We start from the raw sequence: 72089 nt of genomic DNA, 5'->3' as shown, positions 1-72089 counted from the left end.
TAATTGTGAGAGATAAGTGTTATTATGAGCATGGTTAGTTCATAATATTTGCTGAAACCTGAATGCTGGCTTTTCATGTTACAACAACAAGAGCAAACAGAGTTTGTAAAAGTTTTTCTTTATCACTTTCAGTTTATCAACTGAATTGTTTGAGGACAAGCAAAGGTTTAAACTTGGGGGAGTTGATACGTCTCCAACGTATCTACTTTTCCAAACACTTTTGCCCTTGTTTTGGACTCTAACTTGCATGATTTGAATGAAACTAACCCGGACTAACGTTGTTTTCAGCAGAACTACCATGATGTTGTTTTATGTGTAGAAAAGAAAAGTTCTCGGAATGTCCTGGAAATCCACGGAGGCACTTTTTGGAATTAATAAGAATTTTTGGTGAAAGAATTAATGCCAGGGGGGCCACAGCCTGTCCACGAGACAGGGGGTGCCCCCCCTAGGGCACGGCCTCCTATCTCGTGGGCCCCCTGGACCTCCACCGACGTCAACTCCAACTCCATATATTCACGTTCGGGGAGAAAAAAATCAAGGAGAAAGTTTCATTGCGTTTTACGACATGGAGCCGCCGCCAAGCCCTAATCTCTCTCAGGAGGGCTGATCTGGAGTCCGTTCGGGGCTCCGGAGAGGGGGATTCGTCGCCGTCGTCATCATCAACCATCCTCCATCACCAATTTCATGATGCTCACCACCGTGCGTGAGTAATTCCATCGTAGGCTTGCTGGACGGTGATGGGTTGGATGAGATTTACCATGTAATCAAGTTAGTTTTGTTAGGGTTTGATCCCTAGTATCCACTATGTTCTGAAATTGATGTTGCTATGACTTTGCTATGCTTAATGCTTGTCACTAGGGCCCGAGTGCCATGATTTCATATATGAACCTATTATGTTTTCATGAATATATGTGTGTTCTTGATCCTATCTTGCAAGTCTATACTCACCTATTATGTGTTATGATCCGACAACCTCGAAGTGAGAATAATCAGGATACTTCTCGGTGATGACCGTAGTTTGAGGAGTTCATGTATTCACTATGTGTTAATGCTCTGGTCCGGTTCTCTATTAAAAGGAGGCCTTAATATCCCTTAGTTTCCACTAGGACCCCGCTGCAAAGGGAGGGTAGGACAAAAGATGTCATGCAAGTTCTTTTCCGTAAGCACGTATGACTATTTACGGAATACATGCCTACATTACATTGATGAATTAGAGCTAGTTCTATATCACCCTATGTTATAACTATTACATGAGGAATCACATCCGTCATAATTATCCATCACTGATCCATTGCCTACGAGATTTTCACATATTGCTCTGCGCTTATTTACTTTTTCGTTGCTACTGTTACAACTACTACAAAACCCCAAAAACATTTATCTTTACTTTTTCTACCGTTACCTTTATTATCATACCACTTTTGCTACTAAATACTTTGCTGCAGATACTAAGTTATTCAGGTGTGGTTGAATTGACAACTCAACTGCTAATACTCAAGAATATTCTTTGGCTCCCCTTGTGTCGAATCAATAAATTTGGGTTGAATACTTTACCCTCGAAAGCTGTTGCGATCCCCTACACTTGTGGTTTATCACCCACTGATCTCCATACCTAGGCTACCCTGAGTTTCTTAGATGACGCCTGCCAAACGCCCCCTTTCCCACATATCCCCATCCCCATCCACATCCCCCACTCCAGAGCGGAGTAGCCTAAGCCCGGCTACGCTTCTCGTGGAGCTCGAGGAGCGACTGGCCCAAAAGAGGTGTATCGTGGTGTCTTCGCCTGGTGTCGCCGAGGAAGCTGACGACCATTACTGGCTGCAGACACTCAATCAGCGGGCTAGAGTATGCGGGTATGTCGCAGACGCTGGCTACGACATCGAGGTTGTCGACAACGATGGCTTGAGGTGGGCTATGTCATAGGTTAAGTGGCCACCCCCAACCTCTCGGGTTCAACCACCATCGATCTCATCCATGGCCCCGCCACTGATCTCCTTTGGCTCGCTGTCAAGAATTTGCTATCCTACATCGCCATCGAGCCCCTTTTGTCATTTCTGAAGGACACGTTCTGCGGTGCTGGCTTGGGATCCACAGCTTCCAAGTCAGACCTCATCGACAGCGACCACGAGGAGGGCACCCTCTCCGGCTCTTCTAAGGGGAAAGAGCTCATCTGATCTTCCAAGGGGAAAGAGCTCGTCTGCGACATTAGGGAGGGCACCCTATAGCCGTGCTCTTCCAAGGGGAAGGAGCCCATCTACAACAACATGGAGCGCATCCAGGGTCCATGCTCTTCCCACGGGAACGAGCCCATCTGTGACAAGTGAGGAAACCCATGATTTGTTTTGTCGTGCCTCTTCATAGGGGGAAACCCATGATTTGTTTTGTCGAGTCACTTTTGTAGTGTAGTGGGAATATGACCAGTTTTAATTGCTATATCTGGTTGTTTGCAGTATGCCTTGTTTATTTCAGTTGTTCACAATCACTGGTACATATCGGTGCTATACAAACGGTTTTAAACCCCTTTCCGCGACGGCATTTGGAACCATTGCCTAGTGAGTGTGGGAGATTAGGAGGTCCTTCCCACATGACCCAGAAACCGTCGGGGATATGCCCTCCTGGCACACACGCTCGACAAGATGAGGTCATGTGCGACCGTCGAGCAACCAAATACGATTATACGTACATCAGTGCTAAAAAAATACAATTATACAGGCGAAATCATTTTCGGTCGTAAGTACATCCCACACAGTCAGTCCTTGCAAAACTTTTCCATTTGTATATACATCCCACACAGTTGCTGCAAGGAAAATGTTTCCATTTGTAGGTACATCACACACAATTTCCCCCGTTAAATCGTTTGTGATGGCGTTCCCATCACACACAATATTAAAAAAATTATCGTTTGCGTTAGTGAATGCATCACACACGGTGCGTAGAAGAAACTGTGTGGCAAAGGCTATCAATCACACACAGTTTTTATGCGGTAAACGTTTACGCAAGGTGGCCTAATGCAAATAGTTTTGAAGAGAATGTCGTGTGTGATTTTTCATCGATCCAATACGGTTTATTCCTAGAAACTGTGTGCATTGCCTTAGGTCATCGCCCACTGTATTTTCTCAATAACCGTTTGCAATAGCAAAAACGATTAGGAGGCTAATTTGCCATTAGCAGGCTAATTGCCCTATTATTAATAATCCATTTATTAATCTAGTTGACATTCGTATTAAACACATAATATATTTCATTCCCATATTAAGGAAGCAGGATTTCATAACTGAAATACAAGAGTACAACATGATATAGCTTCAGCACTCAGCTACCCCATTACACAACTGCACCAGCACCAAGTTTCACATGCAACATCTAGAACCTTTCGAAATTAGCATCATAGACGGTATATATATAGATGCATCTCATCGGGAAAACTGCTGAAGCGGAAGGCGAATATTGAGCCTTCATTGATGTTGAAGGTCTTTGCAACTTTAGGCCAGTGCCTGTGGATGATTGATCGTCCATCCTTCGTCCTCTTCAGGAACACTTCAATATTGAACCATGGGTGTTGTATGGATACCTTCCTTGCCTCCTGTCCATACAGGTGGTTTGAGAGGTCATCATCAGTGAACTGCTTTGGAAAGGCCTGAAAACAAGGATGTGCATAAATATCTTCTCTATATTGGAAATGGGGCAAAGGAATAAAAAAAGACAAGGTATGATAGTTAGTACCATCCTGTAGTGAACTGGTGTCTTCTTCATTGTGCACACAAAGATCTTGTTGTTTTTTGTCTCCAATTTCTTTATCCTAACAATCTTTCTGAGTTTCTTGACTTTATTCATATTCATGGACAACTCATTTCCCCATAAGGAAAAAGGGTCGAACAGTGGGTCAAAACCTCTGACAGCAGGACCTACATGTGTAGGACCAAATTGTTAAAAACCTAAATATTAGAATGGTTCCGGCAATTGCACAATAATGTGCTATTAGACAGCGGACCATGCACGTGCTAACCTCGATTGTAAACCTCAGTGCTTCCCATTATATTGTTTCCCTGCAACACATATAAGGTAGTTAGTCATCAGGTTAAGTAAGGGTTCGCATGCTATCAGTAAAATATGTTGATGAAAAATAAGCACATTGCAGATTCATCAGATTAATTCAAGCCACATGGAAAACCCATTTATCCAAACCAAGCATCATTAAGAACTAGGAAATATAGCAATTGTATATGTTTCCCATGTATTAAGTGCAGCCAAATTCGATTATTCCTCACATGCACAACAATACAAAATTATACCCACGACAATTGGACATTGCATTGCAGATTTGAACCAAGCACAGTTAACTAAACACCACAACAAATGAACCAAACATTAACTGAGCACCACATTGCACAATATAACATATTCCTAATAGAAGATCAGACAGTTAACCAAACCAAGCATGCTTAACAACTTGGAAATATAGCAATTGTATTTATTTCTCATGTATTTAGTATAGCCAAATTCAATTTATTTCTCACATGGTATACAATAACAGAATGCACCCACAACAATTGAACATCGCATTGCAGAATGGAACCAAACAGTTAACTAAACACCACAACAAATGAACCACACATTAACTGAGCACCACATTGCACAATGTATAACATACTAGAAGATCAAACAGTTAACCAAACCACGCATGCTTGACAACTTGGAAATATAGCAATTGGATTTGTTTCTCATGTATTTTGTAAAGAAAAAATCAATTTATTCCTCACATGGAAGACAATACAAAATTGCACCCTGAAGAATTGAACATCACATTTAAAGAACTAAACCAAACAGTTAACTGAAACGACAACTAATTAACCAAATAGTTAATAAGTGAGCACCACATTGCATGACATATAGAACATATACACTAGAGCAACAGATTGCATGGTAAAAGTAGATAGCACAATTCACTAGAATTTGTTAAGGAAAGGCAGGAGCAGCACACGCAACGGGTAAACAGAGCATGCTTAACCGGCGTAGCTAGCAAATGGCAAAGTGCTCCTCCAAGATCTGGGGGTCGGCACGAATGGCAGCCATCGCCACCTCATCCGTTCGTGCGGCCGCGATTTGCTTCTCCGCTGCCAAATGCTCCTTGAGATCCTGGCTATACTGCATGCACCATGGCTTAGGGCGGCACTTATTTGGTGGAGAGATCGGTGATTTGTGTGGAAGGTGTCGCACTCGCGTCGGTGGTCTGGTCATGTGGGATGTGGGAGGAGGAGGAGGATGGGGGTCAAGTGTGGATTACCTGCCTGGACAGGCGAGGCCGAGTAGCATGAAGGAGGGTCGCCGGTGAGGGGGGCAGCGCTGCAAGCAAGGAGTGAAGGTTTCTACTTGGAAAGGAAGGCGGAAACAAGGGAAATGTGGCTTTTGGTAAGGGGGAGAGGGCGGGGTAGATATTTCTGCAGAAGCCATAAATTTGGAATCGCTTCAGCGAAAAAACTAGAGCGCAAAGTGTCATCAGACACGGTCCCTTATTCAGAACTATGTACCATATGTAAACATCACAAACGATTCAGATAGCTTAACCCATGTGCGATGAGTTTGAACATCAGAGATTTTGGTTCCAATTTCCCTGGTTACAGTGTTCATCCACGTCATCGCATAATTTTGGTACACAAAGGAGACTACAGCACACCCACACTTCTTAATGGAGCAAGTTCAGCAATTAAATAGAGCTAGCTGGCCTAAACATTACTCTAACAAATTAAAGACTGGCACTCTTAATTAAACAAAACAAAGAGTACTACTACAGATGGTGCTCGTCGATCTCTGTCGCCTCCTCCATGTCTAGCTCGCGCCCGACGGTTGACTAGGGAAGGGGCCCCATGGCATCCATCGCACCATACTCGGCAAGCATCTCGCCATCCGCGTCTGCCATCTCTTTGGAAAAGGCCGCCACGAGTTGGGCGTGGGTGGATGCCATCTGGGCTTTGATGGGCTCCGTCATGGCAAGGTATGCCGCGCAGGAACGGACGGTTACTCGAACGCTCTCGGCGATTGCCAACTCTTCGGTTGTGGGTTGCCGATCGTTGTTGGAGAAGCTTCTTTCGATTTGTGCGGTGACCGCCATGAGCTGGATGTGTGCGGCCTCAACATGGTCCTGGGCGGCCTCCATTAGGGCTAAGGCCACCACTGCAGAATGGATAGTTGTTGTGCCGCTCTCGCCAGTTGCTATCCCCGAGGCAGATGTTGATGCCGCCGCCTGAGAAGCAACAGCGGCCGTTTGGGTTGCCTTGGCTGCCCGGTCTCATATTCCGGTCGCACTCATGAAGCTTGTTAGCACGCGCCTGGCGGCTGCGGCCGTGCTCTCGTCGGAGTGGGCCGCCAAAGTTTCCCTCGGGACGCGGGTCCACGTCCCCATCTTTCACCGGCGACGATTGACCAGTGAAATGATATTTGGGGAGCAAGCTAGTGTGCTTCACATGCCAGCTGTGGACTGTAGCCGACGAACCTTCTCGCGTAAGCCATAGGCATACTATACACCAATGGTGCTCCAGGATATTTTGTATTGCATCTCACACGGTTGGTGATAATAAACTATGTGGGATCTACTTGATTTTTCATCTTGATTTGAATTACATAATGGGGTCACAGCTGCAAAGGATGGTGTTTGAATTGCTAGAACTTCTATCTGTAGTGAACATGCAACTATAGGTGTGTTGTCAAAAAAATTGGAATCATTCAAGGTTCGTTTGGATATTTTTATATGGTAACTTGGTTTTCTAGGCATTTCAGGTGCACAATTCAAAATTAAACCACATGCACATGCTCCGGTGCACCAAAATGGGTTGTAAAATGATATATGTGTCCATGTGTTGATGCTTACGTCCCATTCAAGAAATGGGGATGAATTTCAAACACCACGGCACCGTGGCTCTCCGGCAAACGTTGAGGTGCTTGCTTTTGTAATTTTAGTAAATACAAAACTCGTCTGAAATTCATGAACCTTGGCATGCTATCATGGAACAGCATCAAGATGCTGGGGTAAAAAAATATTGTCCCATTTGGGCCAGGTTAGTATAAGCTTCTCGCAAACCAGAGCTTCTCTCACAACAAGCATGATGGTTTCGGTAGGGAACGTGCCACCTTGGGGGACGAAACAATATTTGTTGCATCTTCTTACTTTCAAACATTTTCTCGCGTCAACATAGAACAACATGAGTGTTTGTAATTTTTTGGGATATTTCGGGGTTAGCGTGGATATTTTATACATTAACTGAGTTTTCTATGCATTCATGTGCATAATTCAAATTTGAACTACATGCACATGCTCCGGGGCATATAAATGGGTTGAAAAATCAAATGGGTGTCCTTGGTTGCAACCTTAGGTCCCATGTAAGAAATGGGAATGAATGTCAAACACCTTTGCCACCGTCGCTCGACCGCTAACATTGAGATACATGGTTTTAAAATTCTAGTAAATCGAAAACTCGTCTAAAATGAATGAAACTTGACATGCTATCATGGAACGACAGCAACATGCAGTGGTAAAAATATTGTCCCATTTGGGGTAGGTTGGGGTATAAGCTTCTCACAAACCATAGCTTGTCGTAACAAGCCTCATGGTTACGGTAGGGAACGTTTCACCTTTCTAGACGAAACGATATCTGTTGCCTCTTCTTGATTTCAATTTTTGCTCTAGTGTCAACATATAGAACAACAGGAGTGTTGTGTTAAATTTTGAAATTTTTCGGGGTTCGTTAGGAAATTTTTATGCATTAGTTGACCTTTCAATGCATTTATGTGCATAATTCAAATTTTAACTACATGCACATGCTCTAATGCATATAAATTGGTTGAAAATTCAAAGGTGTCTCCTTGGTTGCATGCTTAGGTCCCATGCAAGAAATAGGAATGAATGTCAAACACCTTGCCACCGTCACTCGGTCACAAACATTGAGATACCTGATTTTTAAATTCTAGTAAATCCAAAACTCGTTTGTAATTCATGAAACATGGCATGCTATCATGGAGCAGCATCAACATGTCGTCGTAAAAATTTTGTCCCATTTGGGGCAGGTTTGGGTATAAGCTTCTCACAAACCAGAGCTTCTCACAACAAGCCTGATGGTTTCGGTAGGGAACGTTTCACCTTTTTGGACAAAACGATAGCCATTGCCTCTTCCTGATTTAATTTTTTTCTCTACTGTCAACATAGAACAACATGAGTGTTGTGTTAAATTTTGGAATTTTTGGGGTTCGTTAGCACATTTGTTATGCACTAATTGAGTTTTCAATGCATTTATGTGCATAATTCTAATTTGAACTACATGCATATGCTCTAATGCATATAAATTTGTTAAAAATTCAAATATGTGTCCTTGGTTGCATGCTTAGGTCCCACGCAAGAAATGGGAATGAATGTCAAACACCCTGCCACCATCACTCGGCCGCAAACATTGAGATACCTGCTTTTTAAATTCTAGTAAATCCAAAACTCGATTGAAAATTCATGAAACCTGGCATGCTATCATGGAATGGCACTCGACATGCCGTGGTAAATTTTTTGTCCCATTTGGGGTAGGTTTGGGTATAAACTTCTCACAAACCAGAGCTTCTCACAACAAGCTTCGGTAGGGAACGTGCCACCTTTGGGGACGAAACGATACCCATTGCTTGTTATTGCTTTCAAAAAAATTCTAGTGTCAACATAGAACAATAGGAGTGTTGTGTTCAATTTTGGAATTTTTCAGGGTTCGTTTGGACATTTTTATTTATTAACTGGGTTTTCTAGGCATTTTATGTGCATATATCAAATTTGAACTACATCCACAAGCTTCAGTGCATATAAATTGGTTGAAAAATCAAATCTGTGCCCTTGGGTGCATGCTTAGCTCCCATGCAAGAAATGGGAATGAATTTCAAACACCATCCCTATTGACTACCAGCAAAACGTTGAGATACTTTGTTTTTAAATTCTAGTAAATCCAAAACTCGTCTGAAATTCATGAAACTTGGCATGCTATCATGGAATGGCACCCGACATGCCATGGTAATTTTCATGTCCATTTTAGAGAAGGCGCACTCGAATAACAGTCAACAAAGGCATTTTGAAACAACTAGCTGCCACTCGAGTAACATTGCCATTTGTCAATCCTTGTAACACTGCGATTTGTCAAAATATGCAGCTAAAAATCACTAGCACTATCTAGTTTTTGCAACTAAAATTCAGTAATTAAGCATAGATTTCATTCATAGATTAAGCAATCTTGCTTAATTTATACAAACAATTGAACTTTACAGCTGAAACAACCAAACTTTTCCCCAATTGTTGCCAACCACATACTGAAATAGCTAGTTCAACTATATATACTAGCTAATTTTATGTACGTTATACAGTTCCACCACATCTATAGTCAGATGAACTGAACAAAATAGCCCCTAAATACTACTACGGAGGGGCTTTGTACTACTTACGGCAGACTCTCCTTTGTCGAGCACGCTTAGTAAGAGGAAGAGGGGGAGGAGGCTACTGACGAACTGGACGCCCTCTGCACCTTCAGCGACACTCACCTTGAACGCCCTCTGCCGCTCCAGACGACCCCTCTTGAAGTGGTGGTTATCCTTGTAGATCTCCTGATTCCCCGCCTCTGTGTCGGCGTGTGCCGCGGCCACGGCGGCGGTAAGGCTCTTTGCATTGTCGACTAGGCGCTCCTCCTCCTCCTGCAGGAACTCGATGTAGTGTGCAAGGTCGCTGCAGCACGTGCGGGCCTCCACCTTTGCCTCCCTCCTGTGGGCGGTGGTGGTGGAGTGGGTGATGATCCCGGTGATCGATGGTGGGCTAGCGGCCATGGTGGACAACGATGGGGTGGCGGCCACGACAACCACCTCCCGCCTTCGGGCCGTAGTGGCAGAGCGTGTGATGGCCATGGTGGCCAGCAGTGGGGTAATGGCCACGGCGGTGGAGCGGGTGATGGTCCTGGCTTTCGACGGAGCTGTGGCGGCAACGACAACCGGCAATAGCTGCCGATGGGCACCGGCGGCCGAGCATGTGGTGCGTGTTCCACGCACACCCAACTGGGATGCCGCACGCACTATACTACACCGAGGACTGCGCCACCGCCGCGGTGTAGCCTCCCAGCTGGAGCTGTGCTCTGATGATGGCAGAGTGGCTGAGAGATGACGACGGTCCGGTGCCATTGCCGATTTTGGGAGAAGCAGACAAGATAAGCTACAGGGAGGGAGGGGAAAATGCGATGCGGGACTTGCCGACCGTGAGGGTTTATATAGTAGGCTGATAAGCATTGGGATTTTGGGGGTTTTCACCAAGTCAGGCGGGAAGCTTGCACGAGAACTTGCGCGGTTTCACGAGAATGGGCTCAGCACCGTTCGGACAAAAGAACGCCCCCGCGTGCTACTCAAGCTTGCGCATGAACATTTGCGGCAGCGGGGTGACAAGACGTGCGGGAGAAGGACGAAAGGACACGTAGACATGATGAGATGAACAAGGACCACACAAGGGAACCCGTCGGTGATGAATTCATCAATCGCAAACGGTTGTACACTAGCAAGCGTTTGCCCACAACACACACGGCTTATTCCATCACAAACAGGTCGGGTGGATCAACTGTATACCATGTATACACATTGTCAAAAAGTAATGCGGTAGACCTTCTTTAACACATGTTAAAAAATAAAATAAAAATAAAAAACAAGGACCTCGAGGTTAAGTTAGCTGAGGGAATGGGGCATTTCGCTCATTTGATGACCGAAATGACCCATCCTATCACCTAATTTAACATCAACACAACTTCCCATCCAGTCACCCATCCCATGGTTGCTCCAGAGCACACTTAACTGGAGAGTTCTCTTTGATGAGCTACTAGTGGAATAGCTAGTCCTTGCTGATATAGGATGCCTCTTCGCATCCTTATGGCATATCCGGATGACCGCCCGTCCCCCGGTGGCCAATACATGTTGTGTAGACAAAGCATATGATAATCCACAAGTATAGGGGATCAATTGTAGCCTCTTTCGATAAGTAAGAGTCTCGAACCCAACAAGGAGCTAAAGGTAGAACAAATATTCCCTCAAGTTCTATCGACCACCGATACGACTCTACGCACGCTTAACGTTCGCTTTACCTAAAACAAGTATGAAACTAGAAGGACTTTGTAGGTGTTGTTGGATAGGTTTGCAAGAATATAAAGAGCACGTAAATATAAACTAGGGGCTGTTTACATAAAGAAGCAATAAAGTAAATATAGCGAGTGTGGAAAAGTGGTGGTAGGAGTTGTGAAAGTGTCCCTAAGCAATTGACTACTTTACTAGACCGATAGCAAGTTTTATGTTGGAGAGGCATAAGCTAACATACTTTCTCTTCTTGGATCATATGCACTTATGATTGGAACTCTAGCAAGCATCCGCAACTACTAAAGATCATTAAGGTAAACCCAACCATAGCATTAAAGCATCAAGTTCCCTTTATCCCATACGCCACAAACCCCTTACTCGGGTTTATGCTTCTGTCACTCAAGCAACCCACTATAAGTGAATCATGAACCTATTGCAACACCCTACAGTGGGAATCCCTCACGCTTGCGCGACACGGAGAGCACCATAGGACAGTAACATAACCACAACCAAATTAAACCAATCATAGCAATTCACCAATTACCGATAGGACAACGAAAATCTACTCAGACATCATAGGATGGCAACACATCATTGGGTCATAATATGAAGCATAAAGCACCATTTTCAAGTAGAGGGTACAATGGGTTGCGGGAGAGTGGACCGCTGAATATAGATGGGGGAAGGTGATGGATATGTTGGTGAAGATGATGGAGGTGTTGGTGTAGATTGCGGTGATGATGATGGCCCCGGCGGTGTTCCGGCGCTACCGGAAGCGAGGGGGAGAGAGTCCCCCTCCTTCTTATTCTTCCTTGACCTTCTCCCTAGATGGGAGAAGGGTTTCCCCTCTGGTCCATGGTCTCCATGGCGTGGGAGGGGTGAGAGCCCCTCCGAGATTGGATTTGCCTCTCTGTCTCTCTCTGTTTCTCCGCTCTCTGATTCCGCCCTTTCACCGTTTCTTATATATCTGGAGATCCGTAACTCCGATTGGATTGAAACCTTTGCCAAGATTTTTCTCTAAAAAATAGCTTTCTTGCGTCAAAAGAAGAGCAGCAGCCGCCTTACGGGGTGCCCACGAGGATCACGGGCGCGCCCCCTGCCTCGTGGCCCCCTCGGGCACCGTTCGCGTTGATTCTTCTTCCGAAAAATCATAAATATTCCAAAAAAATCTCTGTCCGTTTTTATCCCGTTTGGACTCCGTTTGATATGGGGTTTCTGCGAAACATAAAACATGCAACAAATAGGAACTGAGACTGGGCACTGGATCAATATGTTAGTCCCAAAAATAGTATAAAAAGTTGCCAAAAGTATATGAAAGTTGAATAATATTGGCATGGAATAATCAAAAATTGTAGATACGACGGAGACGTATCAGCATCCCCAAGCTTAATTCCTGCTCGTCCTCGAGTAGGTAAATGATAAAAAATAATTTCTGATGTGGAATGCTACCTAGCATAATCTTGATCATGTAATCTAATCATGGCATGAATATTAAGACACGAGTGATTCAAAGCAATAGTTTATCATTTGACATAAAAACAATAATAGTCAGGCATCCCAACAAATAATCATGCCTTTAAAAATATCAATGCTTACAAAACGTTATCCATACAAAATCATATAGTCTTTTATGCTCCCTTTTCTTAACACAAGGTACCCCTCATACTCATCCCGGTGTCAGCCAAGCAATTGGTTCATACTTTTTAACGAGCTTTAGCTTTTTCAACCCTCACGCAATACATGAGCGCAAGCCATGGATATAGCACTATAGGTGGAATAGAGTATGATGGTGGAGGTTGTGTGGAGAAGACAAAAAGGGAGAAAGTCTCACATCGACGCTATTAATCAATGGGCTATGGAGATGCCCATCAATTGATGTCAATGCGAGGAGTAGGGATTGCCATGAAACGGATGCACTAAGAGCTATAAGTGTATGAAAGCTCAATACTGAAAACTAAGTGGGTGTGCATCCAACTTGCTTGCTCATGAAGACCTCGGGCATTTGAGGAAGCCCATCATCGGAATATACAAGCCAAGTTCTATAATGAAAATTCCCACCAGTATATGAAAGTGATAACTCAAGAGACTCTCTATATGAAGAACATGGTGCTACTTTGAAGCACAAGTGTGGTAAAAGGATAGTAACATTGCCCGTTCTCTCTTTTTCTCTCATTTTTTTGCTTTCTTTTTTATACATTTTTTTGTGGGCTTCTTTGGCCTCTTTTTTTAATTGGGCTTCTTTGGCCTCTTTTATTTTTCATAAAGTCCGGAGACTCATCCCAACTTGTGGGGGAATCATAGTCTCCATCATCCTTTCCTCACTGGGCTCTAATAATGATGATCATTACACTTTTATTTACTTACAACTCAATATTACAACTCGATACTAGAACAAAAATATGACTCTATATGAATGCCTCCGGTGGTGTACCGGGATGTGCAATGATCTAGCATAGCAATGACATCAAAAAACGGACAAGCCATGAAAACACCATGCTAGCTATCTTACGATCATGCAAAGCAATATGATAATGAATGATCAAGTCATGTATATGATGATGATGGAAGTTGCATGGCAATATATCTCGGAATGGCTATGGAAATGCCATGATAGGTAGGTATGGTGGCTGTTTTGAGGAAGATATAAGGAGGCTTATGTGTGATAGAGTGTATCGTATCACGGGGTTTGGATGCATCGGCAAAGTTTGCACCAACTCTCGAGGTGAGAAAGGGCAATGCACGGTACCGAAGATGCTAGCAATGGTGGAAGGGTGAGAGTGCGTATAATCCATTGACTCACATTAGTCATAAAGAACTCATATACTTATTGCAAAAGTTTATTAGCCCTCGAAGCAAAGTACTACTACGCATGCTCCTAGGGGGGAGGTTGGTAGGATTTAACCATCGCGCGCCCCCGACCTTCATGCAAAGATAAACAATCAAAATACAATGCGCGCCGATTTGGGTACATAGTTAGGAGACCATACGTGCATGCTTCGGGAATCACAAACCTTAACACCAATATCCTTACTAAACACAACCATTTACTAGAACCTCCCACATATGATCATATCTACACCACAAAACTATTGCAAGGAATCAAACATATCATATTCAGTGATCTACAAGTTTTATGTAGGATTTTATGACTAACCATGTGAATGACCAATTCCTGTCATCTCTCTAAATGGATATAAGTGAAGCAAGAGAGTTTAATTCTTTCTACAAAATATATGCCCATGCTCTAACAAATATAAGTGAAGCAAAAGAGCATTCTACAAATGGCGGTTTTCTATGTGAAGAGAAACAGGCAATCCAAACTTCAAATGATATAAGTGAAGCACATGAAGCATTCTATAAAGCCGTACTCAAAAGATTTAAGTGAAGTGCAACGAGCATTCTATAAATCAACCATGGACTATCTCATACCAGCATGCTGCATAAAAGAAAAGTGAAAACCAAATGCAAAAGACGCTCCAAGATTTGCACATATCGCATGAACAAAACGAATCCGAAAACATACCGATACTTGTTGAAGAATGAGGGGATGCCTTCTGGGGCATTCCCAAGCTTAGATGCTTGAGTCTCCTTGAATATTTACTTGGGGTGCCTTGGGCATCCCCAAGCTTGAGCTCTTCCCTCTCCTCCTTTTCCTCATATCGGGACCTCCTCGATCTTCGAACACTTCATCCACACAAAACTTCAACAACAAACTCGGTAAGATCCGTTAGTATAATAAAGCAAATCACTATTCTAAGTAATATTGCAAACCAATTCATATTTTGTTTTTGCATTGTAGATATTGTAATATAACTTTTTCATGGCTTAATCTACTGATAGAAATTGATAGTTTCATCAAAACAAGCAAACTATGCATCAAAAACAGAATCTGTCAAAAACAGAACAGTCTGTAGCAATTTGAACATTCACCATACTTCTGGTACCCCAAAAATTCTACCAAAATCAGGAAAATAAAAAATTTGTATAGAAAGACAGTGCAAAAAGAATCAGAACCGTTTGACGTTCTAGTAAAAAATGTAAAATCATGCACTACAGCCAAAGTTTCTGTCCTGCACCGCACAAACCAACAAGCATTGTAAACATCCTAAAGGAAAACCTTGGCATATTATTTTTATAATACAATGGAATTGTACAAGGGGATAATTATTTTTGTTGAAAAGTTTCTGTAATAAAGATTCACAAAGTTTCCATGAGCATGAACAAAGTTCAAGGCTAGCTCCCACTTTAACAATGCTCGCCTTTCTCACTTTCGCTTTTCTTTTTGAAAAAGTTTTAGGTTACCCTCTTTATTTTTTGTTTTTAAACTTTATAAAAGCACTCAACAGAAATAAATGACTCTCTAAAACTTCCGGGTTGTCTCCCTGGCAGCGCTTTCATTAAAGCCATTAAGCTAGGCATATAGTGCTCAAGTAATGGATCCACCCGGATCCCAAGGTATATCAAAGCCAATTTTAATTAACAATGATTTGTAATTTAGTAGTGAGCACAAAGTAACATATATCATGCAACAGCGAAGTCTAACTCTCTTCCTATGCATCGGCATTTCATAAAAGAACAATTCATGCACACATAGTAAAGGCCAATGCATAGTATAAACAGTTTCTTGCAATTTTATCATATTGGAAACATAGAGAGGTGGAGATATAGTTCCTCTCTCATAATAATTGCAAGTAGGAGAAGCAAGAACATGCATATCACATTCATCATAATTATCATGTGCAACAGTAAAAGGCAACCCATTAATATAATCCTTAATAAGCACAAACTTCTCTGATATAGTGTAGTTAGGAGAATTTAAAAAGATAATAGGACTATCATACGTGGGTGCAATAGCAACAATTTCATGTTTAACATAAGGAACTATGGAAAGTTCATATCCATAAGCATAATTCATATTGGCATCTTGGCCACAAGCATAGCAAGCATCATCAAAAAGGGATATTTCAAAAGAATCAACGGGGTCATAACAATCATCATAGCAATCATCCTTCGGTAAGCACGAAGGGAAATTAAACAATGTATGAGTTGAAGAGTTACTCTCATTAGAAGCTGGGCACGGGTAGCTAATCCGCTCTTCCTCCTTTTGTTCTTCGCTCTCCTCATCATCTTTTTTCATCCAATGAGCTCATAGTTTCATCAATTTCTTCTTCCATAGACTCCTGCAAAATATTAGTCTCTTCTTGGACAGCGGAGACTTTCTCAATAAATGCATCAATATCGGAACTGTATTCATAATTCTCATAACAATATTTAAGTATAGAAAAATTTTCAGGTCTGTAAACAGCATCATCAAGATTTTCACACTCTTTAAACAAAGATTCAATCTCATAAGCACCCATAAAAGCAACGAATTCTTCTATTTGTTCCACATCATAGTAATCATATATACCATTAGCATAAGAAGCTAAGGTTTCATTATCATTAAATTTGCATGAAAAGGGAAGGTGTGGAGCCTTCATCCTAGAGCAACAAGTATAATCATATCTCAAGCATAGTTGCCTAGCATACCAATACAGCATATAAATTTGATCCCATAATAGTTTCCCTTTTTGTGTCAAGCGATAATCCCTAAAGTATTCATGTTGATCCAACGTGTCTCCCATAACATAATTGAATGGGGTTTTCTCAGGATTATCAAAGTAGTACATAATATCTTTCACATAATGAGCATCGAGGGTTTTAGGAGGTTCCCCATCTCCATGAGTAGCAAGTACACTTTTTGGTATTTCGTGTTCCATATCCATAACTAAAGATAGAGAACAACTAAGAACAGCAAATAAAAATTACTTAGTGATAAAGCAAACAAGCACACACAAGAATATTCACCCCACGCTATGACTCCCTGGCAACGGCGCCAGAAAAAGGTCTTGATAACCCACAAGTATAGGGATCAATTGTAGCCTCTGCCGATAAGTAAGAGTGTCGAACCCAACGAGGAGCTAAAGGTAGAACAAATATTCCCTCAAGTTCTATCGACCACCGATCAACTCTACGCACGCTTAACGTTCGCTTTACCTAAAACAAGTATGAAACTAGAATGACTTTGTAGGTGTTGTTGGATAGGTTTGCAAGAATATAAAGAGCATGTAAATATAAACTAGGGGTTGTTTAGATAAAGAAGCAATAAAGTAAATATAGCGAGTGTGGAAAAGTGGTGGTAGGAGTTGTGAAATTGTCCCTAAGCAATTGACTACTTTACTAGACCGATAGCAAGTTTTATGTGGGAGAGGCATAACCTAACATACTTTCTCTTCTTGGATCATATGCACTTATGATTGGGACTCTAGCAAGCATCTGCAACTACTAAAGACCATTAAGGTAAAACCCAACCATAACATTAAAGCATCAAGTCCCATTTATCCCATACGCCACAACCCCCTTACTCGGGTTTATGCTTCTGTCACTCAAACAACCCACTATAAGCGAATCATGAACGTATTGTAACACCCTACAGCGGGAATCCCTCACGCTTGCGTGAAACCATAGGACAGCAACATAACCACAAGCAAATTAAACCAATCATAGCAATTCACCAATTACCGATAGGACAACGAAAATCTACTCAGACATCATAGGATGGCAACACATCATTGGATAATAATATGAAGCATAAAGCACCATGTTCAAGTAGAGGGTACAGCGGGTTGCGGGAGAGTGGACCGCTGAATATAGATGGGGGAAGGTGATGGAGATGTTGGTGAAGATGATGGAGGTGTTGGTGTAGATCGCGGTGATGATGATGGCCCCCGGCGGCGTTCCGGCGCCACCAGAAGCGAGGGGGAGAGAGCCCCCCTTCTTCTTCTTCTTCCTTGACCTTCTCCCTAGATGGGAGAAGGGTTTCCCCTCTGGTCCATGGTCTCCATGGCGTGGGAGGGGCGAGATCCCCTCAGAGATTGGATCTGTCTCTCTATCTCTCTCTGTTTTTGCGCTCTCTGATTCTGCCCTTTCACTGTTTCTTATATATCTAGAGATCCATAACTCTGATTGGATTGAAACCTTCACCAAGATTTTGCTCCGAAAATTAGCTTTCTTGCGGCAAAAGAAGAGCAGCAACCGCCTTACGGGGTGCCCACAAGGGTCTGGGGCATGCCCCCTGCCTCGTGGCCCCCTCGGGCACCATCTTGCGTTGATCCTTCTTCCCAAAAATCTTAAATATTCCAAAAATATTCTCCGTTTGTTTTTATCCCGTTTGGACTCCGTTTGATATGGGGTTTCTGCGAAATATAAAACATGCAACAAACAAGAACTGGCACTGGGCACTGGATCAATATGTTAGTCCCAAAAATAATATAAAAAGTTGCCAAAAGTATATGAAAGTTGAATAATATTGGCATGGAACAATCAAAAATTATAGATACGATGGAGACGTATCAGCATATCACATACGTCTTATTAGAAGCAATCGGTCGTGTTATTATCGGTCTTCGCACACATTTCTGATTACAGACATGTTTGCCGCGTATCACACACATCTTGTTATATTGAACCATTTACGTTCGCTTGTCTCAACACAAACAGTTCATCCGAGTGAACTGCATGTTGTATATCGCACACACCTTGATCTGGCTAACCATTTCTTTTGTGTTTCCTAATCACAAATAGTTCAACCTAGTGAACCATATGCTGTGTATCGCACATGCCTTCATCTGGCTGCATGTTTCTTTTGTTACTCCTCATCGCAAATAGTTAATTGAACTGAACTATATGCCCTGCATCGCACACACAACTAAAATCTGAACCGTGTTTGATCCATCTGTCATCGCAAACATTTTGGACATTTTTGACGGTTCTCTGACACCACCGTTTGCGATTATTGCATTGCACACAGTTTCTCAAAGGGTCTCTGATCGTAGTGTCACATTAGCAGCATCCTGCACTAGTGAATGTGATGCTCTATATGTGCAATTATTTACTGTGCAGTACATTTCATCAATCCAGTTTTAAACATACCGATAAGAATACATATATTTGCTTGCTATTAAGCCTGTTATAGCTAGCATATGCCTCTTTTAAAGTTTTTTGATTGTTATATTGTTTGTAGTTAGCATATGTCTAGTTTCAAATGCTATCTTCGGTTGTTTGTAGTATGCCTTGTTTATTCCAGTTATTCACAATGTGATGTTCTATATGTGCAAGTATGAACTGTGTAGTTCAATTTCATCAGTACCAATTTCAACAATACCACTATGAATGACTACATTTGGTTGGTGCATCTTGTAGTTAACACGCCTTTCCATTTTATTTAAAAATAACCAGTGTACTTAGACCGGCACAATACCAGTTTGAATGACTATGTTTGCTTGTTGTTAAATGTTAGGCCTGTTACAGTTAACACACTTTTCCACTTGTTTTGCTTTACTAGCGTGCTTAAACCTGCACAGTGAAGCTATCTTTTGGAGATTATTTTGTCTGCCATGGATAAGTTTGGTTGATGTTTAGCCTGTTGTGCTTAACATGCTTCTCGATGTACCTACAAATGACAATTCTGGGAACGACTATTGTTTTCCATCAAGGTTAGTTTCATCCCATGGCTTATATATGCTCACTGTTCAGGATATCGATAGCTGGTACCATATAGGCCGGGGGCTGATAAAGGACTAATTGGTGAATCAGACTTTTAACTGAATATATCTGCAACCCATTTATCACTAGGTTAACTAGGGCCATATGTAATATATCTGAGGCTACATAGCAACATGCACTGTACTTAATGTCTACATATGCAATCCTAGGCTACATAGCAACAAGGAAGAGTGTTACCTTAATGTTCTGATGATGTCTAGATATACGTAGAAGAGCAGCAGCAACAACAACAACATAGCCCTATTTGGATACTCAACTTAGCTAGAGGTTAGCGTTAGTTTCTAGCTCATGACTAACCCTGAACTAACTCCATCCAAAGAGGTGTTTGGATGACAGGGTTAAATACTTAGATTGACAATAAATGCACTAGGAGAACTAGCTCCAATTAGCACCTCTTGGGTTGGATAGTTTTTTTGAGTGGGTTATAGATGCAACTAGCTCAAACTAGCCCTCATGTTTAGATATGCTTTAGGGCTATTTGAGCCCGAACTAGCTCAAACTAACTCTAACCCATGGATATAGCAGCAGTTAATCGTCCGATAATTTGTAAGAATGCAATAAACTCCTTCCGGCCCATAATATAAGATGTTAATTCATCTAATATGTGAGTATATTGGATGTTATAAGATATTATAAAAGAGTGTTGTACTACATCATTGTGCAATTGGTGTTTAGCTTCTAATATTAACTTGGTGCTTTTAGGTACATATGTCATTGGTAAAGATCCAAGCTTCGACCCTTTCTGTGTATGGGGAAATGAGATATCGATGAACTAGCATCAAGTGAGGAAGCTGATAAAGATTGTTAGTAAAATGGGTCAAAAGATGCCAATTAAACTATTTGTTTACACTTTATCAAATACAACTGCGAACTGCAGGATGGTAAGTGCGAACTCTGCAGCCTTCTTTTTACTGCCCATAATGAGTTGTGTTAGATGACAATGTCTGGATCTTTTTTCCTTTGCAGTGGTCCCCAAAGCACTTTACTCAAGATTACCTCTCAAACTACATGATTGGTGGGCATGCAAAGGTTAAAGTATTTCTACCAGAACACGATGATTATCTAGATATTTTCATGAAGATCGTGAAGGATGGGCAGTCGGCCATCACAAGGGGTTGGACTAGACTCGTGCGTGCCTTTTGCATGGAGGAGGGCACAATATGGGCATTCCGCTTCACCTTGTTCAGCAACCAGAATGTATTTCGCCTCTTTCTTTACCATCTTTAATAGTACAAGTATACAATTGTGGTTCATCATTCTTTATTTGGTTCTTATGTAATTCTTGATATGTACCTATGAATCGAATAATGCATTGGTTGTCTGAACCCGATGGATATGTGAATAAAGCTATAGCATACATTCAAATTTAAATTCAAATTCAAATCTGGTACAATTTGATATAGCAGCAATTAAATTACGGTGAAATTATGCTCTTCGGGTCATTACAGCACACACGGATGGTAAAACACAGACGTTTGTGATATGCACCATAATCCGAGACGGTTCACAGAGAGGAAACGTGTGCAAGAGTGCACATAGTTGCCGTTTGCAAAGCGTGTGCGATGTCAGACAATATCAAAAACGGTGCGGGCAAACTAAACGTTTGTGATAGTTGCCTTGTCGTACACGATTCACAATCATGAGTTGTTTCTGATGAAATATGCATCATAAACGTTGCACCACAGAATAGCGTGTGCACGTGTACGGCGATGTTACAACGGTCCGACGTTTCGTAATCCTATCTGACACTCGTACACGATTAGCTAATCTTCTTAATTAGTTATCGCATAAGGTTTGGGAAAAGCGAATGTGTGTGATTGTATGCTTATCATATACGTTCTATAATAGTGAACCATTTGTGATGGGCCACACATCATAAACGTAGCACCATAGTATACCGACTGCGATGGCAATGTGAGCACAAACGAGTAGGAGTAATGTATATGAATCTTGGCTCCCTATCCCCGACGGTTTCTGGGTCATGTGGGAAGGACCCCCCCTATAGCCCACACTCACTTGGCAACGGTTCCAAATGCCATCGCGGAAAGGGGTTAAAAACCGTTTGTTTAGCACCTACGCGTACCAGTGATGTACCTGACGCCAGAATGCCTCTCACTGACAACAAATAGCTCACTATTGCATACTTCTACAAGATTCTCACATTCATAGGAAGAACGTGTATGATCACACCATTTATCTGGGACAGGATCATTCCACACAAACACCAAATTTTTCTCTGGCTTGCTTTAAGGGACACAATAAAAGGGATAACATGTTGAAGAAACACTGGACCAAAATTGTGACTCATAATGGATGTGACCTATGCCCAGCTACAGAGAATATGAATCACATTCTGCTTAGGTGCAAGCTTGTTGGAGCTATTTGGACCAAATTGAGCATATGTGAACTAGCCACCGCTTCTTTAACTGCCCAAGACATCCTTCTCTCCGACCAACCAGCGGCTAGATTTGGAAAGTTGTGGCACATCTGCTTTGCAGCTTGTGTTGTAGCCCTTTGGAATGCCAGAAACACGCAAGTCTTCCATGGGGATTTTTGGAATGAGAGATACGCATACAATGAGATTGTTGAGCTCATCTAGCTGTGGACCGTGCACGCTCTAGGATAATCTCAATGAGAACAGCTGATTGCATGGGCTAATGAGCTGCTAGCTAGCTAGCTTGATGAAACCATCCCCCCCCCCAAGATGTACCTCTCTCCAGGTCTAGTGGTGGCCTGCTGCATGAACTGTGCAGTGCTAATGTCACTTTAATGTAAATGACTTTGGTCATTTGGGTGCATCACCCGTTTTGAATGCATAAGGTAGAAAATGATCTACCTTTTTATTCAAAAAAATGTCCTTGTCACTTCGCCATGTTGCGCCACCCACTAGCCTTCACGACATGGTTGTATGTCCCTAACCTTGGTCGTGCTAAGTCTCCATCGGCGGAGCAGACAAACCACTTTCAGCATGCCAACTTTCTACAAGCCCAAGCCTTGACGAACCATCATGTTCAACCTTGGTCGTCCAACCATTATATGACTTATAGACATACTAGGAGCCATAGCTTCCCTCTAGTGTCCATGCCTAAATGTCGCCTCACTATTTCACTATGACCTCTAGGGGTAAACTCTCCCACGTGCTAGTTGTCGAGGTTAATTATGCCACCATGACCAAACTAATCACCAGAGATCCAGAGACACAATTTTATCCAGGTTCAGTCCCTCAGGTTGGGAAATAGGCCTGCTCCTGCTTGGATTGGATTATATCTCAAGATAGAGTACCATTATGAGCATAGTGCAGTAACATGGCAAGTTGATAGCAGCTCAACAGGAGACGACCTCGGTGGACAAAGTAGGAAATGTGTGTTAGATTACCATGGCTTCCGTCTCTCGGTTATGGCTTGTGTAGAACTTGATCCTCTTGTAGGGTTGCTACTTCTTGAGCTTGCATTGGTTTTTCCCTTGAAGAGGAAAGGGTGATGCAGCAAAGTAGAGATAAGTATTACCCTCAGTTTGAGAACCAAGGTATCAATCCAGTAGGAGAAGAACGCACAAATCACCAAAACCTGCACAAACAATCAAACAACTTGCACCCAACGCGGTAAAGGGGTTGTCAATCCCTTCACGGTTACTTGCAAAAGTGAGATCCGATAGAGATAGATAACCAAAACATAAAATATTTTTGGGTTTTTTGGTTTATGGATCTGAAAGCAAAAGATTGCAAAATAGTAGATCAGATACTAATATGATGGAAAATAGACCCGGGGGCCATAGGTTTCACTAGAGGCTTCTCTCATGAAGGAAAATAATACGGTGGGTGAACAAATTACTGTCGAGCAATTAATAGAAAAGCGCAAAGTTGTGACGATATCCAAGGCAATGATTATGCAATATAGGCATCACGTCTGTGTCAAGTAGACCGACTCCTGCCTGCATCTACTACTATTACTCCACACATCGCCCGACTCCTACATGCATCTAGAGTATTTAGTTCATAAAGAATAGAGTAACACATTAAGTAAGATGACATGATGTAGAGGAATAAACTCAAGCAATATGGTGTAAACCCCATCTTTTTATCCTCGATGGCAACAAAACAATATGTGCCTCGCTACCCCTACATTGTCACTGGGTGAGGACACTGCAAGATTGAACCCAAAGCTAAGCACTTCTCCCATTGCAATAAAAACCAATCTAGTTGGCCAAACCAAACCGATAATTTGAAGAGAAATACAAAGATACCAAATCATGCATATAAGAATTCAGAGGAGATTCAAATAATATGCATAGATAAGTTGATCATAAATCCACAATTCATCGGATCTTGACAAACACACCGCAATTATTACATATGATAGTTCTCCAAGAACATCGAGGAGAACATGGTATTGAGAATCAAAGAGAGAGAAGAAATCATCTAGCTACAAGCTATGGACCCGTAGGTATGTGGTGGACTACTCACGCTTCATCGGAAGGGCAATAGAGTTGATGTAGATGCCCTCCATGATTGAATCCCCATCCGGCAGGATGCCGGAAAAGGCCCCTAGATGGGATCTCACGGGAACAGAAGGTTGCGGTGGTGGAAAAGTGTTTTCGTGGATGCCTCTGAGGGTTTGGGAATGTTTGCAAATATATAGGAGGAAGATCTAGGTCAGGGGGTCACCAAGGGGCCCACAAGGTAGGGGGCGCGCCCTCCACCCTTGTCACCGCCTGGTGGCTCTTCTGACTTGCACTCCAAGTCTCCTAGGTGTCTTCTATTCCAAGAAAAATCATTGTGAAGTTTTATTCCGTTTGGACTCTGTTTAGTATTCCTTTTCTGCGAAGCTCAAAAACAAGGAAAACAGAAACTGGCACTGGGCTCTAGGTTAATAGATTAGTCCCAAAAAATAATATAAAATAGCATATTAATGCATATAAAACATCCAAAATAGATAATATAATAGCATGGAACAATAAAAAATTATAGATGCGTTGGAGACGCATCAAGCATCCCCAAGCTTAATTCCTGCTCGTCCACGAGTAGGTAAATGATAAAAATAGAATTTTTGATGTGGAATGCTACCTAACATATTTATCCATGTAATTTTATTCATTGTGGCATGACTGTTCAGATCCATAAGACTCAAAACAAAAGTTTAATATTGACATAGAAACGACAATACTTCAAGCATACTAATAAAGCAATCATGTCTTCTCAGAATAACATGGCCAAAGAAAGTTATCCCTACAAAATCATATATTCTGGCTATGCTCCATCTTCATCACACAAAATATTCAAATCATGCACAACCCCGATGACAAGCCAGGCAATTGTTTCATACTTTTGATGTTCTCAAACTTTTTCAACATTCACGCAATACATGAGCGTGAGCCATGGACATAGCACTATAGGTGGAATAGAATATGGTGGTTGTGGAGAAGAGAAAAGGAAGGACATAGTATCACATCAACTAGGCGTATCAACGGGCTATGGAGATGCCCATCAACAGATATCAATGTGAATGAGTAGGGATTGCCATGCAACGGATGCACTAGAGCTATAAGTTTATGAAAGCTCAAAAAATAAACTAAGTGGGTGTGCATACAACTCTCTTGATCACGAAGACCTAGGGCATTTGGAGGAAGCCCGTCATTGGAATATACAAGCCAAGTTCTATAATGAAAAATTCCCACTAGTATATGAAAGTGACAACATAGGAGACTCTCTATCATGAAGATCATGGTGCTACTTTAAAGCACAAGTGTGGAAAAAGGATAGTAACATTGCCCCTTCTCTCTTTTTCTCTCATATTTTTTTGTGGGCTTCTTTGGCCTCTCTCTTTTTTCTTTTTTTTTCTTTTTCGCCCGGAGTCTCATCCCGACTTGTGGGGGAATCATAGTCTCTGCCATCCTTTCCTCACATGGGACAATGCTCTAATAATGAAGATCATCACACTTTTATTTACTTACAACTCAAGAATTACAACTCGATACTTAGAACAAAATATGACTCTATATGAATGCCTCCAGCGGTGTACCGGGATGTGCAATGACTCAAGAGTGGCATGTATGAAATATTTATGAACGGTGGCTTTTCCACAAATATTATGTCAACTACATGATCATGCAAAGCAATATGACAATGATGAAGCGTGTCATAATAAACGGAATGGTGGAAAGTTGCATGGCAATATATCTCGGAATGGCTATGGAAATGCCATAATAGGTAGGTTTGGTGTCTGTTTTGAGGAAGGTATATGGTGGGTGTATGGTACCAGCTAAAGTTGCGCGGTACTAGAGAGGCTAGAAATGGTGGAAGGGTGAGAGTGTGTATAATCCATGGACTCAACATTAGTCATAAAGAACTCACATACTTATTGCAAAAATCTATTAGTCATCGAAACAAAGTACTACATGCATGCTCCTAGGGGAAGGGTCGGTAGGAGTTAGCCATCGCGCGATCCCGACCTCCACACAAAGGATGACAATCAATAAATAAATCATGCTCCGACTTCGTTACATAATGGTTCACCATACGTGCATGCTACGAGAATCACGAACTTTAACACAAGTATTCTTACCAATCCACAATTACTCACTAGCATGACTCTAATATTACCATCCTCATATCTCAAAACAATCATAAGGAATAAAACTTCTCTTAGTATTCAATGCACTTTATATGAAAGTTTTTATTATATCCCTCTTGGATGCCTATCATATTAGGACTAAATTCATAACCTAAGCAAATTACCATGTTGTTTAGAGAGAAAAATAATATAAGTGAAGCATGTGAGTTCAACAATTTCTATAAAATAAAGCCACCGTTGTGCTCTAAAAAGATATAAGTGAAGCACTAGAGCAAAATTGCCTAGCTCAAAAGATATAAGTGAATCACATAGAGTATTCTAATAAATCACGATTCATGCGTATCCCTCTCAAAAGGTGTGTAGAGCAAGGATGATTGTGGCAAACTAAAAAGCAAAGACTCGTATCATACAAGACGCTCCAAGCAAAACACATATCATGTGGTTAATAAAAATATAGCCTCAAGTAAAGTTACCGATAGACGAAGACAAAAGAGGGGATGCCTTAACTCAACAGAAAATCTTATGAGATCCGTTAGTATAATAAATCACCACTTTATGGTATTGTTATGAACTCATTCTTTATTTATATTGGTGTAATGTCTACTGTATTCCAACTTCTCCATGGTTCATACCCCCCCCCCCCGATACTACCCATAGATTCATCAAAATAAGCAAACAACACAAAGAAAACGGAATCTGTCAAAAACAGAACAGTCTATAGTAATCAGAGAACTTCGAATACTTCTGTAACTCCAAAATTCTGCAAAATTAGTACAACCTGGGAAATTTGTATATCAATCTTTTGTAAAAAATTCAGATCAAAAGAACGCTTCTATGAATTACGAAAATTATTTTGCTGGGCGCAAAAGTTTCTGTTTTTAGCAAGATCAAATCAACTATCACCGTACCAAATATCTTACTTGGCACAAACACTAATTAAAACATAAAAACACATCTAACCAGAGGCTAGATGAATTATTTATAAAAAAACAGAACAAAAAAAGCAAGAACAAAAATAAAATTGGGTTGCCTCCCAACAAGCGATATTGTTTAACGCCCTTAGCTAGGCATAAAACATAGATCTAGGTATTGTCATCTTTGGTATGCAATTCTTCAATTGCACACTTTTAGTCCTTAGGAGATTCTTTGGTTTTATCAATGATCAAACTCCTAGGCAAGAAATCAAGAAATTCACTTGTGGCAATTGGTTCCTTAATAATATCGAAAAGGTTAGAGTGAACACTTATTGTTTTGAGATCTTCGTTACCTTTACTAGAAGATTCACCCTTATTCTTAGGAACATAAACAATCTTTGTAGCCTTAGTGGAAGGAAAATCTTGAGTTGTTTAACGGAGGAAAAAGCGGAACCTAAGTTGGTAATAATATCTTCTAGTTTGCCAATTCTAGCTGAATCTAGATTTATCTTTTCATTAACTATGGATTCCTTTTCCCTAAGATTCTTTGAAGTAACTCCTATCTTAGATCCGTATTGAGTAATATGATTATGAATATTTTTATCCAAATTTTCAATCAACTCTACGATAGCAATTTTATTCTCAATAATATCAAGCCTTTGCATCACATGTTCTAAGGGTAAAACAGTTCCATTGATCATAAGAGGTGGTGGGCCTAACAAATCTATCATAGCATTATAAGAATCAAAAGTATGGCTCCCCAAGAAATTCCCTCCGGTAATGGTATCTAGAACATATCTATTCCAAGGAGTAATGCCCACATAAAAATTGCGAAGGAGAATGGCAGTAGATTGCTTTCGAGTAGATCTATTTTGAGCCTTGCAAATTCTATACCAAGCATCTTTTAAATTTTCTTCCTCCCTTTGCTTAAAATTAAGGACCTCATTATCGGGAGTGCTAACAATGATGGGAGGACTAGCCATGAAAGCAAGACAAGCGATCTAGCACACGAGCAAACAAAAAGCAAACGAAAAGATGAATGGGAGAAGGGTGAATAAAAAGGCAAATCTTTTTGAAAAATGTTTTAGAAGTGGAGGAGAGGAAATTGAGAGGCAAATGGTGAATAATGTAATGCAACAGATGAGAGTTTTATGATGGGTACTTGGTATGTCTTGACTTGGCGTAGATCTCCCCAGCAACGGCGCCAGAAATTCTTCCTGCTACTTCTTGAGCTTGTGTTGGTTTTTCCCTTGAAGAGGAAAGGGTGATGCATCAAAGTAGAGATAAGTATTTCCCTCAGTTTGAGAACCAAGGTATCAATCCAGCAGGAGAAGAACGCACAAATCACCAATACCTACACAAACAATCAAACAACTTGCACCCAACGCAATAAAGGGGTTGTCAATCCCTTCACGGTTACTTGCAAAAGTGAGATCTGATAGAGATAGATAAACAAAAGATAAAATAGTTTTGGGTTTTTTGGTTTATAGATCTGAAAATAAAAGATTGCAAAATAGTAGATCGGAAACTAATATGATGGAAAATAGACTGGGGGGGCATAGGTTTCACTAGAGGCTTCTCTCATGAAGGCAAATAATACGGTGGGTGAACAAATTACTGTCGAGCAATTGATAGAAAAGCGCAAAGTTATGACAATATCCAAGGCAATGATTATGCAATATAGGCATCATGTCTGTGTCAAGTAGACCGACTCCTGCCTACATCTACTATTATTACTCCATACATCGATCGACTCCTGCCTGCATCTAGAGTATTAAGTTCATAAAGAACATAATAACGCATTAAGTAAGATGACATGATGTAGAGGAATAAACTCAAGCAATATGATGTAAACCCCATCTTTTTATCCTCGATGGCAACAATACAATACGTGCCTCGCTACCCCTACTTTGTCACTTGGTGAGGACACCGCAAGATAGAACCCAAAGCTAAGCACTTCTCCCATTGTAAGAAAAACCAATCTAGTTGGCCAAACCAAACCAATAATTCGAAGAAAAATACAAAGATACCAAATCATGCATATAAGAATTCAAAGGAGATTCCAATAATATTCATAGATAAGCTGATAATAAATCCACAATTCATTGGATCTCGACAAACACACTACAAAAAAGTATTACATCAAATAGATCTCCAAGAACATCGAGGAGAACATGGTATTGAGAATCAAAAGAGAGAGAAGAAGCCATCTAGCTACTAGCTACGCACCCGTAGGTCTGTGGTTGACTACTCACGCTTCATCAGAAGGGCAATAGAGTTGATGTAGATGCCCTCCGTGATCGAATCTCCCTCCGGCAGGATGCAGGAAAAGGCCCCTAGATGGGATCTCACGGGAACAGAAGGTTGCGGCGGTGGAAAAGTGTTTTCGTGGATTCCTCTGAGGGTTTGGGAATATTTGCAAATATATAGGAGGAAGATCTAGGTAGGGGTCATTGAGGGGCCCACAAGGTAGGGGGCCCTCCACCCTTGTCGCCGCCTCGTGGCTCTTTTGACTTGCACTCCAAGTCTCCTGGGTGTCTTCTAGTCCAAGAAAAATCATCGTGAAGTTTTATTCCGTTTGGACTCCGTTTAGTATTCCTTTTCTGCGAAGCTCAAAAACAAGGGGAAAAAAGAAACTGGCACTGGGCTCTAGGTTAACAGATTAGTCCCAAAAATAATATAAAATAGCATATTAATGCATATAAAATATCCAAAACAGATAATATAATAGCATGGAATAATCAAAAATTATAGATACGTTGGAGACATATCAAGGGTCTTGGGCTCCTTTATGTATCTGGGTATGGCAGCGGCCACCTCTCCTCCAAGTAGGTGTCTTTTTCGTGCACGAGTAGGATTTCAAATTGTGTTCAAGGTAGGACTCGTGGTTGCATACCAAGTGACTACAAGGCTTGTATGAAATCGAGAGCATATACCAACATTTTTTTGAGACACAAATCATATACCAACTAGGTGGATGGTCCATGTGTGGGCCCCAAGGGCATGCATATACTTGGGCCTGTATGGCTCATATACGGTATAGACAGGCATATGGTAGTACGACTACTCCTTGTCAATCTCCCATCAGTATTTGTATTGAAGTCAAGACGAAAACAACCCATTAGGGCAAATCAAGCCAAGACGTGTAATCTCAACTCAAATCTTTCGCGTTGGTCTCCATGTCAAGGAACTCAACATGGTATCAGCTTCCTCTTTGACTCCGACTTACCTAGTCGTCGCAAAAGCTTTTGACCATTTTTTGGGACTAAGAGAAGGGCCTCCCAAGTTCCAAATGGCTAGTTTGACCCATCACCACATAGTGAGATTGCGTGCAAGGTGAACCAAATAGACAAAAATCACGGGTGGTGATGATATGATTCTGATGTTGTGGCCACTTTGAATTCACCAACACAACTCTCGCAACCTTGAGCTGATGTGCGATAGTGCTCCCGTGGTGCCTTGATTTTCACGCTTATCTTGTGGCACTAACTACCCAAAATGTTCAAAATCCGAGCCAGCATCCCGCGGTCGAGATGAGATATCAGGGAAAGAGAAAAATTTGCATGTCTCCTCCCATTCTCCCCCCTTTGGCTTCCTTTTGCGAACGAGAGAGCCCTTCAAGCCCTTCGCTTGCAAAGCTTTCTATTTCACCACTTCCCTTCTTTGAAAATGGTTAACAAGAAGAACATGGTGGTTAGATCCACATTCCCGTTAACTTGCCCCTCGCGTGCCTAATGTCACCGGAGCGAGATCTTTCCACCCGGCACGAGCGCATCCGCCATATCGACGACATCCACCATGGAATATTCACACTGGAGTGTGTCACACCTAGAGGAATATAGCGTGTGTGTGTGTGTGGAGGGGCATCACATGCAAGGACCCAGAAACGTTCTCGGTTCGCAACACACACCCTACGCTAGACTCACCTATCTCTCTCAAGGACATCACCATATTCAATATCGGCGTCTCACTAATGCAGAGTGGAAGCATGTAGAGGAGTGCTTAGAAAACGGTTGAGCAATTGAAAAGGCAAGTTGCTCTGTGTTGGAGGACGGTTGGTCCTGATCAACTATGTCCTCATGAATATGGTTCTCTATATGCTCTCTTTCTTCCAACTTCCAGAAGGGGTCCTGCAAAGACTGAATTATTTTAGATCCATATTTCTTTGGCAAGGAGACGGTGAAAAGAATAAATACAAGTTGGCCAAATGAAGCATGATTTGTAGGCCAAAAGGCCAAGGCGGTCTTGCATTCATGGCCAACAGGTCAAGAATGAGACCCTTCTTACTAAATGGTTGTTCAAACTTCTTACTGAGGATGTATTTGACAAACCATGTTGCGTAATAAGTATCTAGGCCAAAAGGTTGTGCCTTAGACATATTAAAAACCCGGAGACTCACACTTTTGGGATGGCCTGATGACGGCAAAGAAAGATCTCTTTCATTTTGGGTCATGCACGATAAATGACGGTTCTGAGATTCGTTTCTGGTAAGACATCTAGCTAGGTAATGTCAGTCTTCAAGAACAATGTTCGGCCTTGTTCAAGATTGCTCACAATAAGAATAATACTATTGCATGTGCTCAGTTCATCCCTACTGAATATTTCGTTCACGTGGGATTTGATCGCCCCCGATTTATGTCATGGCAAAATGTTTTATCCAGACTGTATTCAATTAACCTGACACAAGGCTAGGAATTGTTGAGAAAATCATTAACTGATAGCTGCTCGGTTCGCTAGTGTAGGGGATTAATAGACTAGTCGACAAGTTAATCAATTAATCGAGCGATTTATTGATTTATCGGCTACTCAGTGACCCTACTAATAGGGATTAATCGGCACCTCACTACACCTGGTTCATTCATAGTCGACTCTATGTACCGTGCTCTCACGCATTCTGAGATTCCGGTGAATAATAGAAAAGATTGGAAGTCAAAGATTTCACTAAAAGTAAAAAAACATCATGACATATCATCGAAGTGGAGTTGTACTAACCAAAAACATCAAATTTATATTCGCGCCCATAAGTATTGCCAAATTTTTAGTCATTGGTTGGACGATATGTCAAATAGGTTTAGAACGCTCATAAGGGTGAGAGCTTTGGCTACGTAGAAATTATTTGGTTTTTAATGACAAAAATGCTTCTCCTCTGCATGTTAATTTTCAGTGTATGCACTCACTTCGTACATGGTCTATGCTATAACAAGCATAGCATTAATCATTGTTCAAGGCGGTGTGTACGTGATTGAAACAATAGTTGGAGCAACGGCATGTACACAGTTGGAATAGGTGACTACATGGAGTTTTAGCCAACATGGCAACATCTCCAGCGGCGTGTACACAGTTGGAGTAAGTGATTACGAGGAATTTTAGCCAACATGGCAACATAATCTCTGGATCGCTCCACCACCTCCATTGACATGGGCATATTGTCGATTTTATAGGACTATTTGTTGTCAGTATGTCTATGCATCCTATTTATGCAGAGACCTGGTGTTACTCATCATCCTTTATATCGGCTTGATGCTACATTTTGAGATAATAAATGCATCATTTATCAAAAAATGAGTGTGTATAATCGACGGTTAATCTACATTCCGTTGTCATTGTTGGCAATTAGGACACGCTGCAAGATGCGGAAAAGATGAAGAAGGCCGGCACGTTTACGTTTGTCATATCATGGGTAGATATCTACTGCTCCGATCCTTTAGATGCTCCCATGCTCCAATTTTAGAAAACCACATTTAAATGTTTCAAAAAAATCCAAAAACATGTGGATGTTGACGTCACATAAGTGTACAGTCCCTAAACATTTCAAATCAAAATTCGAACACATATGGAGAAACAAAAAAGATAAATCTGGATGTGAATAGTGGCATTTTAACTTTTGTCTTTTTGTGACACTACTCATGATGGATTTGTCTTTTTTGTTTCTCAATGTGTATTTCAAATTTTGATTTGAAATTTTTAGGGATTGTACACTCATGTGATGTGAACATCCAGAATTTGTTTCGGAATTTTTTGGAACATTTAAATGTGCATTTTGAAATTTTGGAGCATGGGAGAACCGAAGGATGGGAGCACCTGATGTTCTCCCTTTAAGACCACATATGCTGGCATTGTGCAAACCTTGATATTCACTGTGGTGGCTGAATATACCCCATGCATGGTACTCCCTCCATAAAAAAAATATAAGAGTGTTTAGATCACTAAAGTAGTGATCTAAACGCTCTTATATTTCTTTACAGAGGGAGTACTAGTGTACTTATAGTGTATCTATGTACTCCCTCCGTCCCATAATGTACGACGTTTTTTGAAAAAACGTCTTACATTATAAGAGGGAGTAGTTATCAAAGCTTCCACACACAAAAAATGTAGTTATCAAAGATAAAATCGGAGGATACTTGTTAAAAAAAGTAAATTTAAATAAAATAGAATAGTTGGACATGCATTAAAACCCTAGACGAAGGCAAACCATATACTAGGAAAACTGCAAAACATTTCAGAGTAACAAGATTAGTGGATTGGAATTCCGAAATTAATTAGTAGATTGTCAACTTAACAGGATTAATCCTTACTGCAGCATATTCCCTCAAATGTGTCTAAATACGTCCGTATCTAGACAAATCTGAGTCAACTAATTCAGGACGGAGGGAGTACTACAGATTGTGAACATAACAAGATCAACTAGAGGTAAACTGGTCACGGCATGTACAGGATGCCTACGCAGCAAGTTATACATATAGACACAGCCCTAATGTCGTCAAAAGATTGAGGTTCAGGAACCTGGCTGTCTCTGCTGACCAAGGTACTCCTGGATGGAAGAGAGGAGGGCTCGATTCGGGACGAGATCATGATTTGCTAGCGGCAAGTTCGTCATCGGAGACCTGTTGTTCCCGCCATCAAACCAGCGCATTATGGCTTCTGCTTCATAAGTGAATCCATCAGATGCCACTTGAGGATCCTTCATAATATCCTGAAATGTACAAGTTTACCACCCAGTGGTCATTAGGTCGGGAAGCTTTTAGACATGCATTATAACCACTCCAAGAAAAGAAGGCAAAATATGTTATTAACTGGCCCCTAGCAGCCTTCAAATTTTGTTGCCTAACCTATTTCCACATGAATAAGAATATTCCTATCCTAGTATAAAAACATGTCCCCAGACTCCAAGCTATTGGAAATGATAGAAATGCTGACAAAAGTTATTACCATGCGAATTGGACAAATCAAGTGGTCAGGCGCGTAACTTCCTGTAACTGCCGATTGGACGTATGGCCATGGGGCTGCAGGAGGCTTCCTGATAAGGGGCTCAACAACTGACCATACCTTTGTTAAGAGATCAGGTCGCTTTTCCCTCATCATTTCCACACAGCTAAGACCAATGACGACTAACTGCTTGGCTTGTACATAAGGCCAGTTCCCTGCTGATTTATCAATCAGCGTGTGCAAGTTATTATTCTCCAGTGCTTCTGAAACTTTCTTTGCAATAGTCAAGGGAGGCAGTCCAGTCAAGAGACCCAGGATGATAACACCCAGAGAGTAGACATCAGAAAGGGGTGTGAGCTCTCCGGTGGTGAGGAACTCCGGGTCCAGGTATGGCAACCTGGCTGTCAGAGCTGGTTGGTGGTTGCCGGGCTGGAGAAACAGGGTTAACATACCAAAGTTGCAAATCTTGCTTCTGAAGTTGGCGTCAACGAATATGTTACAAGGACGTAGATCACCATGGACCAAAGCATGAGGCTCACGCGAATGCAGGAAAAGCAGCGCAGAACAAATCTCACCGATGATCTGTGTGCGGATCTGCCATGAGAGAGGTGGAGAGCCATTAGCACAAACAATGTGATCTTGGAGGTTTCCGTTTGGCAACCACTCGTACACAAGAGCTGAAACTTCAGAACATTTTCCAATGCAGTTGACAATGCTTGGATGTCTGCCTTGACGAAGAATAGAAACCTGTGATGACCTTATGTTAGTAACAGAATCAGGTAAGTGACACATTAATACAGGCATAGGCTACCTCTTGTTGAAATAAAATATCAGATCTGGATAGCTTGATAGCTACTGTAGTATCGTGTATAATGCCTTTATATACACACCCATATTCGGTGTCTCCAACCTTGCACAGGTCACTGAAGTTCTCCGTTGCTTGCAGCAAATTTGTGATGGGGAACTCGAGGAAAATCTGAGGATTCTGATCCTGCAGCTCATTCAGCTGTCGCACCGCATTGTCTCGCTCACGTTTAAATCGCTGGCATTCTGCATTGCATTGGTGTATCTTATATGTTGCTGCTACAAATTTATACTGTACTTTTAAACAATGAAGAATAAGAAGTTAGACAAGTTCTTGGTTAGTAGAACTACCCATGTTTGCCTTCTCTGTTTGAAGGTCAGACTGATGTTTTAACCTAGCAACCTCCTCTTCCAGAGCTAATATCTTCCTTTGCTCCCCCTACATGTAATTCGTGTCATTACGTAAACGGCACCTTGCTAGTGGCACAAACTACAAAATACAAGGAACTGCAAGGAATACATAAACGTTGGCACATATAGAGGCAAATCAGATGCCAGCATCATGACATTAATAACAGCAACAAAATGCATATGTTTGTTCCTCCAAACCCATACTCAACTGTTTTACAAAAATAAAACTTAGGAAAAGCTGAAAATAACAAAAGAATCAACGATCAGCTTGGCATGAATCTTAAAAGGGGAATGAGGGGTAGATGTTCACATCAGTATATTTGCTTTTCAAACTACCGACGAAACACCGATACGATGACACGGATACGACGATAAGGAAACAGGGACATGGGATACAGCAATTCTAGCAACAGCAATTCGGCGATACGTCGAGTATATACAAATAATTAATAAAATGTACATAGTGTCAAAAAAGTCCTAGATTATGGGACAGAGGGAGTATGTAATAAGGATAAACAAAAAAAATTGAGATGTGAGATGACATCAAAATATTGCCCCGTTAATAAAGACAGCAACAACAGCAGGTAGCAGCAACCCTTTTTTTTCAACATTGTCAGCAGCAACTCAGGAGGCGTATAAAAAAAGCAGCAACAGCACGTCAGCAGCAGCCATGTAAAAAAATGTCGCCAGTCGTGACTCACGACTAATCCAAGAGCCAAACTAGAAAATATACTACGTGATGGTGGTATTGCCGAAATAAGGATCCAAGAGAGAAACCTAAAAAAGAAGACGAAAAATATAATCATGCCACCAATAGCAGTGAGCTAGAATTTAAGTCTTCAGAGATGGAAAAGTAAAGCACCAGAACAACTGCCTTCAAATCCTGAATACGCTTGAAGAATATTTCAACAGACGGGTATGCATGGTGGCTCAAAGACTTCGAGCTCTTCTGGTAGCAAATGATATCCCCATGCCCAATCTGCAAGAAGAAAAGGACCAAGAAAGTGTTTAAAAGGGCATGGAAATGTGAAGATGCTTGCACGAAATACAGACCTTTTTTTTTTTGAAATGTCACTGGGGGAGAGGTTCCCCCACCTGAATTTTTCATTTAAAAAACGCCCTCAATTGCAGATATTTACAGCAGAGACAGAGAGGGACCTGGCTTTCTGAAAATGTAATATTGGCATCTAAGGCTTCACACATGGCAGAAGGTTCGGATTTGATTTCCTGCATATTAAAATGAGAAAACATAAAATGTGGTGGTGAAAAACTGCATTTCAGATTAGTAGTGGCAAGGTTGCAGTAAAGCAAAACCTGACCTCATATAATTCCATTTCCTCGTCTGCACAAAAACCAGCTAGACTTCTTAGTTTCGGAAGAATATCTGAAGGCCTTGATGAAGCTTTTACAAACAGCATTCCAATATATCTGTGAGCCTCATTCAGAGAACAGAGTATAAATTAAAGATCTCAACTGATAAACAAAAAAGAAAGAGAGAGTTTTAACTTCTAGGTAGAAGGTACCGACCGTATCTGCGTTTGTTCTGGGTCATAAAGCTTTAAAAACACTAATCCATCATTGTTGCTCAGATTTTGTGGGGAAGAATCATTGAGCACCTACAAGGAGCCAATAGCGAGAGAATTTAAATAAATAACCCGTTGGATTGAACAAGAAGGGTCCTTTTTACAGACATCCACAGGAAAATATAAATATGTTCAAGTTCAGGTTTCAGGATCAACCTCCAAAAACAGCTTCACACCATCAGGATTCAGGAACAAGAAGGTCCTTGACAATAGTTTATGAAGGCTAGTCATCTGCAAGAGTAATTATTTGTAATTATCCTTTCATATAAGGCATCATTGGTTGCCTAGGTTGCATGAGATAGACGAGCTAGCACAGACTAAAACTACAAGGTACGGCGCTGATTGGTTGCGTGTACTTCATAAGTGCACCAGGCTAGCTCAAACCCTGAGGGGATCCCTTATTCTGCTGCAGTGGAACTAAAGAAGGCTAATTTAAGTTTCTTCATCATGCAGCATTAGACTTGTGCTAAACTCATGATTAGTTTAGTGATTAGCATGTATTAACTATGAAACATTTGTAAGCATGAATTAAGATATAGTAAGATTATTAGCCGTAACATAAACATTGGCTGTGAATTCTTAATTCTAACTAGCAGGATCTTATCCCTTAAATAGGTGGTTAGGCTAGGATGCCCTATAACAGCTAGTTATGGGTCAGAGGACCTAGGCAATGGCGCTCGCCCTCATCTAAGCACTGGCGGGTGCTCCTAAACAATAATATAGGAAGATACTAGAGAATGTTGTATATTTCTTCTTTCGCACAATAGGATATGGATGATAAGATGCTAAAAAATAGATACACCCATAGATAATTTAAAAAAAAAAAAGACCAACCAGGGAGTAGCTCCTGATGTCAACTTTTTGTAATAAGAAAATAAGCCAGGCATCCTTAAACGAAGTGGGCTGAGTGCACGCTCGCATAGCCACAGTGACGCCCAATTTCCAATAGATAATAAGATGATAACAACCAAACTAACTAGACACAAACGGGCTACTCCCAAAGTTCTGCCAAGAAGAATTGTATCAAGAACCAGTAAGAACATAAGTTATCTAAAACAACAATCAGAACGTAGCATGAAGAATGCCTTCTTACAGATAGATTGTTTTCTTCGGTAGAGAATGGCCTAACAGGACGCCATGTCCCATTTTGCCTTTACAAAACAACCATAGGCGCTGAAATTGAGATGGGATGCTGAATTCTACTGCAATTTCCTCCTGTGAACAACTTAACCAATTAATACTTAAGTCATTATGAACCATCAGAAACAATAGGATGGAAACAAACATATTTGTCTGCTTGCACAAGATATATCTATAAACAACATAAGAATAGAAACTCGTCATTCAATCTTACAACTGATGGAAAATAGAAAATCCTGCTGGTCATCTGGAATTCTTCAGCTAAAACATTGGGGTAGAAATTTCTTAGCAAATTTAATGATACTAGTAATCGTGTACGTGCAATGCACATTAATATTAGGCAATATATTAATTGCACTGCACACGAGTATTTGGCAACAGGTTGATATTTGGTAGAATATAATTAATTGGTAGCATTGGCGCTGATATTAGGTATGCTATTAATTAGGGGAGGATGCTAACCTTGTTAGCGCTAAACACATGGACGGGTGAGATGTGTTGGATCTCCGCAACTCGCTCTTTTCATATTAAGTTTACAAGTATAGAAGTATAGATATAAATAGAATGGACCATACATACTAAAAACTCTAAATGTAGCTTGAGCTCCATTGCCCTTGTTTAAAAATAATGGCATGTCAAAAATTCATAATATCGGTATCCCTGGACATAGCCCCCTTTCTCTGTTATACTAAGAGAAGATGCTGAGGGGGATGATCATGTGGCACATTTTGTTTTTTGGAATTGAGCTAGGTGAGATGAAGACAAGTTTAGGAAGCCCCAGCCTAGAGATTAAAGTTGAGGGAGTCAAGTGAGGAACTTGTGATAGTTTAGGGGGTTCTAATGCAGTTTTCTCTTTGCAATAAGGTACACCAATGCAGAGTGATTAAATCCAATCTCTATATAGCTCAATGACATGCAACGAGTCTACGACCACCCAAACCTGTTATACTCCATACTTCATTGAAGAAGGGGCGAAGTGGAAAATTTGTACAGCTACTCATGATTTCCACAATAGACTTACATTAAAAAAAATCACATGAAAATGGCCTGGCATTACTTAGCAAACAGAATACAACATAGCACACACCCAGAAGCAGAGATGCTGAAATGCTTGCAGGAGAGGACTAAATGAGAGATCGTCTACCTACTCAGCACAAAAAATTGCTACGGGCTAAGGCAAGGCCTAACTTCTCCTAAACTGAAAGCCTCGTTATCTCAGTTCCTTGAAGTCTTACGGATAGATCTGTTAAAAAAAAGTACAAAATCCTATAGACCAAATTTAGGGTTTAAGCTTTCTAGTGAAACAGTGGTCCTTCTAGTTGAATATAAGGCAAGGTGGTACCTTCAATCGGGACATAGTCGTGTTATCCGGGATCTGGAAAGCCCTCACCCTGTCGAAGTCGACGAGATCAAAATAGAAGCCATCGTTTCCAATGTGTGAGGACAAATCATCTTCCCTCGCCACCTGGGGAAAAGCGGGCAAAGAAACCTCAAATTAGATCGGAAGCTGGTCATCATAGATCCCTGCACCGCTGCCTCGGATCAAATATTCATCGGTGTAGTAAGTTGCGGCAGGAAATTGACCAAAAAACTTCAGAAGAGGGGGATTGCAGACCTTTATGCTGATAGCCCGAGGTGGCATCGCCGCCACGGAGCGTCGAGAAGGAGATGCCGAACTTCGCTCGCCGCGGACAGCTCCCCCTCAAAGCTCGAGTTGTGCGAGGCAGCAGCGCCGGCGAATGCAGTAACCGTGGAGGTTTAACAGGGTGTTTGCAGTTTTCTCTTGTGTGCAGTGGAGCCCGCATTTTTTTCCGCCTAAACACAATGGAGGCCCCCACGCCCTTAATTGCGCACCAGCCCTTTTATTGCCCACACCGGCCATCTTCCAGCGGGACGAGACTTCTCCCTGACGTGTGCCCATCCGTGTTCCCGCGTACGTGGCTTGTTTTGATTGAAACAAAATAAGGTACGGTCTCACCCCCTTAAAATCAGGGGGAAGATGATTAGATTAAAAAAAGAAAAGGAAAAAAGACAGTCATAGGATGAAGTGGGAGCACGGATGGGAGCATGGGAAGGGAGCAGACAAGCCGGATCCCTTTCAGCGAAGGCTTGAAGCGTGGAACCCGCGCAGGTCAGAGCAGCATTCAACTCTTTCTTTCTTTTTTTCGGGGGGAAATACTTGTATTACTCAGATGGTGTTTGTTTTCAGGGACTTATTGGCTTAGGGACTTTAAAAAAGTCGCTATAAGTCCCATCTAAACCAAACAGGAGGGACTTATAGGGACTTAAAGTGGGCATTTGAGACTTATGAAATAAGACTCTCAAGGAGGGACTTATAGGGACTTATAGTTGTAATATGGTCTTATAGGGACTTATAAGTCCCAGGAACCAAACAGGTAGGGACTTTTTAGGGACTTGGGACTTATAAGTTGGGACTAAAAAAAGTCCTAGGACTTATGAACCAAACAGGGCCTCAATCACAATGTCCTTACAATCATTACGAACTTCTACGAGAACTTCATCAGGGCCTGAACCCAATCAAGTGCCTTCTCTTCTACCAAAGTTTGCTAATTTGTCACTAGCCTTATTTTGAGAACGAAAAACATGAGTAATACAAATAGATCGGAGACTAATAAAATAAAATAAGATATCTAATCTCATTGACTAGAGAAGCATAAACTGAGCGATCCACCTTGCTACTAGTGATCATAAAAAACGCTATCAGCAGGTCCATCTCAATGACCACCGGGAGGTCACTTCTGTGTAAAGCAAAAGAAAGGCCTTTCATACATGCACATAACTCCGCCTCTAGCGTGTCCCTGCATGCAAACAGGGCTCTACATTCTGAGAGAATAATTTCTTCATCAGATCTCCGCAAGATCATCAGTTTCAGTAATTTCATTCTCTAACCCTAGCAAGTTGTTCATCAAGAAATTCACCTAGTGGCACATTATTACAAAGCAGAGAAGTTGTATCATCATAAGCATCATGCATAGCAGAAGTGGCATCATCAATAACATGCAACATATCAGAATCAATATCAGGTATAGATGTCGCAAGTTTACTCAAAACAGCAGGAGAATCAAGTGCGGAGCTAGATGGCAGTTCCTTACCTCCCCTCGTAGTTGAGGGAAAAATCTTGGTTCTTTGATCTTTCAAATTTCTCATAGTGATCAACAGATATAAATCTCCAGTGACTTAGAGAATAGAGCTATGCTCCCCGGCAACGGCGCTAGAAAAAGGTCTTGATAACCCACAAGTATAGGGGATCGCAATAGTTTTCGAGGGTAGAGTATAACACCCAAATTTATTGATTCGACACAAAGGGAGCCAAAGAATATTCTCAAGTATTAGCAACTGAGTTGTCAATTCAACCACACCTGAAAGACTTAATATCTGCAGCAAAGTAGTATGGAAGTAACGGTAACGGTGGCAAAAGTAACAGTAGTAGTTTTGTAGCAATCGTAACAGTGGTAACGGAGAAGTAACATAGCAAATATCAATATGTGAACAGCTCGTAGGCAATGGATCAATGATGGATAATTATGTCGGATGTAATTCATCATGCAACAGTTATAACATAGGGTGACACAGAACTAGCTCCAGTTCATCAATGTAATGTAGGCATGTATTCCGAATATAGTCATGCGTGCTTATGGAAAAGAACTTGCATGACATCTTTTGTCCTACCCTCCCGTGGCAGCGAGGTCCTATTGAAAACTAAGGGATGTTAAGGCCTCCTTTTAATAGAGTACCAGACCAAAGCATTAGCACTTGGTGAATACATGAACTCCTCAAACTACGGTCATCACCGAGAAGTGTCCCGACTATTGTCATTCTGGGGTTTGCCGAATCATAACACGTAGTAGGTGACTATAACTTGCAAGATAGGATCAAAAACTCACATATATTCATGAAAACATAATAGGTTTAGATCTAAAATCATGCACTCGGGCCCTAGTGACAAGCATTAAGCATGGCAAAGTCATAACAACATCAATCTTAAAACATAATGGATATTAGGGATCAAACCCTAACAAAACTAACTCGATTACATGGTAAATCTCATCCAACCCATCACCGTCTAGCAAGCCTATGATGGAATTACTCACGCACGGCGGTGAGCATCATGAAATTGGTGATGGAGGATGGTTGATGATGACGATGGCGACGGATTTCCCTCTCCGGAGCCCCGGACGGACTCCAGATCAACCCTCCCGAGGAAGAACAGGGCTTGGCGGCTGCTCCGTATCATAAAACACGATGAATCCTTCTCCTTGTTTTTTTTCTCCCCGAACGTGAATATATGGAGTTGAGTTGAGGTCGATGGAGCTCTAGGGGGCCCACGAGGCAGGGGGGCACGCCCCCACCCTCGTGGCTAGGGTGTGTGCCCCTTCTGTTGATTCTTTCATCAATATTTTTTACTAGTTGACCCGTTGCGCCAAATGACGCAGAGACCCGCTAAAGCCATGTTGTCGATGAAAATAGTTTCATTTTGCAAGGACATACGATGCAGCGACCCGTTGAATCCATGTGCGCGTTGTTGTTGTTGTTTTTTTTGCATGTTTTAGTTGGTTTAATTGTAGTCAAGGGCATATGATAACAAAATTTACCCCCTTTAGTAAATAAAAGAATGAAGAATGTTATCTACAATGAGATATGCACACACATTTTAATTTATCTCTGACCCAAATGGCGTAGAGTCTGATATGATACCATGGGAGCGTTGAAAATATTTGCATTTTTTCAATAACTTTATGTTTGAGCAAGCGCAAAGACCATGTCAAATTCAAAGTGTTTTAAAAATATTTGGCTATGCTAGTAGAAGTAGGTTTTAGCAACATTAGGGTAGCATGCATATTCTGTTATCTTATTCAGGTAACATAGAGCCAAATGGTGCAAGGTATATGACATACAACTTTACCGCAAAGATGCGATGTGATATCTTCCTTGACCTAATGTTCAAACATATTTGGAGATCAAACCCATAATTGGTGTCACCTGTCTTAATTAAAACCCAAAACACCTACCTTGTGCAACATGGCCTTTTACAATGGTAACAAATATTAGCACAAACAGAGTTCGGATATTACATGTTACATAAGACTTTGGCTTGAGAAACTGTCATGTTATAGGTATATAAATTTCCTACTTTTAATCACAGCAGCAAACAAGAACCTTCTTAAATGGCAAACTCCCTTATGCATATCTGTTTCAAAATTCAACTTGTGAACACAGGTGAAACATTTTATCAATGCACAATGAAATATTGAACACACATAATGGTCTAGTTGGGAATCCAAATAATTGACTTTGACACATCAGCATACACTCGAATCATAGAAAATTTGTTGTTTCCGGAAATGGAAACTAACATCAACAAGTCACATGCTCCATCCACCCTTTGGACTGCTCTCTCCTCATGCCTCCCCTTCAATCACTCACCATATTAATAACACCTGAATACAAAAAACCACTTATGAATTATACAGGCATGCAAAATATTGTATACTGTGAAGCATAGCAATGCCACAAAAAGATGGGCACTCTCACATTGAAAAACAAAAAATATAATAAACTACGTATTAAAGAGATATGGTCTAGAATGGTCTAATATAAACCCATATATTTTCTGTAAAAAGTTTCCTTTTTGTGAACTATACTGTCTTTAAAAGATAGGTCAAATTGTTAAAAGCTGTCATGTAAACAACAAACACAAACTATAGCCAGTCACCAGTCAGCAAAGCCCTATTTTTTTGCAAGGCCAACATCACGGCAACCATCACTCATGGCCTGCCTTGGAGGCACGACGTGAAGGTTGCCAAAGGTCAGCGCTACTACAGGTGTTTCTATTCACATCATCAATAGTTCATGTATGCACCTATTAGGTAATTCCAAGTTTTCATTCAGATTTATCCTCTTCAAAGGATATGGGGTACACGGTAGCTGGACGGGGACCTGCAACCTAAGACAACCTGAATCAGCAAATATAGAAACTACCCTGTAGTTCTAAAGATCTGAAATACAACTGCATGGACAAAGTTTTGCTGTGAAAGAATCGTACGTGTATATACAGTAGCGTGTTGTTGATTCCACAGAGCAAATTTACCATCAGCTAAGTTAGTCCTTTCATTGTGCATGAACTCATACACAAGTATGTTCTTCCTGTCTTGCTGACTGTAACCAGTGAAGATTACCAGGTTCCAATGACGTATTCCAGAAAGCAATGCTACCTAAAACAAGTAGACCTTCACAGCAGACTACTCCCTTCGTCCCAAAATAAGTGTCTCAACTCTAGTAAAACTTTGTAACAGAGTTGAGACTCTTATTTTAGGACGGAGGGCGCACATGTAAGCCAGCCAACTCATCAGGACAACATCGGTAAGAAAAGAAATGCATGAGCATATGGTACATTGTCATGCAACGATGCAACCATAGCATGATATGGCTGTTCAGTAGACCATTACAACAGACCACAAGAGGGGATGTGCAGATACAGAATGCAAACGAAATTTCAAAAGGCAGGAACTAAAATTGCAGAAACATAAAAGAAGGATTACTACTAATCTAAGATAGTGAGGAAACAATTGTCATATGCTCAAAGCACATTAAGAGGTCATTGGATAAAGAAAAAAACAGAATAGTCAAACATATCAGGATCTTTTTTCACAATAGGACCAAGCCATACTATAAAAGCAGAAACAAGTAAACACATGAGAAGGTGCACATAAATTTAACTACTTGGCATAAAATAACATAAGTTCATCATCTAACAACAAGAGCCTACACCGGTATATAATTACAAAAGATATTATGTATGCAGATATGATGATATATAACCCTATTTGATTATTCAATTTGATGTGATGCTAAGAAGCACACATCTAAGCCGTCTATTTCTTTTCTCAAAGAAAATAACACCAGGATTATTTTTAGTAAGAAGTGCAACAACAATCATGCCTCAGTTGATAAATAATAAAGGAGTACTCGGAATATATACAAACTTGACTCAAAGAGCATTGTATTGTCCATTTTGAACATAAATCAAGCAAACCAACATGGGCTCTCCACAAAAACTGCACTATAATTCTTGAGATGGGCTGAAAGAAGAAGGTGAGCAGCTACGGCAAGCTCCTCTGTAGTCGCCTTCACCTCCTCCATGTACACCTATGTGAAGAACAAGAGGCACAAATCATAAGCTTAACTAACATTTGGCATCTCGTACTGCTAAGAAACCACACCTGAAAGCTATCGCCCTCCCCTAAGCACTCCTCCTTGTGCATTTATACAAACAACTATCGTCCTCCCCTAAGCACTCCTCCTTGTGCATTTATACAGACAGCTAGTGCTCGCATCTGCAATCTCAAAGGCAAAACGAGATAATTAGAGAGAGAGAGAGAAAGAGATTTTGTAGGGGACTCACACGCACACTTAGGTGTCAAGGATATCTATGAATCAGACATAAATTCTTCATATATTGGCGGAGTATGGCGTAAAAAGCACACTGAACAAAACAAGAACATGTGCTTTTCTTACCTAAGTTGCCATGCCGCTGCATTAGCTAAGCCTCCATATCTGGCCACAGGCCACCGGCGTCATCGCTCGCACATACCACCCTGCGAGCCACAACCATATCATTCCTCCCGAATCGCAGAGAGAGAAAGAGAGAGAGAGAGAGAGAGAGAGAGAGAGAGAGAGAGAGAGAGAAGACGTACATGTGGATGTGGTTGAACAGCGCTATGAAGGTCCAACCGCGCAGATCAGGGGGAACCAGGGAGGCAGCCTCCGGTCGGCCGGCGCACAAGAGGAGGACGAGACAGGGATGGAGGCAGCGGAGCTCGGACCGCCGTTGTTCGTCCTCCTGCCTCCTGCGCAGCAGAGAGGGTTGGGCTGACGCGGTGCTCGGTGCTAGCACAACGACATGAGAGAGATTCGGGAGGAGAAGAGAACAGAGGGTCACGGCAGAGAAGAAGGAGGTGGTGGGTTTCGTCGCTGACGAGGATGGAGATGGAGATGGAGATTGGGGAGAGGAGAGGAGCGCGCGTCCGAGGGAGTTCAGGTGGCGGCGCGGAAATCTCTCGTCAAACCTAGGTTTTCGAGCATAATCGGTTTGTTACCAATATTTGGCATTGCCAAATATTGGCAATACCAAAATTTACCAACTATTGGCAACTTTATGTGAGATAGGCAAAATAATTCGTAGCCAACCAAGTAGTTACCAATATTTGGCACAATGCTAAACATTGGCATGCCAATTTTTGGCAGCAAACCAATTACCCATCAGCGCAGACGCAGCACGCACGTCGCGCACGGCGCGGGACAGGCACATTGGCCCAAACCGCTCTGGCACGTTCCCTAGGTGACCCAATCAATAAGTAACCCACCGACTCATGGGACTAGCCGCTAATCTGGGCCACCCGTCATAGTGGGAAGAGGTAAGGGCGGGTGTACATTCGTCAGTCCATCCCACCCACCAATCGAAGACTATGATGTGCAAATCACACGGCGCCCACTGAACGACACCTCCTGCAAATGGCTCCACCCAAGGAGAAGCCCGCGCCTTTCAAAGTGGACGGCGCCGACGCGTGGCAGATGACGCTGACGCGCGGGACCAGAATGGGACAGGGGCCACCGGACAGAGGGAGAAACGCGGAATATCGATCACAAATGACTTAAAAAAAGAAAGCGGACAATACGAGTTGGATGCGACGCCGCGTGGGCAGAGCGGACACCCGTCTCCAGACGCGAGACACGATGCAGGCGACAGGCATGCATGGGCCAGTCCACGATGCGCACGACCAGGAAATCCCAGACGGGACGCCACGAGACCACGCAGTGGAGCCGCTGCAACCGATGGGTGGGATCAGCAGCAGTACGGGACCACATGTCACTGCAGCAGCGGCAGGGGTGTGTACAAGTCGGGTGAACATGCGCATGCCCATCCTGCGCGGGCCCTCCAAGACGGACGACGCACCGCGGCTCCTCCGTGACGCACGCTGCACGACCTGCCCGACAACCCATCCCGTGAGGAGCGTATCCACGGCAGCTGATGAGCGGGGCCAGAAGCAGCACGGGACCATCTGTCAGCGCGTGGAGACTGCCCAAAGCGGGTGCGCATGCGTTGTCCAACCACCCTCCGCGGCTTCCCCGGACGCACGACGCGAGCCGCGGATCGAACGCGTGGTGCGCGAGGATAGGCTCTTTCTCACCCGTCGGGGATTCACCCAGCCAATACCGCGGCCACAAGAGCTCACCAGTCATGGACGTGGAAAAAATTAACAACGGGGTGAAACTGGAGTCAGCGAACAGAAAGCAATCGAATGGCCAAAAGGAAACGGTTGACCAGAAAGAGCTTGATCGAACGGCCAACATAGGTTGAAATCGAGGGAGCTCCCTAGGAGCGAGTTGTCCAGCCTCATTATTTGTTTAAATTAATTCCAAAACGTGCCTCCGTGAAGTTTTGGGTCATTCCAAGAACTTTTATTTCTGCACAAAAATAACACCATGGTAATTCTGCTAAAAACAACGTCAGTCCGGGTTAGTTCCATTCAAATCATGCAAGTTAGAGTTCAAAACAAGGGCAAAAGTGTTTGGAAAAGTAGATACATTGGAGACGTATCAACTCCCCAAGCTTAAATCTTTGCTTATCCTCAAGCAATTCAGTTGACAAACTGAAGTTATAAAGAAAAAACTTTTACAAACTCTGTTTGGTCTTGTTGTTGTAAATATGTAAAGCCAACATTCAAGTTTTCAGCAAAGATTATGATCTAACCACATTCACAATAACATTTAGGCCTTACGTTTACTCATATCAATGGCATAATCAACTAGCGAGGAATAATAACAAATCTCGGATGACAACACTTTATCAAAACAATCATGATATGATATAACAAGATGGTATCTCGCTAGCCCTTTCTGAGACCACAAAACATAAATGCAGAGCACCCCTGAAGATCAAGGACTGACTAGACATTGTAATTCATGGCAAAAGAGATCCAGTCACAGTCATACTCAATGTAAATTAATAACAATGCATACAAATGAAAGTGGTGCTCTCCAATTGGTGCTTTTTATAAGAGGATGATGACTCAACACAAAATTAAATAGATAGACCCTTCGCAGAGGGAAGCAGGGATTTGCAGAGGTGCCAGAGCTCGAGTTTTGAAACAGGGATAAATAATATTTTGAGCGGCATACTTTCATTGTCAACATAACAACCAAGAGATCTCGATATCTTCCATACTACATACATTAAAGGTGATTCCCAAACAGAATGGTAAAGTTTATACCCCCACCACCAACGAGCACATTCCATGGCTGTTCCGAAACAACGGGTACCATCCAACTAACAACAATCCTGGGAGAGTTTTATTTGCAATTACTTTGATTTGATTTGAGCATGGGATTGGGCATCTCGGTACCGGCCATTTTCTCGTGAATGATGAGCGGAGTCCACTCATCGTGGGAATAAGCCACCTAGCATGGAAGATATAGACAACCCTAGTTGATACATGAGCTATTCGAGCATACAAAACAGAATTTCATTTGAAGGTTTAGAGTTTGGCACATACAAATTTACTTGGAACGACAGGTAAATACCGCATATAGGAAGGTATGATGGACTCATATGGAACAACTTTGGGGTTTATGGAAGTGGATGCACAAGCAGTATTCATGCTTAGTACAAGTGAAGGCTAGAAAGAGACTGGGAAGTGACCAACTAGAGAGCGACAACAGTCATGAACATGCATTAAGATTAACCAACAATGAGTGCAAGCATGAGTAGGATATAAAGCACCATGAACATAAATATCGTGGAGGCTATGTTGATTTTGTTTCAACTACATGCGTGAACATGTGCCAAGTCAAGCCACTCGAATCATTCAAAGGAGGATACTACCCTATCATATACTACATCACAACCATTTTAATAGCATGTTGGCACACAAGATAAACCATTATAAACTCCTAGCTAATTAAGCATGGCATGAGTAACTATAATCTCTAATTGTCATTGCAAACATGTTTCATTCATAATTGGCTGAATCAGGAATGATGAACTAATCATATTTACAAAAACAAGATAGGTCGAGTTCATACCAGCTTTTCCTCATCTCAACCATTTCATCATATATCGTCATTATCGCCTTTCACTTGCACGACTGAACAGTGTGGATAATAATAATAGTGCATGTGCATTGGACTAAGCTGGAATTTGCAAACATTTAATTCAAAGGAGAATACAAGGTAATATGGGCTCTTTGTTAGATCAACAATAATGCATATGAGAGCCACTCATCATTTTCATCGTGGTCTTCTCATCTCGACCCCCAAAGAAAAGAAAAGAAATTCAAAGAACGAGAAAAACTATTTACACGAAAAAGCTCCCAACAAGCAAAAGAAGAACGAGAAATCTTTTTGGGCTTTCTTTTAGTTACTACTACAAGCATGGAAAGTACACTAGCTAAAAGCTACAACTATTTTTTTTGTTTTTCTCAGAGTTTTTCAAACACACAAGAATAAAGCAAGAAAAGAAAATAAACTAGCATGGGTAGTTCAATGAAAAGTTATGAACACCGATAACTAGAATGAGTGTGTGAACATGAATGTAATGTCGGTGAGAAATACGTACTTCCCCAAGTTTAGGCTTTTGGCCTAAGTTGGTCTATGTGTCACGCCCAATATGCGATACTATTCTAAAGAGACTCGAAGGTCCCACCAAGGATAGAACCGCATATTGATACGCTTTTGCAAGGTGGATATCATTACATCAACATTACATAATAGACGGGGATACATACAAAAAGCATACAATGCCACACGAATACAACATCATCTTACATAAAAGCACCATCCGACTACGGATGAAACACAAACAGAAACTCAAACGACATCCACCCTGCTAGCCCAGGCTGCCGACCTGGAACCTATCCCCTGATCGAAGAAGAAGCAAAAGAAGAACTCCAAAATAAGCAAGCATCGCTCTCGCGTCATGATCATCGCATAACATGCACCTGCAACTGTTGTTGTAGTAATCTGTGAGCCACGAGGACTCATTAATCCCATTACCATAGGTATCAAGACTAGCAAAGCTTAATGGGAAAAGAAGGGGTAAAGTGGTGAGGTTGCAGCAGCGACTAAGCATGATATGGTGGCTAACATACGCAAATGAGAGCGAGAAGAGAATCAACGGAACGATCGTGAACCTAGCAATGATCAAGAGGTGATCCTGAACTCCTACTTACGTCAAACATAACCCAAAACCAAGTTCACTTTGCGGACTCCACCGAAAAGAGACCATCACGGCTACACACGCGGTTGATGCGTTTTAATTCGTATTTGGTGTCAAGTTATCTACAACCGGATATTAACAAATTCCCATCTGCCACATAACCGCGGACACGACTCTCAAAAGTTTATACCCTGCAGGGGTGTCCCAACTTAGCCCATGCTAAGCTCTCGCGATCAACGAAGGATATTCCTTCTCCCAGGATGACCCGATCAGTCTCGGAATCCTGGTTTACAAGACATTTCGACAATGGTAAAATAAGACCAGCAAGACCGCCCGATGCGCCGACATCCCGATAGGAGCTGCACATATCTCGTTCTCAGGGCAACACCGGATGAGCAATCCGTACAACTAAAACCAGACCTCAAGTTTCCTTGAGGGGGCACTGCAAAGGGCTCTGGTTTGGACCAACACTTAGAAAGCATTGGCCCGGGGGGGCTGAATAAAGATGACCCTCGAGAGAGCGACTCCCAAGGGAAAAGTAGGTGGTGGTGAGGCAAATGGTAAAACCAAGGTTGGGCCTTGCTGGAGGAGTTTTATTCAAAGCGAACTGTCAAGGGGGTCCCATAAATCACCCAACCGCGTTAGGGACGCAAAATATGAGAACATAATACCGATATGACGGAAACTAGGGCGGCAAGAGTGGAACAAAACACCAGGCAAAAGGCCGAGCCTTCCATCCTTTACTAAGTATATAGATGCATTAATTAAATAAGAGATATTGTGATATCCCAACATAATCCTGTCCACCGTGGAGCAATCTTCAACTTCACCTGCAACTAACAACGCTATAAGAGGGGCTGAGCAAAGCGGTAACATAGCCAAGCAACGGTTTGCTAGGAAGGGTGAAAAGGTTAGAGGCTGACATGGCAGTTTGGGAGGCTTGATCAACAAGAGATAGGCAGCGCAGCAAAGCGATAGAACGAAGCAACTAGCATAGTAATGATAGTAGTGAGATCCAAGGTGACGGTCATCCTGCCTGAAATCCCGCTAGGAAGATGAACGAGTCCATGAAGAAGACGAACGGGAGTAGTCGAACGAATCCTCACAATCGCAACATTACCGGAACTAAGAAGCAACACCGGAAAGAAACAAACAACATGGTAAATGCACAAGCATAAACATGGCATGATGTACAAACAAGTATGATGCATGTCCGGTTTAAAGAGGCATGGCATGGCAAAGTGCAACAAACAATACTACAAGTTAAGTGGAGCTCAATATGCAACGAGTTGCATATTGGCAAAACACCACATTGACATATTTAGTTTAATCTCGTTTAAGCTATCAAACAATGTTAAATGTTGGTAAACATGGCAAGAGGTGAAGCATAATTAACTACCTATCTAGGCAAGTTTAAATGAGGCCGGAACAACAAACAACAATTCCAGAAAATCCCCATATGCATATTTCGAATTTGGTACTGTTCTGCTGCCTACAACATAATTTTAAAGTTGTTAAACAGCAAAACAAAGTGCACCAAGTTAACCTATGCAATTTTCTAGCCCATTTACATATAAAGAACATTAAATTTGGAGTTACGGTTATTAAGTTATGAAATAAACTATTTTAACGTGTCATTTATGCAAAACAATGCAAACAACAATTTTAATCAGTTTTAGCAGGGATGAAAGTTGCATATTATGAAAGTACATGAAATCCTAAGCATTTTACATATATTACATGCTTTATTATGATGCATGGATATTTAGATATGAGCAAAGCAAATTAATGGCATTTCTGAGAATATATATGCACTGAAAATATGTCAAAAATCACAGAGCGGAAAAAAACATGCACGGGCCGGATTGCAGCGCAGTACAGCGGCCCGGGAGCGAATGAGGCCTAAGTGACTGGCTGTGTGGTGTGCAAAAAAAAAAGATAAATAAGAAGAAACAGGGGCAAAAATTGGGGTGCCTAGGAATTGGATGAAAGTTGCATATTATGAAAGTACATGAAATTCTAAGCATTTTACATATATTACATGCTTTATTATGATGCATGGATATTTAGATATGAGCAAAGCAAATTAATGGCATTTCTGAGAATATATATGCACTGAAAATATGCCAAAAATCACAGAGCGGAAAAAAACATGCACGGGCCGGATTGCAGCGCAGTACAGCGGCCCGGGAGCGAATGAGGCCTAAGTGACTGGCTGTGTGGTGTGCAAAAAAAAAGATAAATAAGAAGAAACAGGGGCAAAAATTGGGGTGACTAGGAATTGAACCCAGGACCTCCTGGAGGTGCAAGGCATTGCTAACCAGCTGAACTACAATGGATAGGCGACAGTCGATGGGTTTGGTTGTAGATGAGCCTTCTCTCCGAACTGCTCTGAATCATAACAGAATAACAACGAACAGGCGGATTGCTCTGTGGCCAAGACTGAGCACGCACGGCAACGTGTGCGCAGGAGCATCATCAGAACAGAACTAAGACGATAATGAAGTTTGATAATGAAAAAAAATAGGGGAAGCTGGGATTTGAACCCCAGATCCCTTGGCTAGAGCAGCGTGGTGCGAACCACTGCACTGCCATGACTTATATTGATAGATAAGGGCGCAACCTTCTAAGAGATAGCCCAGGGTCGAGCTTCTCTGTTTAGACAGAGAAGACGACGGCTGCGACGATGGCGCCGGCGAGGGCAGCCGTGGCGATGGCGGGGATTGAGAGGCCGCGACGGGCGTGCGGAATAGGTTAAGGAGGTGCGGGTGCGTGAGAACGTGCAGAAGACTTGTGTGCGCGGGAAGACTCAAGGGCGAGCTCGAGGTCGCCTCGTTCATGGCGGCGGCAAGACGAAGTAGGACCACGGGCTCGCAATCGAGCGCGGCCGTGCGCCTGTGCAGATGCGTGTGCATGGAGGTGTGCAGCGAAGGTGCAACAAAGCAACGAAACCAGCAGGCACGTGCGCAAGCAAGAAGCAGAGCGACCAGAGGATCATGTCGGCGCGTGCGAGAAGGACAGCGGCGAGCTCATCGGAGGAAACTCCGGCGACCAAAAGATACGGCGGAGGGGTGCTATCTATGCACGGGACAAATACACACCCCCGCGTGCCACTCACGGCACCGAACGACGACAGAGACATCGCCGGCGTCGGGAGGACAGAGGCGGCACAGACCAACCCAACACGGCGAACGGAGGAGTGAAACGGCTAACAGCAGGAAGAAGACGTGCCTACAGAGGAGCCTAGACCCAGCGATGCAAGGAAAACGGGAAGGAGGCCACCGGAGGATCTCCGGCGACGACGACGAGCGGCGACGCGCTCGGCCTGGAAGGGATCGGGAGGGACAAGACGCGATCGAGCAAGAAGAAGGCATGGGGAGGAATCGGGTGCTCACCACAAACACGCGAGCGTGCTTGGATTGCCGAGAGGTGGTCGGAGACGGCCGAAATCGATGACGCTCATCGGCGGAGGTGTTCCTGGCTCCTAGAAGAAGAAGCAGAGGAGTGGACGACGTGGACGACGGCGGGAAGGCGAGACAGCGTCCGATCCGTGATGTAGAGGAAGTAGTCTACGTCGGGGTACCATGGTTGCCTAGGCTGCGGCTGGGCTTGACGTAGAGCACGCCGGCGACGAGCACATGCTCCTGCGCTCTCTCGGGTGTGCCACGGGAAGGAGGAAGGCAGGGGAGATGCCTTGGTGGCGGCGGAGATGGGGAAAGAGGGGGATCGGGAAACCCTAGGGATGCCGCGAGGGTTTATAGGGAGGCTGGAAGGTGTGGATTGTGCGGGGCGCGCGGCCACGGTAGCATGGTGCCTGGGTTGCAGAGTTACTGTGTGAGAGAGAGAGGGCGTGATGGTGGAAGAAAAGGAGGGGAAGAGAGAATGACAGGTGGGTCCAAGAAGGGGTAAACAGTTGCTCGCGTGGGAATTTTTACCGGGGATGGAGTTGGCTGCGGGTTTGTGGCTGCAGGTGGCCTAGGGCGCGGCCCAGGTAAGTGGGCTCTGCCAGTTCTTCCCTCCTCTGTTTATTTTCTTTAAGAAAATAGACAGAATTACAAGGAAAAGGAACCGTAAAGATAGTTTTACGTCTTCTTTTTGTTTTTGAGCGTAGGATTTTTAATTTTTGAGGCTCATAATCTCGCTAAATTTGCTTTGTAACCTAGATATAGGTAGACATGTGTGTTGGGTACTCCTCATGACCCAAGGCGTGTACCTATGAACATTGTCATGAATCCATTAAAGACAGCGATATTCTCAAAAAAAAGGAAAAGGATCGTGGTTGGGAAGAAAATCTCAGAGATAAAGATATATAAGGAGTCCTGGATTTATGCAGTATTTGAAGTAAATTGACTTGCCAATTTTAAGTAGAAAAATAAATCAAGTTTGAATTAAATTCAAACTTGCTCCATTTTTTAACCCAAACCAAAACAACTCAAAGATGGATGAAATTTGATAGAGAAGTATAAGTCATGGAGTACAATCATCAGGAAAAAATGAACATTAATGGAGGCACAAACCAAATGCCACTTGCATGAAAGCCAAGATTTGAAAGAAAGGAAGAAGTGATAAGATCTGCACGTGGAGAAAGGTCTTGATGAAAAGATGAAGATACAAATGACCATAGGAGGAGGGGAATAAGGAGAGTGCACAAACAACACATCAATATGAAGAATGCAAACCACATGACAAACATGACGAAAATAAAAATGACAAAAGGGATATCATATATCATATATCATATAACAAGCAAGATGATCATATTAACAACATGGATGGCACAATGCAATATAACGAATGATGAACATGAAGCAAGAAGCAAAATATGACAAAGACGCTCATCATGATCATGGCAACAAATACTTCGGAATGAAATATGCAAAACAATTATGATAATGCAACAAACACAATAGGCACACGACGACAATGATAAAGGAAAGCATCTGGAGCATCGGTCTCGGGGCGTCACACTATGCCCACGGATCAAAGTGGTCCTCTCCAGTGTACTGAGGAGGGTCCTCGGGGTGCCACTGGTTAGCGAGCTCCCGTGGGTCCCATTGATAAATAGACTCCTAATATGGATCAGGAGATGGCTCAGGCTCAGGCTCTGGGGACCGTGTTTGCTCCCAGTATGCGTAAATGTCATCAGGCAGGATGAGGTATGTGCCTGAAAGAATGTTAAACAAAGACGGTGCAGGCAAGGTTATAGCCTGACAAGTAGTTTTACTAAATACCAAGTTATAAATGAGTCTCTTCTCATTATCATTAACAATAAAATCATGTGCTACGATACTTTTATAGTCTAAGAAAATAGTGGGCAACACCTTTTCCTCTTTCTCATAATGCCTAATAGGTATTTCAAAGTGTTTAACAAGGCGTGAAGCAAAGATACCTCAAAAAATGGGGCCCTTTGTACGATTTAGACTCAACCGTTTAGCAACCATAGCGCGTAAACTGAAAGTTCTATCACGAAGTAAAGCATGGCACAAAATAGTAAGGTCAGGAGCACTGAGGCCCCCACTGTTCCCGCGACCAATGAAACATCTACTAGAAAACATTGCATAGTAACATAGAACAGGAAAATGTACACTAGTAATTCTTGCATATGGCACTTTTCTCATTTCCCCTACAACAATTTTATCAGTTAATTCATCCTCATCACTAGGATGTGGTTCCTCGACGCCGCCCTCAAAGGGCAACTTGCAAACTACACAAAAAACATAGAGTGACATCTCCTTAAACTCATCGTATAAGTAAAAATCTACCGAAGGTGGTGATCTCCTAGCATGGAAATGAAAGTTTTGCACGAAATTATTAGAGTAGGAGATACTGTTCACACTGGTCGTGGAGGAAGTCGGTGATGCCTGCATTCTCACCCGAGTAATAGAAATCCTCATAAATTCCGGCTGCCCTCAAGAATGCATCACATGGCCATTCACACGGTCGGACCTTCGTGGTGCAAGGAAGGTTGTACTTGGGCTTTTTATTCTCTTCATTATGCTTTTCCTTCGAACTTCGGCTCGAGGAGCCTCTCAACAATCTCTTCAACATTTTCTTCCTTTGAAAATTTCTGAAATTTTTAGTGACTCAAAATAAAAGTGAACCAAACTCAACAAGATTGATAGCAACTACTCCCATAAGTGCCTAGAGGCTATATCATGCATTAAAACTACTTTGGACCATATAAATTTGACATGCAAGCTCAAGAACAGGGTCACCTCAGCAGCAAAAAATTGCAATAAATAAAGCACTAGAACAAAAACTAATTGGACCATTGAAGGAGTCACATACCGAAGAACAATCCCTCAAAGCAGTTTTGTGAATGGAGATTTGAGCAAGGAGATCGAAAATGCAACAAAACGAGCAAGAACATGAGTTTGAGCTACAGGACGATTTTTTCTGGAGGAAGACGAAGTGTGTGGGTATTGGAATAAGTGGAGGGGGGCACGTGGGGCCCATGAGGCAGGGGGCGCGCCCTCCACCCTTGTGACCAAATGGTGGACCCCCTGGTGTGTTCTAAGTGCCAGAAATTCTCAAATATTCTACAAAAAATCATACTCAATTTTCAGGGCATTTGGAGAACCTTTATTTTCGTGGTAGTATTTTTATTGCAAGGATAATTCAGAAAACATACAGAAAATACTATTTTTACTTTATTTAAACTAAATAGCAGAAAGCAAAAGGAGGGTACAGAAAGTTGTGCCTTCTAACTTCATCCATCTCATGCTCATCAAAAGGAATCCACTAACAAGGTTGATCAAGTCTTGTTAACAAACTTCTTTCGAATAACATGAAACCGGAGAATTTTCGAATAACACTAGGTTACCTCAACGGGGATATGCATGTCCCCAACAATAAGAATATCGTATTTCATTTTGGCAGTAGGAAGAGGGAATTCAAAACCTCCAATAGTAATAGTTGAATTTTTTTCAAAAGAATTGATACTATGAACTTGAAGTTGTTTCTTCGGAAAGTGTACCGTATGCTCATTATCATTAACATGAAAAGTGACATTGCCTTTGTTGTAATCAATAACAGCCCCTATAGTATTCAGAAAAGGTCTACCCAGGATGATTGACATACTATCGTCCTCATGTATATCAAGAATAACAAAGTTCGTTAAAATAGTAACGTTTGCAACCACAATATGCACATCCTCACAAATACGGATGGGTATAGCAGTTGATTTATTCTCCATTTGCAAAGAGATTTCAGTAGGTGTCAACTTATTCAAATCAAGTCTACGATACAAAGAGAAAGGCATAGCACTAACACCGGCTCCAAGATCACATAAAGTACTTTTAACATAGTTTCTTTTAATGGGGCATGGTATAGTTGATACTCCTGGATCTCCTAGTTTCTTTGTTATTCCACCCTTAAAAGTATAGTTAGCAAGCATGGTGGAAATTTCAGCTTTCAATATCTTTCTTTTATTTGTGATGATATCTTTCATATACTTGGCATAGGGATTCATTTTAAGCATATCAGTCAAACGCATACACAAAAAGATAGGTCTAATATTTCAGCAAAGCGCTCAAAATCCTCATCATCCTTTTTCTTGGGTGGCTTAGGAGGAAAAGGCATGGGTTTTTGAACCCATGGTTCTCTTTCTTTACCGTGTTTCCTAGCAACAAAGTCTCTTTTATCATAACGTTGATTCTTTGATTGTGGGTTATCAAGATCAATAGCAGGTTCAACTTCTACATCATTATCATTAGTAGGTTGAGCATCAACATGAACATCATTATTAACATTATCACTAGGTTCATGTTCATCACCAGATTGTGTTTCAGCATCAGAAACAGAAATATCATTGGGATTCTTAGGTGTGGCTATAACAGGTTCACTAGGAGTGTGCAAAGTCCTACCAGTATTCTTTTTCTTTTTCTTAGTAGGACTAGGCGTATCAGTATTAATTTTCTGAGAATCTTGCTCAACTCTCTTAGGATGGCCCTCAGGATACAAAGGTTCCCGGGTCATTTTACCACCTCTAGTCATAACTCTAACATCATTATCATTATTCTTATTATTTAATTCATTGAGCAAATCATCTTGTGCCTTAAGTACTTGTTCTACTTGAGTGGTAACCATGGAAGCATGTTTACTAATAAGCTTAAGATCACTTTTAACTCTAGACATATAATCACTCAAGTGTTCGACCATATAAGCATTATGTTTCAATTGTCTACCAAAATAAGCATTGAAGTCTTCTTGTCTAACAATAAAATTATCAAACTCATCCAAGCATTGACTAGCAAACTTAGTAGATGGGATTTCACCCTTATCAAATCTATAGAGAGAATTTACCTTTACTACCTGTGTCGGGTTATCAAGACCATGTATCTCTTCAATAGGCGGTAAATTCTTAACATCTTCATCTTTAATACCTTTTTCTTTCATAGATTTCTTTGCCTCTTGCATATCTTCAGGACTGAGAAATAGAATACCCATTTTCTTCGGAGTTGGATTAGGAGTTGGTTCAGGAAATGTCCAATAATTATCATTACTCAATATATTATTCAATAGCAATTCAGCTTGCTCAACAGTTTTTTCACTGAAAACACAACCAGCACAACTATCCAGGTGGTCTCTGGAAACATCGGTTAGTCCATTATAAAAGATATCAAGTATTTCATTTTTCTTAAGAGGATGATCAGGCAAAGCATTAAGTAATCGGAGAAGCCTCTCCCAAGCTTGTGGGAGACTCTCTTCTTAAATTTGCACAAAATTAAATATTTCCCTTAAGGCAGCTTGTTTCTTATGAGCGGGAAAATATTTTGCAAAAAAGTAATAAATCATATCCCGGGGACTACGCACACAACCAGAAGCAAGAAAATTAAACCATATTTTAGCGTCACCTTTAATGAGAAAGGAAAAGATAATTAAGAATATAGTAAGCGAATTTTTTCCTCATGAGTGAATAGGGTGGCTATATCATTCAATTTAGTAAGATGTGCCACAACAGTTCCAGATTCATAGCCATAGAAAGGACCAGAGTCAACCAAAGTAATTAACTCAGGATCGACAGAGAATTCATAATCCTTGTCAGTAATACAAATAGGTGAAGTAGCAAAAGTAGGGTCATATTGCATTCTATCACGCAAAGACTTTTCTTTCAACTTAGCTAACAGTTTCTTAAGATCATATCTATCATTGCAAGCAAGAAAGTCTCTAGCAGTTTCTTGATCCATAACATAACCCTCAGGTATAACAACCAATTCATATCTAGGGGGAGAATCTTCATCATCAGATTCAATAATATCATCAGTTTCAGTAATTTCATTCTTTCTAACCCTAGAAAGTTGTTCATCAAGAAATGCACCTAGTGGCACATTATTATCAAGCAGAGAAGTAGTATCATCATAAGCATCATGCATAGCAGAAGTGGCATCATAAATAACATGCAACATGTCAGAATCAATAGCAGGTGTAGGTGTCGCAAGTTTAATCAAAATAGAAGGAGAATCAAGTGTGGAGCTAGATGGCAGTTCCTTACCTCCCCTCATGGGAAAAATCTTGGTTATTTGATCTTTCAAATTCCTCATAGTGATCAACAGATATAAATCTCAAGTGACTCAGAGAATAGAGCTACCCGACAATGGCGCCAGAAAAAGGTCTTGATAACCCACAAGTATAGGGGATCACAACAGTTTTCAAGGGTAGAGTATAACACCCAAATTTATTGATTCGACACAAGGGGAGCCAAAGAATATTCTCAAGTATTAGCAGCTGAGTTGTCAATTCAACCAAACCTGAAAGACTTAATATCTGCAACAAAGTATTTAGTAGCAAAGTAGTATGGAAGTAACAGTAATGTTGGCAAAAGTAATAGTAGTAGTTTTGTAGCAATCGTAACAGTGGTAATGGAGAAGTAACGTAGCAACGATCAATATGTGAACAGCTCGTAGGCAATGGATCAATGATGGATAATTATGTCAGATGTAATTCATCATGCAACAGTTATAACATAGGGTGACACAGAACTAGCTCCAGTTCATTAATGTAATGTAGGCATGTATTCCGAATATAGTCATGCGTGCTTATGGAAAAGAACTTGCATGACATCTTTTGTCCTACCCTCCCGTGGCAGCGGGGTCCTATTGGAAACTAAGGGATATTAAGGCCTCCTTTTAATAGAGTACCGGACCAAAGCATTAGCACTTAGTGAATACATGAACTCCTCAAACTACGGTCATCACCAGGAAGTGTCCCGACTATTGTCACTCCGGGGTTTGCCGGATCATAACACGTAGTAGGTGACTATAAATTGCAAGATAGGATCAAGAACTCACATATATTCATGAAAGCATAATAGGTTCAGATCTTAAATCATGGCACTCGGGCCCTAGTGACAAGCATTAAGCATGGCAAAGTCATAGCAACATCAATCTTAGAACATAATGGATACTAGGGATCAAACCCTAACAAAACTAACTCGATTACAAGGTAAATGTCATCCAACCGATCACCGTCAAGCAAGCCTACGATGGAATTACTCACGCACGGTGGTGAGCATCATGAAATTAGTGATGGAGGATGGTTGATGATGATGATGGCGACGGATTCCCCTCTCCGGAGCCCTGGACGGACTCTAGATCAGCCCTCCCGAGGAAGAACAGGGCTTGGCGGCGGCTCCGTATCGTAAAACGCGATGAATCCTTCTCCTTGATTTTGTTCTCCCCGAACGTGAATATATGGAGTTGGAGTTGAGGTTGGTGGAGCTCTAGGGGGGCCACGAGGCAGGGGCGTGCCCTAGGGGGGCGCGCCCCCACCCTCGTGGCTAGGGTGTGGGACCCCTTTTGTTGATTCTTTCACCAATATTTTTTATTAATTCCAAAATGTGCCTCCGTGAAGTTTCAGGTCATTCTGAGAACTTTTATTTCTACACAAAAATAACACGATGGCAATTCTGCTGAAAACAACATCATTCCGGGTTAGTTCCATTCAAATCATGCAAGTTAGAGTCCAAAACAAGGGCATTAGTGTTTGGAAAAGTAGATACGTTGGAGACGTATTAACCGTCAATATCGCAATCTATCCTCCTCCTCCTCCTTCCCTCTCTCTGCCCATCTCCCTCCACAACTCCGGTGATGGGCAAGTCCTAGGTGTCAGCGCCGGTAGGCGGTGGTTCTGGGGCGGGATCTGGCAGATCATGGTGACACCGCCCCTCGAACTCCCGACCATCGTCCTCATCAGCTTGCAGCTCATCGACGAAGGCGGAGATCGTCATCTCCTCTAGCGATGAGGAGGACCAGCCGCCGCAGCAGCAACAACACCAGTCCGTGTCGGTGGTGGCAGGCCAAGTGTACGCGCCCGTGGAGTACGATGAGCAGATGGAGTTGATGCCCCGTCGCTCCGTGCTCCACCCAACAGCCCAGTTCGGCCATCAAGGCCGCTCCTCCATGTGAAGTCAAAGCCGGCATCCCCTCCGCGCTCTCTGTCGCGGAACTATGGTGTCCAAATCATATGCCACGTGAAGGAAGAGCGTCTCTCGCTGCCGCCAATGCGCGTGAAAGAGGAGTGGATCTCTCCGTTTCCCTGACGCGTCAAAGAGGAGCGGCTCTCTCCCTCACCCTGGCGCGTCAAGGCGGAGCACCGCTCGCCGCCGCCCATTCCCAATGTGATCGCTAAAGCACGCGGTCGCCTTCAACACTACCTCGGTGGCACCGACAGCTCCTGGTCATCCTGGAGCGCCCTGACGGTGCAGGAGTATGCCGACAGGGAGCGACGCTAGCTAGACAGGCGCAACATGGCGCACTGGTTGGAGTTCGCTGACTTCGACGTCCCACCGCCACACATCGCAGCGGACACAGGCTTGGCATACGCCTAGGCTCTAGACCGCTCCGTGACGATGGCGGAGACGAGTAAGCGCCATCTCCACCGCCTTGACGGGGAGATGGCCAAGTACGACGAGGAGTGGTCACGCAACGAGATCGCCGCCGCCAATTCCGCCTCATCCAAGGTCCACCACCCTCTCTCCCTGCCCACGTCGTCGGTGGTCGCGGTCGCACTGTGCACAGCGCAGGAGGAAGCAGAAAGGGTCATCCGCGAGCGTCAGGCGGCTGCCGGGAAGCCTTGCCGCGACGCCGCCACCTTCCGCCGCCCAAAGCCAGACGACGCCGACAATGACTGCGACACCAGATCGGGTGACGATGATGGGGGAGAAGCCACCGGCCAGCCTTATGAGGTCACCGTCAAGTATAGGGTAGTTTAGAGTTTTATTTTAAGGTTTTTAGTTCATCAGACAAAATATCGTTTGGTTTTATGTACAAATTATCCTATTTCAAATGAAATCTGACGTGTTTATATCAAAATTCGCGCGGTTTACACAAATTTCGTCCGATTGATTCGAACAGTTGTCAAAATGTATGCGACTATGGTTGTAGTGTCGGAGCTTCTTGGGGGGCCACCCTGGACCATGGCCCCCAGATCACAAGAAAACATCTATATATTCCTTTGTATTAGGCCTTTTTTCACTAAAAAATAACTAAAATAGTTATGTTTGCCTGTACGGTTGGATGGCGTCCTCCCGCATCCGTGTCCGCGGACTGGTCCCGCTGTCCTCGGACGGATGCGGAGGAAATTTACGGGTTGTCGTTGGAGATGTCCTGACACCACGGCGTGGTGGTGACACCTGTAGTAAATAAACAATTTTTTATTGGCGACACACTGATTAACCCCAGGACCCACTAGCCATTTAGGGCATCTCCAACGCCAGACGCTTAGACGGATGCCAGGATATATTCCCTATTGATTTCCCGGCCGATTAGCAGTTAGCCCATCAAATCCTAGCTTCAAGTGTGGCATCGATGCAAAGGATTGGAGTAAATTACATCTATAGTATCTGAACTTGATCCTAGGGTTCACTTTGGTCACTGTATTCAACAAAGGTCAAAATACGGTCACCAAGGTTGTTGGGACTTGTCACTCTACGGTCACCAGTACCGTATCCAATGTATTTCCCTGACGTGGCAAATACACCTCTCTCTCTCTCTCTCTCTCTCCTACCACTCCTCCCTAAAAATTCTGTCGAACACCTTATCCGCATCCACCTGTGCACCACATGCCGAGCTCCCACCGCCATGGCAGCTCTCCAACACCTCCTTCTAGAGCTCCCAAAGCATCCTATGGCACATTAACGATGATTCGTTCGTTTCTTAGTCCATCAGACACGAAATCTCCAACTCCCGTGCCACGCCCAACTTGAAGCTCATCACCGTCGTTGGCCGACCGCCGGCGCCATGTTTGCAAGTGCACAGGTGCGTGCGTGGCTGATCGGCACCATGTTTGCCATTTCTTCAACATAGTCTTACACTCTATCATGCTCCTCTGCATATGCTCAGCCTCTCTCGCCTACCTGGCGTAGCTATTCACCTGCAGTTTCCCATCTCTCATCCAGCCAGACCCCCACACCTCGTAGGCATACTCGCGGTTGGCGTCCTGGTCGGCACGCCGGATGCCAGTTTGGGCTGGTCTTTGTTAAGAAGGATCCCATGGTGCAATGGTGTACACATGAGGGGACTCGACATGGAGAGCTGTGAGGATGTCGGCCTGCTCACGTACGGGTTTGCCCCGCCAAATATCATGTGCACCTATTCTTTCTGCCGCCGCGGGGCGATGGTGTTGAGCTCCACGGGTTCGCCGGGGCTACAACCTAACCATCGTGTGCCTCGCATTGAGCCGGTGAAACGCACAGAGGTCGCCATGCACGGAGGCAGCGCTCTAAATTTGGAACACCATATGTGAGTTTGGCAATGCTAGAGGGGATGTATATTGCGGTGACGGCGGCGACATGGGCGCTCGCGGAGGTTCCTGGGTCAGAGAAGTGCTGTCCCTCACGCACTAGGCAGATAAGGTACACGTCAGAGGAACTGGGCTTTCCAGGAGGGGGCGGCTCGCAAGGGGCTGAGGTGCGAGCCGACCTCGTAGTCATCTCGGAGCATGTCCAACAGGGTGAGCTCGTCCGAGTGCAGCGCACCGCCGTACTGCTCGACGAAGAGAGGTCTTCCACCTTGACGCGGATGGCATGGCGTGAAGAATGGCGGTGGGAAGTAGAGGTTGTTGACAAAAGAGAGCCGAGCAGCCATGTGGTACATCGCCGCGGGCTCCATCATCCATGGTTGGTAGGCATATGTGGCAGGCGATTCTCAGGTTCATTTCATTCATCGGGTACAGAGAGGGATGAGAAGATGATGAGCTTCCCACGTAAGCAAGTCAACGGTTAGGACTAGTCAACATATGCCACATCAGCGAACTACGTTTGGATACAGTAGCGGTGACCACATGGTGACACATTTACGCAATCCCAGTGACCGTATTTTGACACTTCCCGAATACAGTGATGAAAGTGAACCCTAGTGTCAAGTTTGAGTACTATAGATGTAATTTACTCCAAAGGATTGCATCAGGCGTGAGGCCTTTTTTCTTCGCTCTGCCAGGCGCGCGTGGATGTAATTAGCGCTTAGCATTGGGAGGGTAGGGCGCTTAGGTATATTTTGTGATATTTATTTTTTTACCTTCCTAAGCGCCTCTTGAAGGGTTCAGCATTGAACATGCTCTTACCTTTGAGGTTTCGCTTCGTCTCCTATCTTTACCGAAAAAGGCTTTCGCCCCGCTTTATAAATAAAGTAATGACCAACAACATCCAGGTACAGACGCACACCACCACAACACACACACACACCTAAGGCGGGATACACAGGCGCTGAGCGCAGCAACACGACCCCTAGCACTACTCGAGCACCCGGGACTCCACCAGTGAACACGCCACCACGAAGAGATGTAGCCGCATACGACAAACCGTGGGCTCCAAGACGGTGCCTTCAGGAAGGGTACGACACGGTAGCGTCGCCACCGCCTGATCCGAGGATCAAGGTTTCCCCCGGAGCCACACGACAGACAATGAGAGCCGCGACGACGCCTTCAAGAAGGCAACGAGCTACGCCGCTGCCAGTCTGTCCGAAGAAACAGCAGGTTTTCACCCCGGCCAATACTCACTGCCATCGAACGCCGCACCCCGACAACCACGCCGCCCACACGACCATGACCATCGGGCAGCACCAAGCGACGGGCTCTGCCCATGAGCACCGCGCAACCACCACCAGGGCCGCCGCCCTGGAATCCAAGACCTAGGAACCACCACAACCGACACCCGCCGCTACCCCAACGGAAGAGACGATCGGATCCCGTGGCACACAAGTCCACCGATTCGTCCTCCAGCTCCGGGCGCGAGACTAGCTTGGTCCTGCCGCCGGGCACGAGACGAGCTCGGTCCTGCTGCCGGGCGCGAGATGGGCTCGGTCCTGCTACCGGGCGCGAGACGAGGAGGTCCTGCTACCGGGCGCAAGACAAGCACAATCCTGCTGCCCGAGCACGGGACTAGCGATGGGTCGCAGCAAGTAGAGGGCCATCCCACCGACGAAGATTGCGCCCGGGCATCGAGAAGAGGGGTCGAAGCTCTTCACAGGCCGCTCACCAACGGGCCGCCGCCGAAGAAGTCTGGCCGCCGCCGTGAGACGATCCTGACCACCGCCATGAGCCACCACCACGCCGTGGTAGCCCACATCCCCACCGAGCACAGCCCGCGGCATCCTGCCATCGCCGGATCGGCCGGGGGCCGACAGGTCCACCACCACCAGGGAGCGCTGCAGCAGGGGCAGCCACCGGAGCAGGCCACTACCTGCGGCGAGCCGGGGCCCCGCCACCACAAGGGCCCAGAGCACCTGAGCCGCAGCCGCGACGGATCTGGGCCACGCCCACACACCGCCGTCGCCGGGACCAGGGCCCGCCCCCAGCCCGTCCCAGCCACCCGCGCCGCCGCCAGCGAGCTGCGCCCCGACGCGGGCCGCCGTCGCTGCGCCGCCGCGCCCTGGGCCAGCGCCGCGCCGCCGCCCAACAAGGATGGCCCGCGCCATCCAGCGCCGCGCGGGGGAGGAAGAGGCCCCACCGCCGCCCGATCTGGCCGGGCTTTGCCCGCCAGCACGCTGGGGCGGCGACGAGGGGAGGGAGAGACGAGGAGGGGGCCGCGCCCCGCGGGCTAGGGTTTCCCCCCCGGCGGCGCTCGCGGGAGCGGCCAAGGAGGGGAGGGGAGGGGAATTTGTCTCGTGTCTCCTATCTTTCGTCGACGCCTCGCTGGAAACCCTCTTCTCAGGTTGGTACCAATTCTTCGCGGAAGAATCACTTTTTCTCTCTTCTATGTTTTCCGCTTGGTTGACTCCCTCAGAGGTTGTGCTTTTTTCTGTTCTAGGCGGGAAATACATGACCTCTTCTTCCTTTACTCAACGTCGTTGAGTACCCAATCAACTCGCGGAATCAAAGTTCTCAAACAATGATTCTCTAAGGTTAGTATATTTGTATAGTTGTATTAGAACCCTAGAACTCTATTCTCGCTTTTTTCTCTCACACAATGCACAAAATCTTTTTGGTATATTTGTCTTTTGACAATAAATTATCGCATCCGGATATTTCTTAAATGTTAGAACCCTAGGACTCTACTCCCCTGCATTATAGCCCTAACCCTGAATGTAATTCTTTTGTCATATTCAATATTATTTAGTCTATGTTTCAATTTCAATTTCTTGGTTAAATGTATATTTATCTGTCAGAGATAGTTTGTCCGTTAGTTTCAGTTGCAAAACTGTTTATCTTAAATTTGTACACACATCATTGTCTAATTTCTTCATTGTCATTAAAATCTATTCTAAGGGTGCTCATTACTGTTTTAGTTATTCCTTGAAATATATGATACAACCACTGATTGTTCTGCTATCTACAATACAAGATGGATATGCCAGTGCCTTTTCAAGAGTCTTCGCAGGTCATCTAGGCGACGAAGAACTGAAAGCATTACACATGCAACATCTAGTAGTCAAAACAACTCTTCTGAGAATTCAGATGTTGTAAACAGGAAGAAGCGGAATATTCACAAAACGATAAACTCTCCAAACAAAATCAAAAGAACTGAAAGAGCAAATGTGAAGAAGGAACTCTCGCAGGTAAAAATATTGAATTAATATCAATTTATTAAAACTTCATTTTATAAACTGATGTTAGGTAAAGCACTGTCAAACCTTATAATTCTGATTCAAATCTTGCAGTACTTATCTTGGAGATGTAGCCTACAGAAGCTTTCAAAATTAATGATGAATCTGTCAGACCTGCAGATGACTTGGGTTACTGAACTTGGTTTTAACGCACTCTCTTTCCTCGACCCATCAAAATTACCTAGAAACCTTACTTTATGGCTGATCAAGCACGCTATTTCCATACTAGAATCAGTTGAGAAAATCAGTCTCGAGTCAAGGCACGAAGAGAGAAGGGGTTTACTTATTTACCAGTTGACAAAATTGCAAAATAGATATTCAATTTAAATATTTGATTAATGCAATCAATTCTAGGTTGGGGAACACCCCTGGTTGTTACAAATAGAATAGCTGAAATGAAGGCAGACGTTTGGCTCTTGGGTATCGGTGCATAAGATTTTCAAAAAAATAGTAATTACAAAGAAGTCAAAAGATGCTCAAACTTTTTAGCAACAGATATGATTAGTGTTATACTCGTGTAAATTCACTAAGGAATGACTTTCATGGTTTGTGGGCGAAACTTTTTTTAATAGTAAATACAAGTTACCACTCACAATTTTTGTCCTTATTTTTTTTCAAAGGTCAACTAGACATTTTCAATGGTGAAACATTTCATGCGAGAAAAAAAGAAGTCAAAATTGTTGCCAATTTTTTATTTTATTTTTATTTTTTCCACAACTATTAATTTAGTTTTTCATAGCAGGTGCATATGCACCTGAGAGTCAAGGGGCATTTTCAATAGCTGGATATGCACTAAAAGTGTAAAACTCTAGACCAAGGCAAATCATATACTCCCTTCCGTGACAAGTAGACTAATAATTATGAGATTATCTAGGCATGATCATGTATATAGGCATCACGTCCGTGACCAGTAGACTGACTCCTGCCTGCATCTACTACTACTACTTCACACATGGACCGCTATCCAGCATGCATCTAGAGTATTAAGTTCATAAGAACAGAGTAACACATTAAGAAAGATGACATGATGTAGAGGGATAAACTCAAGCAATATGATATAAACCCCATGTTTTTATCCTCGATGGCAACAATACAATACGTGCCTTGCAACCCTTTCTGTCACTCGGTAAGGACACCGCAAGATTGAACCCAAAGCTAAGCACTTCTCCCATGGCAAGAAAGATCAATCTAGTAGGCCAAACCAAACTGATAATTCGAAGAGACTTGCAAAGATAACTCAATCATACATAAAAGAATTCAGAGAAGATTCAAATATTTCTCATAGATAAACTTGATCATAAACCCACAATTCAGCGGATCTCGACAAACACACCACAAAAAGAGTTTACATCGAATAGATCTCCACAAGAGAGGGGGAGAACATTGTATTGAGATCCAAAAAGAGAGAAGAAGCCATCTAGCTAATAACTATGGACCCGAAGGTCTGTGATAAACTACTCATAACTCATCGGAAGGGCTATGGTGTTGATGTAGAAGCCCTCCATGGTTGATTCCCCCTCCAGCGGAGCGCCGACGAAGGCTCCAAGATGGGATCTCGCAGATACAGAAGGTTACGGCGGTGGAAATTGTTTTTTGTTGGCTCCCTGGATGTTTTCGGGGTACGTGGGTATATATAGGAGGAAGAAGTACGTCAGTGGCCACTCGAGGGGCCCAGGAGACAGGGGGCGCGCCCAGGAGGGGTGGGCGCGCCCTCCTATCTCTTGGCCGCCTCGATTGCTTCTTGACTTGCACTCCAAGTTCTTCGGATCACGTTCGTTCCAAAAATCACGCTCCCGAAGGTTTCATTCTGTTTGGACTCCCTTTGATATTCCTTTTCTTCGAAATACTGAAATAGGCAAAAAAAACAGCAATATGGGCTGGGCCTCCGGTTAGTAGGTTAGTCCCAAAAATGATATAAATGTGTAAAATAAAGCCCATAACATCCAAAAGGGGTAATATAATAGCATGGAACAATCAAAAATTATAGATACGTTGGAGAAGTATCAAGCATCCCCAAGCTTAATTCCTGCTCGTCCTCGAGTAGGTAAATGATAAAAACAGAATTTTTGATGTGGAATGCTACCTAGCATAATTCTCAATGTAATTTTCTTTATTGTGGCATGATTGTTCAGATCCAAGTGATTCAAGATAAAAGCTTATAAAACATAAAATTAATAATGCTTCGAAGCATACTAACAAATAATCATGTCCTATCAAAATAGCATAGCCAAAGAAAGCTTATCCCTACAAAATCATATAGTTAGGCTATGCTTCATTTTTCGTCACACAAAAATGCTCCAATCTTATACACCCCCGATGACAAGCCAAGCAATTGTTTCATACTTAAATATCTCAAACTTTTTCAACTTTCACGCATACATGAGCGTGATCCATGTATATAGCACTATGGGTGGAATAGAATATGATAGTGGGGATTGTGTGGAGAAGACAAAAAAGGATAAAGTCTCACATTGACGAGGATAATCAACGGGGCTATGGAGATGCCATCAATTGATGTCAACATGAGGAGTAGGATTGCCATGCAACGGATGCACTAGAGCTATAAAATGTATGAAAGCTCAACAAAAGAAAACTAAGTGGGTGTGCATCCAACTTGCTTGCTCAGGAAGACCTAGGGGCATTTTGAGGAAGCCCATCGTAGGAAATATAACAAAGCCAAGATCTATAATGAAAAATTCCCACTAGTATATGAAAGTGACAACATATGAGACTCTCTATCATGAAGAACATGGTGCTACTTTGAAGCACAAGTGATGGAAAAAAGAGATAGTAACATGCCCCTTTTTATTTATTTTCTTCTTTTTTCCTTTTTTTTTTCTTTTTTTTTTTCTTTTTTCTTTGGGCTTTTTTTTCTTTTTGGCCTTTTTTTCTTTGGGACAATGCTCTAATAATGATGGATCATCACACTTTTATTGATTACAACACATGAATTACAGCTCGAAACTAGAAACAAGATATGACTCTATATGAAATGCCTCCGGCTGTGTATCGGGATGGTGAATGAATCAAGAGTGACATGTATGAAAAATTATGCATGGTGTCTTTGCCAATAATACGATGTCAACTACATGATCATGCAATGGCAATATGACAAAAGTAATGCGTGTCATGATGATAAACGGAACGGTGGAAAGTTGCATGGCAATATATCTCGGAATGGCTATGGAAATGCCATAATAGGTAGGTATGGTGGCTGTTTTGAGGAAGGTAAATAATGGGTGCATGATACCGGCGAAAGCTGCACGGTATAATAGAGGCTAGAAAAGTGGAAGGGTGAGTGTGCGTATATCCATGGACTCACATTAGTCACAAAGGACTCATATACTTATTGCAAAAGTCTACTTAGCCCTCGAAGCAAAGTACTACTACGCATGCCCCTAGAGGGATAGATTGGTAGGAAAAGACCATCGCTCGTCCCCAACTGCCACTCATAAGGAAGACAATCAAAAGAGCACCTCATGCAACAAATTTGTCACACAACTTTTACCATACGTGCATGCTACGGGACTTTCCAACTTCAACACAAGTATTTCTCAATTTCATAATTACCCACTAGCATGATTCTAACATTACTACCTCTATATCTCAAAACAATTATCAAGCATCAAATTGATCCTGGTGTTTTATGCACTTTCTATGATAGTTTTTATTATACCCAACTTGGATGCTCACCATTCTAGGACCAATTTATAACCATAAAAAATACCATGCTATTCTAAAAGACTCTGAAAATAATATAAGTGAAGCAAGAGAGACTAGCAATTTCTTCAAAATTAAGCCACCGCCGTGCTCTAAAAGATATAAGTGAAGTACTAGAGCAAAAACTATCAAGCTCAAAAGATATAAGTGAAGCACATAGAGTATTCTAATAAATTCTAATCAAGTAGGCTTCTCCCAAAAGGTGTGTACAGCAAGGATGATTGTGGTAAACTAAAAAGCAAAGACTAATATCACACATGGCCCTCCAAGCAAAACACATATCATGTGGCGAATAAAAATATAGCTCCAAGTAAAGTTACCAATGAACGAAGACGAAAGAGGGATGCCTTCCGGGTGAATCCCCAAGCTTAGGCTTTTGGCTACTCTTGAATATCTTGGGGTGCCATGGGCATCCCCAAGCTTAGGCTTTTGCCGCTCCTTATTTCATAGTCCATCAAATCTTTACCCAAAACTTAAAAACTTCACAACACAAAACTCAATAGGAAATCTTATAAGCTCCATTAGTGAAAGAAAACAAAAACCACCACATAAGGTACTGTAATGAACTCATTATTTATTTATTTTGGTGTTAAACCTACTGTATTCCAAGTACTCTATGGTTCATACCACTTAATACTAGCCATAGATGCATCAAAATAAGCAAACAACACACGAAAAACAGAATCTGTCAAAAACAGAACAGTCTGTAGTAATCTGTAACTAACGCAAACTTCTGGAACTCTAACAATCCT

The 72089-nt window shown here is 42.7% G+C and overlaps 1 long non-coding RNA gene and 1 pseudogene across 1 annotated transcript; both read right to left on the bottom strand.

Moving 5' to 3' along the window:
- Nucleotides 1–33716: 33716 nt before the first annotated feature.
- LOC123046203 (U-box domain-containing protein 57-like) lies at nt 33717–40172 on the bottom strand (annotated as a pseudogene).
- Nucleotides 40173–45269: 5097 nt separating this feature from the next.
- On the bottom strand, nt 45270–47911 carry LOC123041729 (uncharacterized). The gene is made up of 4 exons (XR_006418623.1): nt 46059–47911; nt 45880–45959; nt 45585–45698; nt 45270–45510 (listed from the first exon to the last, which is right to left on the bottom strand). It is a non-coding gene; the product is annotated as an uncharacterized lncRNA (long non-coding RNA).
- Between the last annotated feature and the right edge of the window lie 24178 nt (nt 47912–72089).

Source organism: Triticum aestivum, chromosome 2B, assembly GCF_018294505.1.
Source record: "Triticum aestivum cultivar Chinese Spring chromosome 2B, IWGSC CS RefSeq v2.1, whole genome shotgun sequence".
Taxonomy (NCBI): domain Eukaryota; kingdom Viridiplantae; phylum Streptophyta; class Magnoliopsida; order Poales; family Poaceae; genus Triticum; species Triticum aestivum.
This window is presented reverse-complemented; position numbering and strand designations above follow the sequence as displayed.